The sequence below is a fragment of the Barbus barbus genome (assembly GCF_936440315.1).
Source record: "Barbus barbus genome assembly, chromosome: 43".
In the NCBI taxonomy this organism is placed as follows: Eukaryota; Metazoa; Chordata; class Actinopteri; order Cypriniformes; family Cyprinidae; genus Barbus; species Barbus barbus.
Window position 1 is genome coordinate 3,131,440 of NC_136721.1, and position 72,089 is coordinate 3,203,528.

Genomic DNA, 72,089 nt, shown 5'->3' on the forward strand with positions numbered 1-72,089 from the left:
GGTTGAGGATGCCCACATCACCACTGGGGCCCTCCTGTCCAGGAGATGCAACAGAGAAGCTCCTTTAAATGTGCCATCGAAACACCACTGCTCTGCATCACTGCTAGCACGGTTGCCTAGCAACTAGACAGCAGATGCCTGCATCCCTCATCTTCTGAGTAAAAATACATGGAAAAGAAATCACACATCTTATGTGTTTGTGCAGTACGCACGATCATTTTTTATCATTTCGTTTGATCGTTAATCTTGATCTGAAATTTCAAACTGCACGTTGGCGGCACTGATTTCGAATGGTTATTTCTCCATCGTTATTTGCATATATAAGCCATTTCAGAGTTTGTGTTCTGGAGGGTGTGTTGGGCTGAAGAATGTGGAAAAGTGGAAGAAATGCATGAAAATGCGCCGGGATACTCTCGCAGCATTTTAATAGGTTGCAGCTCGCGAGCCGACAAGTACAGACATCATTCCTCCGCTAGACACGCGCGTGGACAGACTGCCCTTCCTCTTTAGTTCGCTTTCGCTTTTATTTTTTCAACAAACACCTGCATTTTATTCAGCACATTCAGAAAAGGAAAATGTCCTTTTCCCTTCTTTTGAAGTCCAAACGTGCGCGTCGGAGATTTTTGTTCCAGTCTTGATTCTTTTCTCGGTTCCTGGAGGTGTTATTGCAACTCAAGTGTGTCATCATTTGCTCTGAACAAGAGCAGGAACATGCTCGGGGATTCAGTCGAGAGATAAAGGGGCTTTTCCAGTAGGCTAGACAAATCTTGGACGTTTGCAAGCGTTTTATTGTGATACACACATTTACCGCGCGTTTTTGTCCCGCTTCTGCTTCATATAAGGTTGTACTATGGACTACAAGCTCTGACGTCTGCATCAGATATTTGCTGCTGCATTTCTTTAAATGTGCATCTTTTCTCCCCTGTGACTTTGAGAGGAACATCTCGACCATCAGCAGTAGGGGATGCAGATTTCTTTCTTTCTTTCTTTCTTTTTCTTTCCCACCTCCAACCTTTATAGCTGAGGTGGGAAATAAATAAAAATATCGCACACTGTGGAGCACCCCCTCTTTGAAGGAGCATCACTGGAGCCATGGCTTGTCCACAGCGTTGGACCTGGAAACTGCGACGACAGGTGTAGAAGAAGACTGATACTCTTCCCTTCCATTTTTTTTTTTTTTCCCTTTTTCCATCATCATATTTTTATTTTTTCTCCATGGTTTGGTTGAAGAAGACTTTCCAGCACTTTTTCCAGAAGTCCTGTCGAAACTGAGAGATGTCTGATCTTCTGGTATTGATTGAGGGGGTCTCTGACCTGCACGGATTTCCATAGCAGAAGAATAACAGCTGGGACCTATTAAAGATTTTTTTCTTTTTCTTTTTTCCCCCCTTTTTTTCTTTTTCTTTTTTTCACCTTTTCTCTTTCCTGTTTCTTTCTTTCTTTTTTTGCAGGGCCATCACAAATGTGTGCATTAGTGCTTTGATCTCAGTCATTCATTTGGCCTTTTTTTCCCCCATCCCCTTCTGTTGGATTCTTTTTTCTACTTCTTCTTTTTTTTAACATCAGTTTGGGGCACGGGCGGTTGGATTACTGAAATTGAATTAACGGATTTGTGGAAATGTTGGGTCCTCAAGAAGACAAATTATGTGGAATTGTTTCTGCTCTGGCGGCCTTGTCCTTTGTCTGCTTTGCACAAAGGTAAGAAATAATATAAAAAATATTGAAAATATGACTGTTGGATTAAATAAATGAGCCCACATATCAGTCAAATTCAAACAGACACCCCGATGATTCACTGATAGGGAATCATGACTGCATAATGTTTAATATCATTTTGACTTTTTATTTATTTACCTGAATGAACAGTCAGTTAATTTGTGTGTGTGTGTGTGTGTGTCTGAGAGAGAGAGAGAAATCATATGTGTAAGAAACATCCTTGCATCAATTCTATAGTGCATATAGGCCTATTATTGAAAACTAAACATATATTTTTATTTATAATCCGCCACAATATTCTTTTGTTTGTGTGAGTTACACATTATCCCCCTTTAAAAATCCCTACTCAGTTAAACAGTTAATTAACAATTAATTAGCACAGCTACAGTATACCAATATATATTTTGAAAATCTTTCTAACCATATTTTACATCCACTTGGCCTTGCGATTTATCGGTGACAGCTCAGTATTCTGGCATCAATCAAAGTCAGGTCATAACAGAGCTGTTTTGAATCTCAGATAAGCAATAAGTTGAAGCAAGACTGACAAGATTTATTTTTTTATTTTTTTTAAAGAACGTTTTCCAACATCTGTAACCAATATGTTTTTGATGCAACGGTCCACTGAGTGAAATACAAATATACAAATGATCAATGTTTTCTTCTGATCCACCCCCACCCATGCCACCATGTCGCTGGCGTTAGAAGAGATCCATCATCACTCAGCCAATAAGAATAAAAATGACGACGCCTATCAGTCAATAATGGTTAATGACATGTGTTCACTGGTGATCATTGAGATGCGACGTGGCTTTGAAGCCTTTGAGGCTGAATGCACGTATCTTTTCTCATACTGTGTCTGTGGAGCACCTGTAAGACAAATGCCAATCCTGATTATACTTTAAACATTTCTGCATTTACTCATCACGCGTCGTTTATTTATGATTTGTCAGTAAAAGCAACAGTGGTGGCCTAAAACCCAGTGCCTTCCATTTGACGTTTAACTACATTCCTTTCAGTTCAGTGTGCATGTCTGAGATTTTTTTTTTTTTTATGCATTTTTAATCCAGAATGACTGTCATGTGCAAACTATCTGTTGTAAAAGAAAAAGGTGCCCCTAAAAAGAGACTTTTAAACCTTTAAAGACCAAGCAGGATCCCCCATGCTTTTATATGTTCAGCCAAGCACCCCCGATAGCCCTATTTTACCCTTCCCCCCCAAAATATGAACATGTATACATTATTAAACATGCAAAGATATAAATAATATATATATATATATTCTGTATTTACAGGTAACTTTATATATTTTTGTTCTTCTGCATTCTATACTGCACTGAAAACTGTTTTATTTATTATTATTCATACAGCTTTAATTACCTCATAGTAATTGAGACTATTAATAATTTGTCATAAGCCACAACACCACACAGCCATCTACAATAAACTAGTGAGGGCAAAATGGAAAAACGGTCTACGATTTCATCTAAACATTCATATACAATTTATCCTAAATTTTTGATGTTGGTGGAAAAAAATAAATAAATATGCATCAACTACCCATCTGTTCACAGACCCTCAGGGGTCCCGGGACCCCGAGTTGAAAACCCTGGCTGAAGACTGCATGTTTGAGCCAGATAAACCCAGTCATGCCAGTCGTCAAAGTTACATGTTGAACTGACCACCCACGGTTGACTGCTGACAATGTGATGTTTTCAGGTTTTTGTTATTCAGCAAAATGGTACAGTCATACGTTTTTGTCAGATTTTTTAGATGTTACTTTTTGAGATTCAATGGAGCTTTCAGTAGCATGCTCTGAAAAAAACAAAACAATGAATTATTCAATCCCATAGATTTATGTTAATGATTATGTGGTGGGTATATTGATAGAGATAAGCCTCTTCGGATTGGCAGCATTCAAGAAAAAACTAAATCTTGAATAAACACAAAATGCGATGCAATACAATTTGAAAAAAAGTATTTCATCAAATCACATGAATGAACAAATTATCTGTGTGATGTATATTTTGCTTTAGCAGAATTTCAACAAAAAGTGCTCTCAATTCTCTCTCCTGCAGCACCTCCACCGGAAGCACCGGAATATCTGTGGCCAAGACGACAGTGGACAAATTGCTGAAGGGGTATGACATCCGCCTTCGGCCAGACTTTGGAGGTAAATATGATTCTTTGTTAGAAATCTTAAATCCTCCTCCAGTCACTGATGAAGCATTCACTTATCTGGAGCATACAATATCATAGACTAATGCAGTACGTACATAGACATGCAATATTTTCCTCATCTCCTTGTGTAGGAAGGCTTTCAAAACTTTGTGCTTTAAAAACATGTATATACTAAGACTGTTTTGTTACTCGTGGTCTCATGTCAAGACCTAATGTTAAAGTGACAGTACGAAGGCAGACATTTTCAAGAAACTGCTGAAAGATCTCATGGTTTAATAGCATCAATCTCAAGGTTAGGCAGTACTGAAAGAAAACAAGGGACTGTTTGAGATGGAAAGGCACTTTGGTGCTCTTGCATCCGGTATGCCCACAAATCCCCATCGCCCCCTGTAAAAAAAAGTTGTGTTGGTACAGTTTTCACAAAAGCTGAGCACACAGTTTTAGGTTGCTGTTCATGGTCCATATTTCTGCACACGTTTACATTGTTGAAGGACAATGAGATGCTTTCCGAACCACAAAGTCAGGGAAAATTTTGTTTCACCACACCCAGAACAGAAGTCAGCCCGCCTGGCTATTCATCACAAGTCTTGTGTTTGTCCGCTGATATTGCAAAGGGACTATAGATTTGCTACAGAATGTACTTTTCAATTCAGTCCTTCGGCAAATTGCTTTGTATTTCAACAAATAAGCAAATCTATCTATCTATCTATCTATCTATCTATCTATCTATCTATCTATCTATCTATCTATCCATCCATCCATCCATCCATCCATCCATCCATCCATCCATCCATCCATCCATCCATCCATCCATCCATCCATCCATCCATCCATCCATCCATCCATCCATCCATCCATCCACCCACCCACCCACCCATCCATCCATCCATCCATCCACCCACCCATCCATCCATCCATCCATCCACCCACCCACCCATCCATCCATCCATCCATATATGTATATTCTCTCAAAATGCATTCATAAACCATAGAGCCTTAAATGATGAGTTTGATATATAATTCCGTGCTACATTGTTGTCTTATTTGCAGTATTTTAGGACACATTGACCAATTTGAGATCATAAACATGTTCTATGTTCTCTTCAACAAAGCTGGGTAGATTACTTATAAATTGTAATCCGCTACTCATTCCAAATCACATGCCAAAAAAATGTAGTTAGTAACGTAATCCATTACATTACACATTTTAGGTAATGTAATTGGACTACTATTAGATTACTTTTAGATTACTTTTGACCTAACGTGCTCATCCCATTGATTTAAATAGGATAATCTTGTACTATGTTGATATAAAAATACAAAGAGAAAATATGTGACCCCGGACCACAAAACCAGTCGCACGGGTATATGTGTAGCAATAGACAACAATACATTGTATGGGTCAAAATTATCGATTTTTGTTTTGTTCCATGAAAATATTTTGTAAATTTCCTACCATAAATATATTAAAACTTAATTTTGATTAGTAATACGCATGCTAAGAACTTCATTTGGACAACTTTAAAGGCTTTTTCTCACTATTTAGATTTTTTTGCAAACCCAGATTCCAGATTTTAAAATAGTTGTATCTCGGCCAAATATTGTCATATCCTAGCAAACCATACTTCAGTGGAAAGCTTGTTTATTCGGATGTTAAATCTCGATTTCCAACCAATTGACCCTTATGACTGGTTTTGTGGTCCAGGGTCACATATATTGCATTTGTTGTTATTTACAACATGAAGTGCATTAAACGTTGCATTACGTCAAGGTTTCCCAAACTGGGGTTTGTCAAGGAACTGCAAGGGATTCGTGAGTTTAATGCAAAACCAATAAATAATTAAATATAATCAATCAAATTAAAACACTTTATTAAAAGATGAAATGTTTGATTTGTTTTTTGATAGTTTATTGCTATTTTGTCAATAATATGTAATCATGTAATCTATATAAAAGTAACTCTGATTCCAAGTATTTTAAAATGTAATCTAGTTACAAGATTACATGTAATCAGTTACTACCCATCTCTGCTCTTCAACGCCATTTTTACAACACACAAAGAATTTTCAATCATTTGGCCAGCAGTGATGGCCCCTCCACAGAGCGCTGATGTGAGGTCAGTTATCCTGCAGCGCTGCATGCTTATATTGGGAGCAGCATCCGCTCTGATGGAGGCTAGGGAACTGTAGTCTATCACATCCTGATAATTCCATCATCAGTCAGAGCCCAAGTCTCCTGACACAACTGCTGACCAACTTCAGCTTTGGAGCGCCGTGCATTTTAATTGGACCCAGACCGCAGCTACGCTAGCCAGCGAGAGAGAGAGAGAGGGAGAGAGGGAGGGTGAAGAGGGCAGAGAGGATAGAGATGGAGAGAAAGAGAGAGGCCAGTTAGGTGGTTGAGAAACCAAGCCGTCCTAAAAGAGCTTCATCTCTTTGGCCGGCTAGAGGGATAGCCGCGGGGTTTGATCGTGGTGTATTTGTGTATTTATGTGTGTGTGCACCCCAGAAGTCGCACCACACCACACATAAATGCAAAGCCTGCTCACGCATGCGAGCATACATGGATTCACACACACATACAAAGAGTTGTTCAACTTTAGTGCGCTGTCTTGCAACACAAAAAATGTTTATGCTATTAACGAAACATCTGCAATTCAGTTGAACAAACACCATTGCACCATGCATTGTTTTTTAATTAAGGCATTGTCATTCTTTTTAGTGCAAATGTCTTTTTAGAACTTGTACTGTACTAATTTGCTGAAACACACGGTTCATCACAATTTTTAAAATTTCAGACCGATTAAGCACACTTGATTTGAAGATTTTGTGTTAGAAAAATCTCTCCAAATATTATAAATGCACTGATTATTATTATTATTATTAGATACAGTTTGGATATTTAGTTAATTTACTTCTATGTGCCTCAAACACATAAAGTGTCCACATTATGCTCATTTACATGTTCATATTTTTATTCTTGCAGTCAACTAGAATGCATTTACATGATATATAGTTATAAAACACACTATTTTTATTTGACTGTACATTGCTTCAGCACCTCTTTTACTCTCTGATTGAAACACTCAGTTTTAATGTCTCTTTAAAATCCACCTTTCTGAAAAGCCTATTCTATGATTGGTCAGCTGGCCTATAGTCTGTTGTAGAAACCACTAGCCATCCTGAAGCTTCATAAGCAGTATTATATTTATGGTAACTATTGTGTCGGTATTGGATGTCACGGCATTAAAAAATGAAAAATGAAAAAGAAAAGAAAAGTAAATGTGCAACGTGACATAGCTAAGTCACAGAAATAACGATGGGACAAAAAACAAGGTGTTTAATTCCCAACTGGCTTTGACTTAACATGCACAAACAGCTATGTCACACATTAAAGCATAAAAGGTATTATAAGCATTTCTACAAAATACCATGCATTTTAAACATGTTTTTCAATATTAGGTGTGCTGTCTGCGGCTGAGGCTAACACGAATATGGCAGTTCCGGTCTTCCCATTGTAGCCATTCTCACCCTGTTCATGTTCATTGTTTCAGCAGCAGCAGATGATGAGTCATTTTATTCAGCCTTGCTTTACACTCGACGTCGTTGCCTTTCGTGTTTGCGTTGTAGTTATTGGCTTTGGCTCCTGCTCTCAACAAATAGCCCATGGATGTGGTGTACAGTCTGAGCAGAACTCAAATTGCATTTTGTGTTTGAGCGGGATACGACTTTCAAAGCATTTGATGCTGATGTTTATGGTGAAATATGCAGTTGTCTTATCTACTTGTCATCATCATAATCAGTGCTCATGAGGTATTTGGACAACATTCTCCCATTTAATATTTCAGAGAGATTTCAAGAATTCGATATGATGAATGGTATGATTATCACTGGATTTGAGCTTTGTTCCAAAATCAGAAATCACTTAAACACTGGCATATTGCTAATGTAATGTTTGCTAAACAAATGAGTTAAAAAAAATAATAAAATAAATAAATAAATAATCAAACGGGGTTGTACTTTTTGTTATTGAATTAAAAACGTTGAATATTTTATTTGATAAATTTATTAAATATTTTGGATTTTTGTCTTTCTCCACAAAGGATAGTACTGCTTTATTATATTATATTAAAATTATTAAAATCATACAATAGATATATTATAGCCAATAGCCATATTGAATCTGCTGATCAGTAAAGGTGTCCTCGAAGGTCTTCGCTGTCAATGTGTAGGGCAATTAAATACCTGTTAGGAACTTCAATAATCATATTTCCTTCATTTACTTTTAAATAAATTAATATCTTAGCAGATATGCAATACTCTCTACTGTACCTGATCATTTTTTTTTCTTTTTTTTTCTTCTATATTAAATAGCCTCTGCCAACAAGATGTTTTTTTGCACATTTGTTCGTAATCTGTACACAAACAGCTGGCTATTATCATGAAATAAACTTCTTTAGGGTGAATCAAAACCTGCTGCAGATCCTGCTCACCTTGTCTGGGTTTATTTTGCCATCATGGCCTGCTGCACATGATCACTTATGTATAATCTACTAAAAGGTGGGGATATTCCACAGGGGGAAAAAAAATAAAAAAAATAAAAATGACAATGGAAAATGATAATTTTGCTTCATTCAAATGAAACAGAATTCCCCATTGTATAGAAGAAGAAGACATTGGATTAATTACAGCCCGTGCTGGCCTTATTTACAACCTCAATAATCAGGGCAGCCTCTGAAGCTCTCTGAAGACTTTATGAGATTGCGGTTTCTCATTTCAAGTCATCCTCTCTAACAAAAAGATACCTTCATGTTCTCAGGTCTAGTTCAGTCCGGCTATGTCGCCAGGGCCTGTTTATGTGCTGCTCATAAAAAAACATGCTGAAAGTTTAATCAACAGAATGGAACATGAATACAGTTGCCTAGATACGCAATATGTCACACCCGAGGCCATAAATCAAATACATGTTTTTTTCTCTCTCTCTTGCAACAGAAACTGTTCTTTATTTTTAATAATGATAATTGTTATTTTTAATATTCACACTAGGGAAATAAAATTACTCCAAACTGATCTTCCTCAATTATCTAAAAGGAAGGAAGGAAAGGACATGACGTGACATGTGGCCAAGTATGGGGACCAATACTTGGAATTTGTGCTCTGCATTTAACCCATCCAATGCACACACACCATGAACACACATGCGCATTCATATGCTGCGGCACCCGGGGAGCAGTTGGGGGTTTGGTGCCTTGCTCAAGGGTCTCACCTCAGTCGTGGTATTGAAGGTGGAGCGAGCGCTGGACATTCACTCCCCCACCTACAATCCCTGCCGGACCTGAGACTCATACCCGCAACCTTTGGGTTACAAGTCCGACTCTCTATCCATTAGGCCATGCTTTAAGATAACTGAACTTGGCTGTGTTTTCAATACAATGTGACACAAAAACAGTACATTGGGTCCCACTTTATATTAGGTGGCTTTAACTACTATGTACTTACATTTAAATTAATAATTTAGTACAATGCAATGATTGTGTATGTACATGTTTTTACATTGTACATATATTTAAAAAATACCTATATGTAATTACGTCTGTAATTAATTTCTGTAATTCCATTTATAAATACACTATTGACCCAAGCCTTAAACCTACCCATACCACCAAACCTGTCCCTAACCTTACCCGTATCCCACCTCAATAGCAGCAAAAGTGTTTTGCAATACAATATGAACACAATAAGTACATTGTACTTATTTTTGATGTAAGTACATAGTAGTTAAGGCCACCTAATATAAAGTGTGACCATATCTTGTTTTTAGAGCTGCAGTGCTATTGGTAAAATAATATAGTAATTAGTAGGTGATTAGTAATTACTGCAAGTGATAAGTTAGGTCACTACCTTTATTTAGTTACTTCCAGACACTAAAAATCCATCTATACATATCCATACCAGGACTATAGGAGCCTACAGTAAATAAAATAAATAATAATAATATTTAGCCTTTGCTGACTGAGTGATAAGGTATGTAATGTGTTTATGGTATTTACAGTATGTAAATCTGTAATGTATAAAAGCAGTCATACATAGATGAATTTATTTGTTAAAAATAAAACACAACTATATTCACTTTCACATTCCATGGTCCTAGTTCACGCTCATCCTTACATATGTGTGAAGATCAACACAGCATTTACCTGTGTGTGTTTACATTACGTAAGCAGTTCATGCTTCCCGACACCCCTCCAGACATGCATCCACCCACACACAGGGCATTCTGACAGAACAGGCTACTGTCTATTTGTCTGTATCAGAGCATGGCTTGACTGAGATTTCTATTACAATCTGCCTGCACAGAATGGTTCAGATCGAAAGTGCGTATCTCAATTAACCACATTTCTCTTTCTCTGTTCTAACATGGTCACTATTAATGCCAACAGCAGTGCTACCGATGCAACACAAATACTGCAAGAATCCCTTATGGATAAAAGTAACATTTTGTATACGTTTGAAAAGAGTACTTATTGCACAAAATATTACAGAAATAATAAGCTTTAATATATATATATATATATATATATATATATATATATATATAATTACAAAATTAATGTAATGTTTTGGGGGCACTTGCAGTAATTGCATGTTGATTGCAAATATTATTTATTATTTATATATTTAATATAAATGTATTTACATTAAATGCAAATAGTGTGCGTTTTTATCCAATTAAGGACCTAAGTACATCTGGTCCCACTTTATATTAGGTGGCCTTAACTACTATGTACTTACATTTAAATTAATCAGTTGATACAATGCACTTATTGTGTATGTATATGTTTTTAAATTGTACTTATATTTATTACATATTATTACATATCTAATTAATTTCTGTAATTACATTTATAATTACACTGTTGACCCATCCCTTACACCTTAACCAACCATGAAACTGTCAGACTTGTGTCCCCATGTCCTGTGTTTCCCTCCCTCTTATATCCATATTTGGTCTTCCTGTTCCTGTCCTCGTTTGGTGTCATCATTAGTTAATTAGTCTCCATCTGTGTTTGATTACTCCTCACCTGTTTCAGGTCTTCCTCGCTTGATTTCCCAGTGTTCTTAAGCCCTGGTTTTCCCTGTGTCTGATGTCCGGTATTGTTCGTCTTACTTGTGCTACGTGTGTGTCTCCTGGATTCCCTGTGTGTTCCTTTGGATTTTTGTGGAACTCCTACATCTCTGCATTTCCTCGCTCCAGCACAGTAGGCACACGTGACAGAAACCTATCCATACCACCAAACTTGTCCCTAACCTTACCCGTATCCCACCTCTATAGCAGCAAAAGTGTTTTGCGACACAGTATGAACACAATAAGTACATTGTACTCATTTTTTATGCAAGTACATTGTAGTTAAGGCCACCTAATATAAAGTGGGACCATATCTTTATATGTAATTTCAGAATTACTTCTGTCTTTGAGATGGTTAAATTGTACTGTCGAACGTAGTGACATGCATTTATAATAAACTAAAATATACTTTAAAGTCATTTCTATTTAAATTTGTATGCCATGTATTTAAATATATTTATAATTACTCATTTGTAATGATGAAGTTGCAATTTAGTACATTTAAAATATATTACTCGTTAATATAATGTAAAATAACATGCTACAATTAAAATGAACATCACTTGATTTAGATGTGCTTCAGCATTTTGGTCAAGAAATCAAAATAAGTGTACTTTAAAATGTTATTAAAACATGATTTAAAACGCAACAGTAAAACTTTTAATTTGACATTATTGCAAAAAATATGTCTTTAAAAGTGTACTTAGGTGTCTTAATTTCATTAAAACTTCGATTTGAGATTTTCAAACCTCAAAAGGCTGCCAAAGCAGTCCAGATGATTTATGGACTATGCTCCAAGTCTTCAAAAGTCATATAATATCTATAGACCAAAATTGAAGTTATGTCATGACAATCCATTCACTGTAGCTCTTAAACAGCATTTGCTTTTGTGTTTATTCAAAGATTGTGTGATAATTTCAATATGTGGATATATAATATAAACCCCACATCAGATTACTATTACACACACTATGCTAGATTACCTCTCTCAGTCTCCCTGGTGCTTCAGTTTCATATAAAAATGAGGGGTGCCCTGTTCCCTGAAGAGTAAGGCCTGTAGTCCAAGAGAGAGACCATTGAAGTGAAACTATGAACTGAAGGCCGCTAATTACATTATCTTTGAGGAGCTCACCATTTTGCGCAAGATGTAAGTGGCCCCCATGGACTGCAGGAAATCTAATAAAAAGCAGTGGCTTGTAAATTGAAGCAATAAGTGTTTTTCCTGTGCTGGGTTATCGGCGTCTCCTTCAACTTTAGTAGTATAGGCAATGTTTTAAAAGCTTTGTTACATCAACACTTTGTAAAGTAGCTCAGAATTTGAGGAAATGCCTTGAAAATACACCAGATGTGCTATGACTATGTAATAAACATGTAATAGAACATTTATAAAGCATTTATAGCTGCTCAGTATCATAATGCATAGAAAATACCCATTTCATTTAACTTAAAAGCCATTTTCTCCTAAACAAAATTGAATCATAAGCATTTCAAACAGAAAGGATGAAAACCCTGAAAATAGATTAGATTAATGGTGCATCTTCTGTTAAAGTGGTCATCTTCTATAGATGCGAACATATAGGATTTCTAACTCAAGTGCTATATGGCACCACATCTCACACGCACATTTACATCACATGGCCGATATATAAGCCAAATGGTTGCCAAGCCCTAGACAAATAGCAGTGCAGAGTAGCCAGAGGGCAGACCATCTCGTTAGCAATGTGATTTACTATCCCCGGCCTTAGACAACAGTGTATGTGTGTGTGTGTGTTTGATGATATGTAGTCACTCTGATGGAACGAACAAGCTGACACTTCTCCTTCAAGCTTAATGCATTGCTGTGCATTACATGCAACTGTCACAGGCAAGGTTCTGTGGATAAATCTTAACTTGGGAGGATGTATATGTCCGTAACACAGGCCAGAATGTTACTGTGATCTACCATTTTCTGAGGCTCTGTCAGAAAACAATGTAAAGATGGGCTGCAGAATGATGTCAGCTGTGATTTTACCAAGTTAGTCTTACTAAGCAATACAATAATTTCTCTACTTTTTCTAGTGAATATCACTCCACAGCCTAACAAACACATCTGACAAAATGGAGGATGTAGTGCTAGTCAAATAGAGTTTATTCTGGGGGTAAGGCTTTGGAAATATGTCACAGCATATTCACTGGGCTCCTATAATGTGTCTGCTGTGTTTGATTTGGACAGGAAGGCCCAATTATCCAATTGAACATTCGATGATTCAGTGGCCAGCAGCAGAACTCCCCCAATGTCAGGAAAAGGGGAACTGTTGTACTGTTGTTTTGCACACGGGGTTCAAAAGAGAGAACTTGGCTACCAACCGTCTCCTACCCTTCCAGTTTGATCCCCTCACTCTGGAGACAGCACTTTACAGTAAATCTAGCTGTCATCGCCTCTAAAATGGGTTTTATGGTCTCAGATCCCACCGTTAACAAAGCTTGAAATGGTGGCGACACATCCATAAAGCTGTGAACATGGACCCTTTTCCCTCAAGAATGAGCCTACTCTAGGCCTTTGGTTTTGTTATGTATCTTGATATTAAACCAGGTTGGAGTTGCCGCATAGACGTATTGCTATTCTCTGCATATGAACTACATTTTTAGTGATGTTTGCTTAGGCAATAATAATATGCATCACTACTGCTATTGCTAATTCTTCGGATCTGAACAAACCTCAAAACTTAAAGTGTTTTTTTTTTGTTGTTGTTGTTGTTATGCTGGCAAAGTTTTTAATGACTCAATGCTGTATTTGCCATCAGAAATAGTTAATTTATCACACAAATCAAAATACAATGTGAAGCAAGCAGCATTCGGCACGTGCTCTTTCTAAAAAATTCTGCCATCATTTACTCACCATCATATAATTTCTTCAACATAGGCAATTGGAAAAAAAAAACAAGCCCCTACCTACATTTTTGTACACCCCTACTCTACCTACACTACAATTCACTGCAGTTTCTAGCTGAAAAGAACACTTTTGGCAGTAAAACACTGACAACTTTCATTCCTTTTCACACATATTTTGATTACAGTGGCAGATTATTGATTAATAAAGACTTTGTACAGTTCACCTCGTACAAATTATGCAAAATTGCCACCTCATAAAATGATGTTTTCCTGGCTTGAAAATATTGTAGTTGGGTTTAGTTTTCAGTAGGGTTTAGTGTAGGTGGACACTTCATTTCGGAACTGCTGCAATGCATTTGTAGATTTGTGTTTGTCTTTTTTGGATGAAATTAATCATGCTTTTAGTGCTACTCGCTGGATATTTGTCGCAAAGAAATGTCATTTTGCAGAAATGTTGCCACAGGCATGTTTTTCCGATGAATGTTGCATTTCTTTTGTGCGTGAAACACAAAATTAAATATTTGGAGACATTCTTCAATCATCTCCTTTTGTCTTCCACAGAAAAAATAAGGAATTGAAATGATGTGAAAATTCTTTTATCATTTACTCACCTTCATTTTGGGATGAACTATCCCTTTAACATATCTGTCCACCTGCTCTACATAGAAAAAAAAAACATCTCATGTGAGTGTATATTTTTAAAATATTCTTCAAAAATATTATTTTTAGTAACTTTTTTGACTGAGTGCACGTGAATGATACCTCAAACCAAGCGACTTGTTGGATATCAGACTTATTTTTGCCTCCCGGACAATAAAACTTGCAAAACTGTTCCACAGACATAAACTGAAGGAGACAACCAACCAACATTTAAGTACCAGAATCATGGGTGTGTTTTATTTTTTGATTCAATAAGCAATCACCTACTGTAGCAGCAGCTTGACAACGACATAGAAAAGAGAAACAAGTTGAAATACTTTATGTTGTACATTACATCATGTTGCTGCAGTGAGTTTGCTCCCACCTAAGGATTAGGTTGTCATGGACACCAGCGCATTCTCTAAATAGTTTGCACTAACTGCTAACGCGCCTCCATCTTGCAGACACTGGCCTCCATGAGGTCAGACTAAATGGCTAGAGAGAGGCTGCAGTTTTAGACTGAAAGTACTCTAAAGACAGGAATGCTGGGTTGAAGTCTTAACAGCATGAGTGATAGTGGTCAGCGACTGGCCATTAATGTCTGGCAGTAATTATTTTACACTTCTGTGGTAAATCTGTCATGCTTTATAGTTCTGAACAATTGCTTCTTATAGGATCAGCACATCGCAGTGGTCTCTCGCCTGATAAATACAGTCACAAGTTAAATAACTTTTTTGAAAACATTGACTGGCATGTGCTATAGATGTGTTCGACCATAGTATTGTTCATATAGTAGACACAGGTTGGAATGTGAACTGTGCCATGTCCTGTAAAATTAAGTAAATGTTATTGATACAATTTATAGGGTGAATGCCAGACATTTTCACTTGACACCCTCATCAATACTTATGAAGGAAAATAAAATAACTTATGAATAAAAATAATGCTATTTTATTTGTATACATGTAATTTTGATTTGATTTCATTTCATTTGAATTTATTTGGGGGTGAAATATTAGCAGGACACGTTTTTGGGTGATTCACCCAGGTGTGCTGCACACATCCTGAAAAGTGAAGCCAAAACATTTTGATCGCCATCTGATGGCTGGCTGAAGTACATGTCATAAACTCCGCCCTCTCATGTAAACGAATGGGGCATAACCCAAACAAAAAAATCTAATTGCGCTTCAAATACATTTTCCGAAAGATGATTTCCATCAATTTATGTAGTTCTAATCACACTGATGTATGTTCAAGTGTTTGTTTTTCTGATATGTTTGCTTTTAATTAGTTATTTAATGCTATAAAACTAGCGTGTGGTGTCATGATTCTGATTGGCTCTGCGGCAGTTTGGGCAGGACTTTGAAGCTGTAGCTCCAGCTCACGATCACTACTGTGAAGACTCAGGCTCCAAATGAATCACCACCATGCAGACTCAGGCTCCAAATGAATCACTACTGTGCAGACTCAGGCTCTGAGTCATTAATGAATTTGAAAGTTAATTAATGAAAATTAATTAATATTAATGAATCACTACTGCACAGACTCAAGCTCCAATTGAATCACTACTGCTCAGACTCAGGCTCCAGATGAATCACTACTGTGCAGACTCAAGCTTCAATTGAATCACGACTGTTCAGACTCGGGCTCCAAATAAATCAGTACTGCTCAGACTCCAGCTCCAAATAAATCAGTACTGCGCAGACTCCAGCTCCAAATGAATCACTACTTCTCAGACTCCAGCTCCAAATAAATCAGTACTGCGCAGACTCCAGCTCCAAATGAATCACTACTGCTCAGACTCCAGCTCCAAATAAATCAGTACTGCGCAAACTCCAGCTCCAAATGAATCACTACTGCTCAGACTCCAGCTCCAAATAAATCAGTACTGCGCAAACTCCAGCTCCAAATTAATCACTACTGCTCAGACTCCAGCTCCAAATAAATCAGTACTGCGCAGACTCCAGCTCCAAATGAATCAGTACTACTCAGACTCCAGCTCCAAATAAATCAGTACTGCGCAGACTCCAGCGCCGAATAAATCAGTACTGCGCAGACTCCAGAGCCGAATAAATCAGTACTGCTCAGACTCCAGCTCCAAATAAATCAGTACTGCGCAGACTCCAGCTCCAAATGAATCAGTACTACTCAGACTCCAGCTCCAAATAAATCAGTACTGCGCAGACTCCAGCGCCGAATAAATCAGTACTGCGCAGACTCCAGCTCCAAATAAATCAGTACTACTCAGACTCCAGCTCCAAATAAATCAGTACTGCGCAGACTCCAGCGCCGAATAAATCAGTACTGCGCAGACTCCAGCGCCGAATAAATCAGTACTACTCAGACTCGAGCTCCAAATAAATCAGTACTGCTCAGATTCCGGCTCCAAATAAATCAGTACTGCGCAGACTCCAGCTCCAAATAAATCAGTACTGCGCAGACTCGAGCTCCAAATAAATCAGTACTACTCAGACTCCAGCTCCAAATAAATCAGTACTGCGCAGACTCCAGCTCCAAATAAATCAGTACTGCTCAGACTCCAGCGCCGAATGAATCAGTACTACTCAGACTCGAGCTCCAAATAAATCAGTACTGCTCAGATTCCGGCTCCAAATAAATCAGTACTGCGCAGACTCCAGCTCCAAATAAATCAGTACTGCGCAGACTCCAGCGCCGAATAAATCAGTACTACTCAGACTCGAGCTCCAAATAAATCAGTACTGCTCAGATTCCGGCTCCAAATAAATCAGTACTGCGCAGACTCCAGCTCCAAATAAATCAGTACTGCACAGACTCCAGCGCCGAATAAATCAGTACTACTCAGACTCGAGCTCCAAATAAATCAGTACTGCTCAGATTCCGGCTCCAAATAAATCACTACTGCTCAGACTCCAGCTGGCTATACTGGGATGTGTTGGCTACACTTTTCTAAGGAAGTGGAAACGTGTCTTCAATCTTTTTTTACAATCTATGGCTTCACCTTATTACTTATTTAAAAAAGTGAAAAGTGAAGTGAAGTGACATTCAGCCAAGTATGGTGACCCATACTCGGAATTCGTGCTCTGCATTTAACCCATCCAACGTGCACACACACAGCAGTGAACACACACACACACCGTGAACATACACCCGGAGCATTTACCCCATTATCCACATGATGCTCACGTAGTCCAGTAACATTCCAGTAGAAAATGAGCTCATCCTGAGAAAAGAGATACTGGTAATAAAATGCAAAGACCCCCCAAACAGTTAAGTTATGTGTCTGATAAACCCGCATGACTCAAAGAGTTCTGCGACCACGCTGTGCCTCACAGGGGACACACTCCCATATCCAAGGACAACTGCACACCGCAAAATCTCCCCTAATTGCTGACATCTCTCCCAGCTGGCATAAAGTCTCTTAATTAATAATGAATACACCTACAATGCTCCAGCTAGTTTCCCTATTAATTAACTTGACTCCTGCAAGCAGCCACACGGCTTCTCTCCCATGTGTCGACGCTTAAAAGAAAAGGAGCCTTTTTGGCGTGTGTGGGCTGAACGTGCATCAACTCTGGATGCAAAAGTAGCGCGCATTCAGCACAAAAGTGCGGCATTGTCAGAGCAGGGCGATAAATGGACAAGCACTGCACAAATGATCTCCATCCCGATGAGCAGAGAATGCCTTCTGATTTATGGGGAGAGAGCCGGTGGAACAGAAAATGCTTGAGGAGGCTGTTCCTTTCACAACCTCTCACGCTGCAGTCCTCTTTTACTAGAGGAACGTTCTTTGTATGTGCGTGTTATGCTTGGAAGGAGAATGAAGAGGCCTATTAGCAGGCACGTAACCATAGAAAGCACACTTCATTGTTCACCAACAAACTGCATGTTTTAGCAGCTATGACGAGACAGGCTGCAGGTTTAGGTGCAACACAATAACGCACATCCCCACGGGACCCTCTTCGCACCCCCGGTGATGGATGGGGAAGACTAGTCCTTGGGAGTCAGGAGGGATCTGTCAAGGACAGGATACGGCCCTGTGATCGTCTCAGATAAATACACAGTGAAAGATATGTCATTTATTGCAGGGCCTGAGATGGATGCGACTGGCTCAATGGTCAGGAATCATGTTTGAAAACCCATTTCATTATTATACCTCAAAAGAGCCGTTGGGAACCATTGACCTTCCGGATTCCATTAGAACAACCGACTCGATGTCGGACACTCCGAATGCTGAATGCTCATTTGCCCTTCTTTTAAGATTATCACTATATTATATTTATATCCAATGGTGTATAATTATTAAATAATATGCTATGTGTAAGTTAATACAGTGATGCATTTTAGACAAGTTTCAAGATCTTTAAAGTCGATGGTACGATGAAATTCTTATTTTGTTATCTCCTGAAGAGACAAAGTGGACTGAAGGCGAACAGACAATAATTCCTAAAGACAAAAAAATGTTAAAGAATATGCAATAAAGTACAAGACAAGAAAATGCATTGTGTACATCTAAATGCCACTTCAGATGCAGCTTTGCAGTGCAAAGGTGGATTTTGTTGATACTGATTTAATTTGATTTGTAACATACCAAATCAATGGTATTCTATTATTGTAACTGCATTTATATCCTATTATACTATGTCCTAGTGCCCTATTATTCTAAATGCATTTATTGAAGAAATTTTAGAATTTACATGAAAGGGCACTCATAAAAGCTTTGAAAAGTTGCCCTTAGGGGGCAAATATTGCCCCTTAATGCTTATAGGTTTTGGATTGTGTTTCAATTTTTACCCTGACTTCACCGAATTCTGCTAAGTGCCCTCATTTTTGTGGCCACCCTACTTAACATGGACTCTTTTTAAAATGTACTTTTTTGTTGTTGTTTTAAAATTCTTTCTTCTTAATATGCAGACACAAATGTAAAGGTCAATTTACCTGCAAAGTGTAACACTGTGACTCTGGGCTCTGTATATTTAAGCATCTAGAAGTCATGAAATTATAAATGTAAGCAGTCAGCCTTAACTGCACTGTGTTTCCGTTGATGAAGGCTACTTTTTGGTCACCATTAGCTTAGTTCTTAAACCATAATCTCAAAACCATCCTACCAATGAACAGTTACCACGCTACTATAACGACTGCATTATTCACACAGCTTATATCTTTGTATATACAGTGTGTTGTTTGAAATATATCGTAAAAAGCAAAGTATAGTCCTGAAAGTCTACTGCAGGTTGACGCAGTTCGGCTAGGTGTTTCTTCTTGCTGATGTGTATTTCTGCAAATGTGCCGAGCCATATGGTTGCTTGCTGAGTTTCGTAAAACTTGCAGAACTGTACACATTTATCTCTTTGTTCTGGCCTCTGAGTTTGCAGAGTGCTTTAATTCATCAAAGACTCACAGTGTCACAAAGTTGTTTTGTTTGCAACACATACACAAATTACCTCTCCAAATGTCCATTAATGCTGATGCAAAGAAGATAATTAAAACTATTTTGACTGTACGGTTTAACAAAAAGTGTCATGGCAATGTCTAAACAACAGTCAAAATGTATAAAGGACCACCATTTAAGGTGACACTTTCCACGAATAGGGTACAAAACAGGGACTGAAAAAAATAGGGTTAAGCTAACATGATTTAAGCTGTTTTATTTCCTACTCGGGGTTTGCAGTTTTTGCTTGTTCTTACAGATATACTAAAAACTCATGATTTGTGTGATTTTGTACTGCTAATAGACATTCAATTAAATGGCTATTATCATACTGTATAGTTAGAGTTCTTTGTAGTGTAGGTGATTCCTATGACTACTTAAGCATACTAAATACGTTGTTAGTTGTGACTCACCACATCCAGAGACTTTTAAATGTCAATAATGCTTTAATAGCTATAAATGTCAGGTAGAGGGACATATAAGTATTCTCCTTTCATCCTGGCACATGCGAACGCTTCATGTTTTAAACATGCACCTGGAACATCTATTAATATATGTGTCCAATCCTCTGTGTCCCATCTCTAATGATTTAACAGAGTCGTCATATATGCTCCTCATCTGACAAAAGGACACGATGCCAACGTTTGGCCATTCATGAGAGGGAAAAATGAAGCAGATTGAATATAATGTATGAAAAGCACCATGTCTCTCATTGCAATGTAAGAGTGACAATGCTGCCTTGTTGCTATGGAACCCTTCTGTTGCTAAGCAATGAGTTGATGATTAGAATTTTGAATCGGGTGGAAGAGTGGTATTTTCTTCGCCACTCTATTTCTCCATGTATGGTGCTGTGCGTGACTGCGTTGATGAAAGGCATGTGGGCCTGTCCTTACTCTAATTCACATGCAATTGCAAACATTTACTCATAAAATGCTTAGAAATGTATTAATATTGTGTTTGTAGGAAAATCTATTTGTCTGTCTGTTTATCTATATGTATATACACACACACACACACATTCTTGTCCTATATATATATACACAGATATCTTGTCTCCGGAATGAAACAGAATGCTTTACAGCAAACGTAGAAAGATGCAATAGCCCTGTAAGACCCGTTAGCATCAGTAGAGGGCGCTGTGGGGCACCTCACATGATCCTACCTACGGTAAGGGACTGCTGACCCATAGGTATGTATTTGTTTAGCACAAACTGAGACATATTTATATTATCCTCCGTTATGCCGCGAGAGCTCATCAACTTCTGAACTAATTAGGGCGATACATTCTTGGCAATCCGCTGTTATGCCGAAGACTTGCGGCGATACATCACCCAGATCGACTGCTATGAGTTTCCTTCACCCCCCACCAGTAAGCACTTTCAGCTCTCTCCTAAGGAAAGAGGTTCAACACAAACGCTAGGCATTACCGTCATCATTACCTGCAGGAGAGATACATTGCTGTGTCAGTGAAAACCTGCTTAGGGAAAAAGCGGCGACCCATGAGAATTCAGCCCGGGACGCAGTCTCCTTGGCACTTGTGTTCCGTCAGAACTGCTATTGTTGCTGTTTCTACCTGGTTTTCTCTTTTTTTGCTGTGTCGGGGCCTGGCTCCATGTGATCTGGCCTCGGTTTAGCGAAACAAAGGCATTGGGGGAGAAAAGTGGCCATCTGAATGGAGATAGCTTCTCTAGAGAAGCCACCTGCCTTACATTTGTCATTTAAATATGTATACAGATGATGGTGCCATCTGCCAGTGCAGTTGGAGAGGGAAAAATTGGTGGAAACGCACTGAATTCCTGAGGTGGTGCTGGTGGTGGGGTTCAGAAAGAGGGGTGTACAGGTGCCACGGAGCATTAACCAAATAAATTCAAAATGTCACGGTATTCAAAATGAGTAATGGCACAAATAGTCCTATTGAACATTTGACAGCTTCAAGTTGAAATGATCGGCCATTTTATGTTTCTTTAGACAAAGCTTTGCATCATGTGATTTCATTTAAAGATGTTTTAAATGTCATTATATGCAGTCGAAATACATTCCTGATGAATGGCCTTGTTTCTGTTTTATTATCAAATCAGAGATAATATTCCCGGATCAGTACAAGTTAAGATCAGTCGACATAATGTGTGGCATAATGTTGATTATGACTAACTGCCACCTGATATAAACTGTATGCATATTAACATGATTTTAGTGTAAAAAAAAAAAAACATACTAATATTTTCTGTCAAAACAATTGTTGCAGTTTCATTGTCTTGCGAACGCAAAGCCCTGAAGACCTTTATAGCTCAAATAATACACACGTTTTGACATTATCATTATTATTATTATAAATAAATAAAATTATAAGCGTCACATTTCTGCTTTATTAAGCATCACATACTCCGAAATTTGGCCCCAGTGACTTCCAATGTAAGTGTCTTCTCAAACATTATGCTACCAATGCTGAGCTTATCTTTTATTGCACCCAAAATCTTTATTTTTTTTTTATTATTATTATTTTTTTATGACAAACAGATTTCAGACTTTTCAGACATTGTTTGAGCCAATACTGTACATTTCTGGAGAATCAGCCAACTGATTGCGTATTTATGCCTCTGCATAAACCTGAATGGAAAAAAAAAGTATGGTAACATTTTATTTTAGAGTCTCTGAACTAGTTGCTAATTTTTAAGATTTGTGAATATATAGTGCTCTGGGATTTACTAATGATGTAAACATTCAATTAAAATGATACAATACATTTACAAAGTTTTTCTATAACATTTGTACAGGTATGTTGAGTTAGCCTGTATCAAAGACTTTCCTCCTTTTGTTTTGGGTTAGATTAAAGCCTCAGGCAGGGAACTGGCAGACAATCTCAAGATCTTTCACCCCTAAAAAACTCCTGGGACTACATAATTCACACAAACAGAATTGTATCTGCCTAAAAAGTAGCCCAGACATTTTTAGGCAATTGAGCTTTAAACCCTCAACAGACTAAATGTGGTTTTGCAAATAAATAACAGCATCTTGAACCCAGAATATTCTTTTAAGCTGCGGCAGCACAAGTGTTTATAAGGAAGATTGCTAACATTCGCAGCACTTCCTAACGACCGGAGTAGTAGGAGAGTAGGCCAAAACATTCTTACTCTCTAAGAGCCTCAGATTCCGGTAAGTGGTTTTATTTCGAGCTGCGGCATGGAAGCCGAGGGAGAGCGTATCCGGTGCAAGTGTTCTCCAATGTTCCTTGGTTTCATGGAAGCCCGGGTCAAAAATATGTAGCGGCAGGAGCGTGCGGAAGATTTCAGGCTTTGCTGTTTACAACTAGCCAATGAATATACTTTGACATCTCCTGGGAAAATTCTTGCTGGTTGCCTTCACAAAGCGCACAGGAAAATAGCTCCAGTTTTGCCTTTGCTCCGCAAGTGCCGTTTCTCTCTCTTTCTCTCCCTCTTCTGATTTTATGAGGTGGGGTGAGAGATTAACAGAACTGCGGGCATTTAAGAGTGAGGCGGGACGCCGTGCAAACATGTCAGCAGTGAAAAGATGGGGGTGAAAAGTACCACTGCACAAAGAAGATGGAGAGGATACACAGAGATATGGAAGGCTGCACTCTCAGTCAAGTGCTCAGTTAGTAAATATTTCAAAACTGCAGTCAAAAGAACGATGTTTTTTTTTTTCTTCAGTGGGTCTGGATGACATCTTAGAGATATTTTTAAGAGAGCACAGAAGATGGATGACAAGCATAGGAAATCTCAGAAAATATACTGTAAAAAAAAGAAAAAAGAAAAATTTTAAGGAAAAGTAAAATGTACAAAAATGTATATATTAGCAGAATTTAAATAATACTGAATAGGGGAACAAACAGACTTTTTTTATTTATTTATTTTTTGTACACTAAATCAACTGATTCACTGAAAGAACCTTAAAAGACTGATTCCCTTATGAATCTATCAAGACCTTATGAATATGTCAAGGGGAACATTTGGATGTTCTAAGCCTTACTGTGCATGATTCATTGGTGGATGTTAGTCCAAATATATGATTGATCGATCGATCGATTGATTGATTGATTGATTGATTGATTGATTGATTGATCGATTGATTGATATTGATTGACTTTTTACTTTGTAATCTTATAAATGTAATAAATGTATCTGTCTCGGACATGATTTTTATTTTCTTCCTGATGTTGCTTTGGCCATCTGGACTGCAGGACAATGTTAACCAGTAGCCAATTCTCTTATCTTGGTTATCATGGCACTCATGGGCAAACAAACAAACAAATACATACAGACATACACACACACACACACACATGGATTCTTCAAAAGAAACTCCACCATGTTAAACACACCTCTGAATTGTTTATGTTTGTCTCTGAAAAATCTCTGCTATCACAATTCAAATGTGGAAACACACCTGCTCTCCTATGAAAGATATATTTTAAAATGCGGCATTATTACATTTATGTAAATATGCTTATAATAATAATAATGTTAAATAAGATTTAGAATTGATTGTATTAATATGCATAATCACATAATTTGATATAATTGAGGAATCTTATTTTTTATGAGTTTTCCATCTGCTTATAGCTTCAAAACCTCAGATTGGTGTGCATATGTTTTGTAAACAATTCCCGGTAGCACTTTATTTTACAGTCCTGTTACTCAAGTGCATACTATGTACTTATTACAATAATTAGGTATACTAACCCTGAACCTACCCCATGTAGTTACCTTATATTACCAGTACTATTTTCTGTAGGTACACTGTAAGTACATGTAAGTGCAGTACTGTAAAATAGTGCAACCCAATTCCCAATGTATATAAACCAATTAAAGGAAGGCATATTATTTGAAGTAAATGCTTTGGCTAAATAATGAATGCCATGAGTAATTCTGTCCCATTGTCCTGTATTTTTTTTCTTTGTAGCAATGTGTTCTATGCTTTATTCATTTTTTTGGAACCTTTTATAACACAGCCATTCTCACTTGTATACAGAAAAGGCAAACTCTGCCAATGTTTACAAGGTTGTTTGTCTGATAATAGTCTCAGTCTCAGACCGCACACCCACAGTCTGTTCACTGACCATCTGATGCATATTGCACACAAATCTGGAAAGCTTTTTTTTTTTTTGGCAAGCTATATTCTGATTGGTAAGCTTTACAGAACATCCAGGAGTAAGAGCTCACTCAGAATGAATTCCGCCTGGAAACAAAGTTGTGTTTACAAGGTTACAGGTTGATACAATGAGAACAGACTGTTTACCACTTTAGTGTCTTTTGGAAGCACTTAGTACCAAGTGAAAAGTTGAAGTGTATTTGGCTTTTTCTTCACTTTTATGTTTAGATTCTTGTTTTGCTCCTCATTGTAGATACACTTCTTACTGATTGATGTTGCTGTAAAGCAATTATGTTATAATTGCCTAAACTTTTCTCTCTCTTTGTTTTTTTTTGTCTTCTTTTCTTTAGGTCCTCCAGTCATTGTGGGAATGAGTATAAATATTGCCAGTATTGACTCCATTTCAGAAGTCAACATGGTTAGTAACATTAATTTGGCATTATTCACTATTGTTGTGATTGCTGTTGTTGCTGATTGTTGTTAGGCTATCATAAAGATGAACCTGATATGTCAATATTCATTATTGTGTCTGATGCACTATAAGCATTACAAAAAGGTTTACAAGTCAATATATTATTTGGTTTAATGTGTTTAATTATTGTTCTACACTGTAAGAAAACAGCTAATGCCCTTGCAGAAAGTTACAGACATCAGGGAATCTACAGATATTTTTTTTTTTTTTCAAACTTAAAATTGCACAATGCAATGTGCAATTCAAAATATATGCAAACACCTGTATTGGAAAGAAAAAAAATCAGTATGGAAAATTCCTTTATATAAACACAGCACACTGGGATGTAGTTTTACAGACTTTCTTTGAATACAAGTTTGGAATTTACTGAATAATTTAGCTGTTTATTTAGAAAAAATGCTGTACGTTTAAAGGCTGTTCTATTGAGTCTTCAAGGTGTTATGTAAGAAAATGATCAGTATGCGTGATTATGTATAACTGCGGTCATGACCAATTATGTAGCATCAGTAGACCTTTTGGCTCTGGACCATCACCTCAAGTTAAACACCACCCTGGAGCCCTTAAAAAGCAGTTTACTTAAAGAGCAGTCGTCTAAATTTCTGCTGACAACTCCCTATACATACTTACCGTGGAGACCCCATGCAGACTTACTGCATTCATCATTTCTTCATGCAGAGTCAGGGACTTTGGTTTTATTAGCGCCTGGGCTTCAATGACTGTGGCCTGAATCCATAAAGCACCCCAGAGAGGAAGTGCTGCACCTGGATCGGTTTTCCTCAGGTTACTGTCGGATAATAATGGTTTCACAGCAGGATATATGATCCTAGATTAGATTTCTTATTGGGAAATTTTCAGAGAACACCAGAAGAATAAAGCTGCTTCTACATTAGTTTGATTGCTTGCTCCTAACTAGAGCCCTTTTCCCTGCAGATCACTTTTTACACTGTATTTTGGGTCTGAACCATGATACGATTTAATGCATTTTTTTTTTTTTTGGACTAATCAAAAAAAAAAAAAAAAGCAAAGAGCACTCCCCATTTTAAAAAAATTTAATAAAATAATAATTATTATATACAAATGTAAGACTTGCACCAAATTATTTCTATAGTTTGAGAAAAGACTGATGCAAAGAACATGGCTTGCTAAAGACAGTAGCAATGAGGAAATTCACTATATACTGTATGTAAAGTGTGACTGAAAACATGGAAAGATATAAATGATTTGGAGGGAAACCAGAGGTCAGGTCAACCTCTCAAGTGGGCTTGGGTGCGATTCACTACCTTAAGACCCTCTGTGTCAATTAGATGGCTGAACTTATGGCACTTGCGGGGACTTCAGTTCCCAGAGGCCCCTAAAGCATGCCGTGTCCTCGTCACCAGAGAGGGCCCTTCAACAGTCATCGCAGGCAGCAGTCTTCACCTGACTAAAATAAACCCAGCCAAGCAGATGTGTGAACAGAAGAAACTGTGCTCAGAATACATTAGCTCCTCATTTTTAGGAAACAATTTCACTTTTTTTTTTTCTTCACAGAAAAATTCATAACTAAACGCTTCTTTCAAAGAGGTACTTTGAAGATTATGTATGGGGCAAGTTCATTTTACAGCTCTGACATTTCTCACTGTCCAGTTTTGCCTCTGAGAAAAAGGTTGATGAGGCAATCAAAATGGAGTAGAAAATTGGCTACTGGTTAAATATGTGCTTCGTTTAAGTGTTCCAAGGAACTTCCTAGAAGTCGTAATTACACCGTGATGTGTGTTAGAGTGATTTTGGGCAGAATTAAACAGACATTTTAGACTATATATATATATTTCACTTCAGAGAGGTAGCTTTTTTAGCTAAATTTTTAAAAGTTGTTGAGAGATTGCTGATTGGCCCAAACTATTCACTCGCGACGGGCCAGAACTGTGACATTAAAGGTTAACAGCAAAGAAATATACACCCATAGTCCATTGTAAACTTGGAATTCTTCCAAAAACAAAACAATACTTAAAATGCATTCAAACTAAATTGTATTGACCCTAATCTGGACATTTGCAGCTCAGCGAATTGAATGTAGCAGGAACATCTAGTGTAGCATTTCCTAGTTTAAAACCCAAATGTATTTACTATAAAATAGTTTTTGTTCTTAATCTGACTAATTCCTGTGAGTATCACTGCTGTAGAACGAATTGTTGTAAACCCGTCATCAGGTTTAGACAGCGTTTATGCTGCAAGCCATCTCCTTCATGTGATGCTTGCATTAAACTGCAGGTGTGTTCATTAGCTCTGGTCGCAGCATTATCAAGCTCCAAGTGAAATTCAATTAAAATCCGATGACAGTGAGATTTTTCTAGATCTTTACATGAAATTGACATTGAAGGGACAGCACACTAGCTCACACTCACCTTATAGTGAAAGTTACCTTCTAGTCACACGTGAATCAAACAAACAGTTATATAAACTGTTACCCATGATGTTTTCTACAGTATGTCCTCATCTGTGGTGATAACATTGTGGAATGTAGCTCGGCTTCTTTGTTGTTGTCGCTTCTATGGATCATCACAACAACTGTTCACTTGGCAGAGGGCAGATTTACCTTGCAGTTTTGTAAAACTCGCAAAGCTTGTTAGAAATTAATATAATATTCATAATATTTAGTTTGGCCTTCTGATGTTGACTATCAACATTTTTGATCATTTATTATACTAGTTTGAGAAACTATTTTGTAAGGTCTAGCAAAGTCATTAAAACGTGTCATAAGAAGACAGATATCAGAGACACAGAGATGATGCCATGTTTTCTTCCAATTACGGTCCCTCCATTTATGGCCAAATTTCCATACAGTTTCAGTCAAAAGATTTTATTTTAATTTGTTCGAAGTATTCACTCAAGTATGAAGTTGTTTTCCTTCACTTTCCCCCCCTTCTCTTCAAGAACAAGTGTGTCTCTTTGATTTATCCATCATGAAGGTGCTGCTGGAATTTCTTTGTACTGTGGTGTTTTGAAGATACTGTACCCCACGAGTTCTTCTGTCGGATGTTTTGTTTGACTTCCCTTTCCCTGGACATTAAAAAATGTAGAGAAAGGTGCTTTGCTACATAAGAGAGGCAAAGGGCTGGAAGAAAAAAAAGACAACTGATGAAAGCATAGTGACAGATCTTTTCTTTCATTTTGTGCCATACATCCGAGTGTAATGGATCATAGACAAAGAAAATAAAAAAAACATGCATTTAGAAAATAGATTGGGTGAACTTCAATTTCATGCTAACTTTAAATGCATCTGTAATTTCATTATTGCCTGTATTGTCTTTGAAATTTGGGTATATTGTCGAATGTACTTACAAGCAATTACTCAAATTTAAAGCTTGCATTTGGTTATGATGTTTATCGGTCATCAAATGTACAGAAAATATTGGCTGAAATCTACAGTTTGCAAACAAGAGCCTTGCTGAGTGAATCAAGCACTTTACGTCTTTGCTGACCAATTCCTTAAATCATGCAGCACAATTAAATGTAGGCTTATTACATTAGACTAGTATCTATATAGAATGCTTTATCATTAAAATGCAGTTCACAGTTAGCGTTGAAGCAATATCAGTGGATTTTAAGAGTGTCCTTAGCCAATCCCTTTTGGCCTACATCCAAAGTTCACAGCTCAGATGGACCTAATCCCATCAAAACAGTATATTTTGCTGCTTATTTAATCAATATCAATGTTGGTACACATCTTAACACATTTCATAATGTTTTCATTACCTTCTGTATAATGAGTTTGCCTTTCTGCATTTTCCAATTCTGTCAAACCAGAGCAAACTTGATTTTTTTTATAATTTCATTTGAAAAATAATACTCGATTAAGATTAAAATCTTTTTGCATATAAAGTATGATATGTCATTGGAAACAACTGTAAAAAATAAAGACTTTTATCACACCTCAATCTGATTTTGGTGCAGGACTACACCATCACCATGTATTTCCAACAAAGCTGGAGGGACAAACGGTTGGCCTATTCTGAGATGGCTTTGAACCTCACTTTGGACAACCGTGTGGCTGATCAGTTATGGCTCCCAGATACCTACTTCCTGAATGACAAGAAGTCTTTCCTGCACGGTGTGACGGTGAAGAACCGAATGATTCGGCTCCATCCAGATGGCACTGTTCTTTACGGACTGAGGTAAATGCCATTGCTGTTGTAACCTCATTGTCTGCATGAAATCAAAACTGCCCCTATTTACTTTGTTAGTGCACATTATTAGTCGTGTGGTGAACAATTAATCCACAGAAAAAAATATATTTTTCTTCATAATCTTTGGTCAAAAATTGATCTGAAAATTAGCTTTCCCTCGGAAACGATGTTCCTTCCTTCAAATTGATGTCCTCAAGTGTTAGTCTGCAGTGAGCTAAAGATGTCGAGAGTGTGCGCTGAAATCTAGCCCCTCCCTCTATTTTTCCTAATTCAACATTCTAATGGGTCACAATTTGGTCGCAACGTCCGGTTGACACAGACTTTAAGGTGATTGTAATAAACTGAAAAAAAAATATGAATAGGTTTCACTCACTCGGTCCAAACTTCCTGTTTGTATCTAGCCTGCAACCATTTTATGCAACATCATTCGTGAATTAATTGTTCATATCAGTATCAAAGTTCTTAGTTTAACTTTAATTATAGGTAAAATGGCACACTTGCTAGCACAGTTAGAGGGCAGGCTATCTATGGGAGAGCTTCTATTTGAGGTGTGTGAAAGATATCTGTTAATGGCTCACAGCACTGTGTTGAAAATGAAGGTGCTAATGATATTGGGTGGAAAGTGTGATCACATGAAGATGATTTGCCTTTTCTGAGTTCGACTCTGCTTCGAACTTCCTTGTTTGAACTGTTCATCTCCTTTTGGACAAACTTCTACATCAAGGTGGTGCTTACTCTCAAAAAAGCATTGTATTGCATATAGAAAATGATTTTCCTTTAGCCAGTTGAGTTGCCTGATCTGCTAAAGATACTCGCATCGGGAGTTGAACCCAGAGGTTGCATAAATCTACAGTAGCCAATCAGGGAAATACCATGCAACAATGTAACTCACTGCTTAACTACCGTAGTATGATGCATCGTTGGAGAAATTAATTAGTCAGGACTCTTTCCCAAGACTGCAGTAATATGATCGCACCTTCATCATCTGAACTACTCTTTAATTCTTCAAAATACAAATAAAAATGATACCTATATGCACAAATTGCTACAATTTCCAGTTGAGATGAACACTAGAGACAGTAAAACTCCACCAAATTGTATTCCTTTTTACACAAAGTAGGATTTACAGAGCCAGAGTTTTGATTAAGAAAGCCTCATTTTTGCTCAATTCCTTGCACAATATCATGACTTCAAAACAAATTTATCATGCTCCGAGATTTGAAAACTGGTACTTTAACTGGTACGTAGAATAAGTACCAGAGCACTTATTCTGTGAAACTATGATTTGACAAAACAGCTTAAACCATGTGTAGAAGGAAGTTAAAATAGTATCAGTGAATGCATTTTTATATCACTTTTGCTTTCGTTAACACTACTGTGTATGTTAAGGGTTGGGTTTGGTGTAGGGAGTTTGTTATTTACACATTAACACAATAGAGCATTAACTATTTAGCAACACTTGCCGGACATTTAAATTCTGATCCACCACAATCCGTTCCTGAAACAACACAATAAAAATGTGGCCACAGTCACAAAATTGAATGCGCATTTTAGCAACACTCACTGGACATTGGACAACTTTGACGCTGCTGTGAAATGTGCAGAAAGGAACGTAATATCAGTGTTGAAGAAATTTTGTTAACGTAACGTCCTAATAAACGTTAGGACTGTCATTATATAGGATAACAATATAGGCCACACTGTGCCACATCCAGTACAATGATTATGATGGGTTATGTTTGATTTTGATTCATCGTATCATGCTGCTCATATTCAGTTTAGACAAGGTTTAATAATGTACAATTTGGTGAAATTCTTATACAAATTATAAAGTGGAACTAACAGTCAACCATTAGAACCCACCTCTAAGTGGCTGCACATAAGATGGAACATCTAAGAACTGTTGTCTCAAATGACATCCTTCTTTGGACAAACAGAGGCGCAAGAATAAAAACAAAGCACTCTCCCTTCTCACTCTGCTATGCATTAACCCAGAACCACACCGGCAAGACAGAGAGTTCGCTCTGGGTGCCCCACTCAATCAAACTATCAATAATGAAAGATGACAAACTGTTTCCTCTTCTAAGAGGCTCTGGCACAGGAGGAATCGCAGCGAGGCCACAGGTCGGTTGTTTTTTTCCCCCCGGGGGTCTCTCAAACCTGCACCACTGTAGAGAATTTAAATGCAAGGGGAACTAGAGCTTGGATGTTTGCAGTATCGATACGTCCACTCTTAATAATGTCTTAAGATGGGTCTTTGCTGGCTGTGAATTATTCATGAGTCAGGACTGTTGTTAATGTTTAATTATCATATCATGCCCTGCTCTGTCTAAAAAGGGATTTCAAATTAATGTGCCTTAGTCAGCTTTAGTACAGCTACAGTACGTATGCAAAGCATCCTCCATATGACCCACAAATGCACAGATTTATAAATATGCAGTGGTTTGTGCTTTATGGGGATTTGGAGGAGAAAGCTAATGCTCATATTGAAGGGTTTTAAGCAAGCAAAGTATTTTATAGATTGTTTACATTGAGCAGCTAAGGTAACTGACTGTTTACTCCACATTTCCAAGAAAGCATGCTAATAAAGAAATATGAATGACATGAAAGGAAAACAGAGGAAAAACACAAACTAGCAGCTGTCATTTCATAAAGCATGTTATATATAAATAAAGGGCTTTTGCGGATATTGTTTGCTCCTTAGCCACATACAGGGGTTGCGATTCGAAACGTTTTGAAGCTAAAAACAAACACAACCCTCCGTGTTAATTATAGGACGCTCACAGTGAAATGCACAGAAGGCAGTGTAATACCTACATTACTATGTTACACCCATGCTCCGTTACCTAATTTAACTCCACCATCATGTGTATGCCATTTGCTGTTGCCATGTTCACTGCTATTGTCTGTTGAGGTTATATACAACACTACAAGAAATTAGAGTTTTATTTTATAAATATGTTCCAGTATCAATTACTAATCACTTGCTTTACGGTAATATAATGAAAATATTACAGATTTTAAAGTAATGCACTATGACTACTTCTGGATTACATCCAATAATAATAATAATCATCATCATCATCATTTTAAATGGTGCACATTTTATGCAGTTAAAGCAAGAACATATATTTGTGGGGTTTTAAATTATTTTTTAAACTACATTTACAGTTTTCATTTTATTTGAATTTCTTTTCATAATGGCAGGGTTCAAAATGTACTTTTTGTCAATTGAATTTAGAAAACCAATCATATTCTATATACTGCAGTTTCTATTCTAAACTATATACAGTGCAGTATTTTTACTTCATTATCACAATGGGATTATTTGTCTGTTTGTCTTGCATATAAGTGAAAGACAGATCAGGTCATTTGTCAATCGCAACATCATAGACGAGATGAGTCAGTCTCCATCTTTCAGTGAAATGGCAGCTGTCACAAAAATGCATAGAGGTATCATGATTTTGCTCATATTTATTGTGAAACACAAGGTAATTTTCACATATGTGTTGCCACATTGAGTTCTGGGGAAGGACTATGTACTAACTTGCAATAAAATGGATAAGTACAACCTGATTTCCAGAAATGTTGGGACGTTATTTAAATTTGAATAAAATGAAAACTAAAAGAATTTCAAATCACATGAGCAAATATTTTATTCACAATAGAACATAGATAACATAACAAATGTTTAAACTGAGAAATTTTAAAATTGTGTGCACAAAATGAGCTCATTTCAAATCTGATGCCTGCTACAGGTCTCAAAATAGTTGGGACGGGGGCATGTTTACCATGGTGTAGCATCTCTTCTTTTCAAAACAGTTTGAAGATGTCTGGGCATTGAGGATATGAGTTTCTGGAGTTTTGGTGTTGGAATTTGGTCCCATTCTTGCCTGATATAGGTTTCCAGCTGCTGAAGAGTTTGTGGTCATCCTTGGCATATTTTTCATTTAATGATGAGCCAAATGTTCTCTATAGGTCAAAGATCTGGACTGCAGGCAGGCCAATTCAGCACCTGGACTCTTCTAGTACCAAGCCATGCTGTTGTAATAGCTGCAGTATATGGTTTTGCATAAACAAGGCCTTACCTGAAATAGACATCGTCTGGGGGGGAGCATGTTGCTCTAAAACCTTTATATACCTTTCAGCATTCATAGTGCCTTCCAAAACATCCAAGCTGCCCATACCGTATGCAGTTATGCACACCATACAATCAGAGATGCTGGCTTTTGAATGCTGATAACCTTGGTCCACAGGACACGATGGTGCTTCTGGACCATGTTCACATATGGTTTCCTTTTTGCATGATAGAGCTTTAGTTGGCATCTGCAGATGACATGGCCGATGCGTTTACAGACAGTGGTTTCTGGAAGTATTCCTGGGCCCATTTAGTAATGTCAATGACAGAATCATGACAATGAGTGATGCAGTGTCGTCTGAGTGCCCGAAGACCACAGACATCCAACAAAGGTCTTCGGCCTTGTCCCTTACGCACAGAGATTTATCCAGTTTCTCTTAATCTTTTGATGATGTTATGGACTGTAGATGATGAGATTTGTAAACCCTTTGCAAATTGATGTTGTTTTTAAAATATTCCACAATCTTTTTATGCACTCTAAAAAAAAGTGTAAATAAAATATTGGCTCATGTGATTTGAAAGTCTTTCAGTTTTCATCTTATTCAAATAAAAAAATAAAAACATCCCAACATTTACGGAATTCAGGTTGTAGAATATGTTCATGCAGAATATGTGCTTTATAAGTACTTATAAACAGCAAATATGTTAATAAAATGCATGCTAATAAGCAATTAGTTAATAGCGAGAATTGGTCCCTATACTAAAGTGTTACCAAAAGATTTTACAAAACCCAATCAGTACCTGAGCTTTCAGCTGCAAAGCCACATTCGAAACTAGAATCCCTTGTTACTCATTGTGTTTCTCTGTCATGGATGGTTAGAGCAAAAATGCTGATTAACATTGAAAATAACTTTTTATCACATGCTTTGGTGTGTCTGGTTAGAACATTGTGTTAATCTGAATCTGAATCCATGCAGCTTTGAAGAATCCCACATATTCACTTTATAGATTACAGTCTCAAATGATTGTTATTGTCCATCACAATACTCCATACATCAGAGCTGTTCACTAAAGTGCACACGTCTGTCAGCATCAGATTTGACCAGCTAGAAGGTCCCTGGAGAGACTGAGTCAGCACTGAGTATATGGATCCAATAATTCCCAAACCAGCACAAAGTCAGACAAGAGGAATGTGAACAGGGATAAGAGAATGAGGTCAGAGGAGAATAAGACTGTCATATCAATGAATAAATATGATATGGATATACTGCATATGAGGAAAGAATATAAATGCAACTATAAATTAGCCCAAAAATTATTTGTAACACTAAGAGAAATTAAGAATATTCACATATTTTAAAGGCGGAAATAATTCTCAAAAATAGCTAGTAAATTTCACAGACAATTACAAAGAAGTGGCAAGTAACGCACTTAAAGCATGAAATTTTGAAGTAGAAAAATGGTTTTCTTGTAAATCCAAACTAATTTATTATTATTATTATTATTATTATTTATTTATTTAACACTCATGGTTGTTATGTGGGAAGGAACTGCAAAAACATTATTCTTTTGTGATCAACAGAAGAAATAACATCATACATTTTGGGAGGATATGACAAAATAAGGACAGATGTTTCATTTTTTGTGTGAACGATTACTTGAAATGCTGTGGGTGCTGAGAGATGCATTTCTGATCAGCGACTGCTAACTAGCTTGCGTTTTGTCTCAAGTTACCCAGAAGCATCTGTGCAAAGTGTTGAAAAATGAGTTTTAATTTGAAGCATTGTCAAAATGTTCTGCATAGCTGTTAAAATTTGGCCAGTTTGCATTTTGTTGATGATGTGCTCTGAATTTAGCGTACTCAGTGTTTTGTGTGTACACAGATTAAGCAGGATAATATAATATAATATAATAAAGAATTTCCAGTTGCAACATTATAACAGGTGAAGATATGAGAAAATGAAGAATAATCCACCTAAAATAGTACATTTTCATAATTTACTTACCATACTCTTATGTCATGCCAGGTTAGATGTAAATGTCCTTGTCATGTGTCATGATTGATTGGATTGTGTCAAAGTTAAACATGCACATGAAAATTTGTGAATTGAAAGATATGGCAATGGGGAGGAATATTACTCAAATTAAGCATTCATTTGCATGTACCTATAAGAATAAACATATTTTTATTCAGACCAGTTTAATGAACCATTTTGTGAATTGGTTTGGCCAATTAATTGAAAAGAAACTAACATACAGTTAGTTTTACTAATAATCCTTATCTGTTTTAATGAATAAGTAAGCAATGTTTCTTATGCTAACCATGCAATGGTCTAGCCGACCATCTAGGGTGTTTCCCTGCTTGCAGCTCAAGACTCTGAGCATCCCAGGAGCCCAGCATTGGACAGGTGGTTTTGAAAATTAATTCTTGGACGCATCTCATTCTTGTCAATAACTGATTAAGGCATCCTCCAATCAGGGATCTTCTGATAAATCTGTTTCATAATGCTCCTTATGACCTCATTGAGTGGAGCTCAAGTGAGCTCTGTTGGGTTCAGTGTAGGTAATACATTATTTATACACATGATAGAGCTTTAACATTTTAGCACCACTCACCGGACATTTCATTCACAAACTGTGCAGTACAAGCAATGTCATAAAACATTACCAGATTCAAGTTCATCTTTTGCACAAAAAAAAAAAAAAAAACTGGATGCATTTTTAGCGCCATTTTCTGGACATGAAAGCTTGAAAGTGTTGCGAAATGTGCAAGAAGCAATCATTTTGCAGAAATAATGGCACATGCAAATATTTCCAGTGAGTCTGAGTTCCTTAGAAAGATGTCACACAGTACATTATTCTTAAACTATTCCTCAAAATGTGTACTGTATATTGCATAAAGGAGAGATGAACTCTTATTACTTATCACAAAAATTTCACATTGACATTTAAAATAAGCAAATTTATGATTTGGCATCCATCTGCTAAATGGACTATATCCCTATAAATGCCATGCAAACTAAGGGTATAATTAGCCTCTCTTATAAACACACTAACTGTAGCTATTACTACTTTTGTGAATTTTAACAAAGCTTATATTTACCACAATTATAGTAATTAATAATTTCTTATGAACCAAGAGGTTCGCATTTTACCATTACCATTTTTTTTTTACTTAGACTAAGAGAATAGATTCCAAACATTACTCATGACTCAGATATTCACATGGTGCAGTCAAGGCTAAGCTATGATTGCCTAAAGGTTACCAAGGTAACGGAGTCTCTCGTTCTCTCTCTCTCTCTCTCTCTCTCTCTTTCTTCTTGTCCTTTTCCCCAGAATAACCACTACAGCAGCCTGCATGATGGACCTGAGACGGTACCCCCCTCGATGAACAGAACTGCACCCTGGAGATTGAGAGCTGTACGTGAAAGGAAATGTGAATGCACATACACATACTGGCTATGTTTGAGATGTAATACAAGCACACTATATCCATAGAGAACATAATTTGATGTTGTTGTTTTTTTACATATGCGAGCGCTTGTTTCTGTTTCTTCTTTGCCGTGTTTTGGTCCAGACTCCTTCAGAAGATGTGTAATAGCACCTCATACCCAGTGTTGTTGGGTAGCAACTGATTACATCTAATCTGGATTATGTAATCAGATTCCAAAAATTAAGTACTTGTAATTAGAATATATTTTATTTTAAAATGCTCATAATGAGATTACAGTTACTGTTTATGGATTAGCTGGTTACATATTATTCACACAATGATTAAAATATTATTTAAAAAAAAAACTATTAGACAATTAATTAAACAAATAATTATGCAAGTTACTACAAACTGGAGATGTCTAGCTGTGAAACACTTTGTCGTCATCATATCCAGTGAGATTCATTAGCTGTTGAGAATGTTTTAGACCAGGAAACTAGGAAATCAGAAGCCACGCAATGATGTCAATGAACAGATTTTTCATTTGAACCGGATCATTCAAAAGAACAAATTTGAAGAAATGAATCATAATCCACATCACTGGCCTGATAGTCTAATCTTCATCAATCATCTTCACAACCTACACTGCACAAACGCCTACTCTGACTCAGGTTCTAACCACATCACCTTGAACAAACCGTGACCGTGGACAACAGCAATTTCACTTTTACTTCTTATCTCTGTCACGCTCCACAGATACCTAATGTAAGCAAACGTAATCATTAAGCCCATTTAGTGAAATCACCCATATCTGCAGTCCTGCCCACTCTGTCTTTGGGTGTCAGGAGTGATAAAGGTTCTTATAGGGGTTTGACACTGAGGGCTCATGGCACAATTGACAGACGTAGGTAAGATTGAACGTGTTTGCCGGTTTATCAATGAGGTGCCCTGCTCTATCGATCAGTCAGTCGTACCAGGATGGCGTGCCCTGTCTATCATGGTTACATCAGAGCAGCCCAGTCAAATAGCTAGATTTGTGTTTCGAATGATTACACCATACACTTTGTTTCATGCTTACTGCAAATCAATGGGTCAGGTGCTACTGTCTGCTGAGGCATGAGATGTTTCAGATTTGCTAGTATCAACGTGTCCTTACCTTTGGAACACTACTGTTTGCTATTCCAATAACTTGATGCTTTAGGTGTCACTAGCTGCACAGTGGGCCGCATTCATGAACCATGAAAAAAAGTGTATTTGTAAAGCATTCATACATCACAGTCAAAGCAGAAAGTGTTCATTAATGCATAAATTGTTTGTAAAAACATTTGGTAAAACATTAGACAGTAAGGTGTCATGTGTTAACATTATTAATTGTGGAACACTTATTCACTATTAACTATGGCTTTTCCCTCAGTAAATTCCTAATTTTCTGCTTATTAATACTAAGGTAGTTGTTAAATGTAGGTATTAGGGATGTAGAATAAGGCATTAATGTGTGCTTAATTACTACTTATAAATGACTAATATTATAGTAATATGCATGCTAATAAGCAACAAGTTAAGATACCCTAAAATAAAGTGTTACCGTTATTGTATTAACTAACATGAACGAACAATGAGCAACATATTTATTACACTATTTATTAAGCTCTGTTAATGTTACTTAATAAAACACAGTTGTTCATAGTTTGTTCATGTTAGTTCATAGTGCATTGACTAATGTTAACAAACTACCCTATATACTATACCTTTCATAAAGCTATTCGCATGTGAATTGTTTCATTCAGTTGCCTAAATTTTGCACTTATCAGATTTTACCAATTTGCGTAAAAATGTTTTACAAACAATTTTCTCCATTTTTATGCTTTTAATTAAGTCACACCAAGCTGCAACATTATAGTATATATTAGTTGCTGGAAAAGCAGAGACAGAGAATTATTATTAATATTTCTTTGATTTTGTTTTTAATTCAAAGTGTTGACAAACGCATACCTCTTGCCATTTTTCCTCCTCATTGTGACACAGCTTGTCATACAGAAAGCACATTAAACACTCTAAAATGTGTGATGAAACTAGATGGCACACAGCAGAACCATTTATTTGTGCAATTAACAGTGCTGATAACGACACATAAGACCAATTTACACCTCACTAAAACACAAATCACATTTTTGTCACCATTGATGAAGGAAATAAACTAATTGGTTCTGTGCCTTCCGGTAGTTTGTGCCATGTAGTTCAATTTTCATTTTAGAAATCATCACTGAAATCTGTTTGCTAGATGTGAAACTGTCATCGTCCAGTGATATGGTTATATAAGACACATACATTATTAAACATTTATTGTACTGTCTACAATCTCTGCAGATGGGTACACCACAGATGATATCGTGTTCTTCTGGCAAGGAGGGGACAATGCCGTGACAGGTGTGGACAAACTGGAATTGCCTCAGTTCTCTATTGTGGAGCTACGTCTTGTGTCCAGAGAAGTGAGGTTTACTACAGGTATAGACGATTCACTTGGTCCAAATACTTTGACACTTTCCAAAAACCTTTCACTTCAGCCCAAGCTCAGCGAGATTGGAACCGCAGGGAATAAACAAGAATATTCCTTTAACGTTAATAAATAGCCATAGCAATTTGAATAATCAGTACATTGAATGACTCAATTATTCATACCGCACCTAACATTTAGCGGCATCGTCTTAAGCAAGCATGTGGAGGCCAGTCTTGGAAAGGCTTATTGAAACATGCAGTTTACAGTTGTCTTAAACTGTACACCAGATTTTACACATTAACGGGACATGCTCTTCAGTTACATAATTGTATTTGTTCTCTCTCTCTCGAATTCCCTGTATTAAAGAGCTAAATTGAAAAAAAAAGACACTGCAGGCTTTCGTGACAATTCTCAGAGGGACATAGACGCTGTCTGCTGAGAAGGGGGTTTCAGAAAAATCTGCCATGTTTGCGACTTTCTGCCATGTTTAATTGGAATGGAACTAGTCCCTGGGAAGGAATCCATTGCTTTGGGGAAATTAAATGCTCCATCTGAGCAAATGGGAAAATGACTGTCCGTGGTCAAAGTGCAGACTTTGACAATTGCAAATTGTAGATCTGTTTTTCCTGCACTTGCTCTTTTGTGTTTCCACTTGCATGTTGACATCTCTCTTTTTTTGGCTTCTGCTGTGTAATTGTGTCTCCTCAGGTTCATACCCTCGGCTTTCGTTGAGTTTCCGCATCAAGAGAAACATAGGCTACTTTATCCTGCAGACTTACATGCCCTCCATCCTGATCACAATCTTGTCCTGGGTCTCCTTCTGGATTAACTACGATGCTTCTGCTGCTCGTGTGGCCCTGGGTAACCTTTAACGTTTTGTTCAACAGGAAGTGATCAATCATTTTGAATATCCAAATAATCTTATATTCTATACTTTTTGTCAACCTTGATTAAAGTACTTAAAGCCCTTTCACATGAACTGCATGAGTGTTCCCCAATGCAATAAACTTGAGCAAAGCTTACGTGATGCTCAAAAGTTTGCGCGGTTTCAACTTTGACTCCGTTTGCCACTGATTTCACTGGAAGATTTGCATTAAGTATAATTATGCGGGCGATGCAGGTACAAAATTAAAATAAGACTAATCCAATGTTTATGTAGATCAAGTATGTCTAAAATAGCTTCAGAAAACTGTCCTTAGCATTCCTATTCATCCAACCCGGTCTCATCCCAAGTCGTCACATATTGACGCTTGGTTTTTGCGTCGCTTTTTGACGCTCAAGGTACCCCTTTAGCGTCAGTTTTCGACGTGAAGGGAAGCGTAACTTTTCGGCGTCGATATGCTAACGCGCTATTGGGAATTTTATCGTCATAATAAGGTTTCCATTATTGCATATATGTAGAGGTGTGATTTTTGAATGTAAACAGTCAAAATAGTGACTTACCCAACCCCTGCCCCTAAACCTACCATCTGTGAAGAAAACGCAAGATATAGGAGGCAGATGCAAGTACTGGCATAATTTATTTAAAAATGATTAATATACGCTAAGTGTTTCCTATTTAAAAAAATTACCTTCCCTTCACGTCGAAAAGTGACGCTAAAGGGGTACCTTGCGCGTCAAAAAGCGACGCAAAAACCAAGCGTCAATATGTGACGAGTTGGGATGAGACTGTGTTAATTCATCTCAGTGGCAATTGCTTAGCTGACAAAGAATCTTTTTTTCACAAGTACAGGGCTATGCAAACCAGCCCAAAGCATTCTAGGACATAAAGCTTTGTGAAACTATGTCTGGTTTTTTTTCTGCAGTATATCGCCAGAATGTTGCTCTTTTTTAGCATTGAAATTGTTAAATCTTTAGTTTATTTATAAAACAAAAAAGGGTCCCACTTTCTATTAGGTGGCCTTAACTACTATGGACTTAATCAATTGATACAATGCACTTTTTTTGTACCTACATGTTTTTACACTGTACTTATATTTAAAAAATACCTGCATGTTATTACATTTGTAATTAATTTCTGCAATTACATTTATATTTACACTGTTGACTCATCCCTTACACCTTCACCAAGCCTTAAACCTACCCATACCACCAAACTTGCCCCTTACCCCATCCCACCTAAATAGCAGAAAAAGTGTTTTGCAATTCAATATGAACACAATGATGTAAGTGCATAGTAGTTAAGGCCACCTAATATAAAGTGGAACCCAAAAAAAGAGTTCTGTTATGTCAGGCTTAAAACTTGGTCACTAAAAGAAGCATTACTATAAGACTACCAAATAGTGACATTACTGCACCTTGGGCATAAAGTAGGCACATGACGTCCCTTTTAAGTGGTCTATGAAAGCCCTGACACATGTCGCATGAATGTGACACGGTTCATTCAAATGGATTTCTTGCAGGTGTAACTACGGTGCTCACTATGACAACCATCAACACCCACCTGAGGGAGACCCTCCCAAAGATCCCCTATGTGAAAGCCATCGATGTCTACCTCATGGGCTGCTTCGTCTTTGTTTTCCTGGCCCTGCTCGAATATGCCTTCGTAAACTATGTGTTCTTTGGAAGGGGACCCCAGCAGCAGAAAAAGATCAACGAAAGGCTAAACAAAGCCAACAACGAGCGTCCCCGATATGAGGAGAAGCGTCTGAGGGAACAGGTACGCAAGGTTTCTTGTAAACCATTTATAACGGTTGCAGAGTTAATTTTTGTGCTAATTAAAAGCTCATTTAAATTAATTTAATAAGCGTTGACAATGTTCATGCATGTCTAAATAAATCTGTATGCACTTAGTTTGTAAGCAGAACAACGTCACTCATCAAAATAACTATCGCCTGAATGAATTGCTTCACATCACCGCTAAAAACGAACATTCAATAGCCCATTAACCATCACTTTACTTAATCAGTAACGTATTTCATTTGATTGAAGCCGGAAAGTTACAAATTACATTGTCATTACATTATCAGATTCTAGTCTGCTTTATTGCTGCAGGCTTCTTTTTCAATCCAAGTACCGTTGAGTTCATTTTTCCCTTCTCAAAATACGTCAGCCATTTTCATACTTACAACAACTGTGAGGACTAAGCTCAGTGACTAAACCAGAGTAATGAGAGTTTGACTGAATTAAAGCATTTGTGTCTTTGTCTTTTATGCAAGCTCTTACTTATTCACCCTCATATTTATGCACTTTTGTATTCTTCGAAATTGTTGCTTGATTGTCAGTTTATATGGGCGTTTTAATGGTCTCTTAATTTTTTCTTTCACATCGTAAGGACTCCATTTCAGCGCCGTTTCAAAGCAACACCCTCAGGTCATATGCACAACGAAGAAATCTGTATCTCGAGGAACAAAGAAAAGTCGGGGTACATGCATTTACAAATCCTATCAGTTGAAACAGTAGACTCAGAAGTTGATGAAATATTGTCATTAATTACTGTGTGTGTGTGTGTGTCAGCCATCGCATTTTGGATGATTCTTGTAAATTTTTCTCTTCCCAAGTAAAGTTTGTTGTAAGTGTAATATCACATCATCATTGCATCCGTATGAAAGGTTGAACGCTGTTTGAGACGGTTTAGGACCGTCCCTTTCCTGTGGCCGCTCATGACCACCCTTCTCTGTCTTTTGTTGTTTCAAGGTGGACGCTTACGGAAACATTCTTCTCACCACTTTGGAGATGAACAATGAGGTGATGCCGTCCGACGTTGGCAGCAGCGTCAGTGACTCAAGGAACTCCGTCATGTCCTTTGACAGCTCCGGAGTGCAGTTCCGCAAGCCCATGGCTTCACGGGATGGGTTCAGCCATCATTCGTTGGACCGCAGCGCCATGCGCAGTCGTGCCAACTGCCGGCTAAGAAGGCGCTCGTCCAAGCTGAAGCTCAAAATCCCCAACTTGGCGGATGTTAGCACCATTGACAAGTGGTCCCGGGTCATTTTTCCTATCATTTTTGGATTCTTCAACCTTATCTATTGGTTGTATTACGTGAATTGATATGTGTTCCCCTAGGAAACATGGGCCATATTTTGAGAGCACATTGAATTGGCTTTGATACAATTGGAAAATATGTGTACACATATATGAAAAGTTGATACATATGTATATGCATATTTCTATATATTATATTTCTATATACACATGCGCGTGTAAAATCTAAAGGACTTTTCTGGTGTAAAAAAAAAACAAACAAAAAAAGAGAAACGTATTATACAGAATGACTTGAATGTTTAAGAATAATACAAAAGAAACATTTCAAGTATTTGAATTCTTTTTCTTCTGAAACAAACATACATTAGTCCCCTGTTCGAGGGTACGGAACTAAAGACTGCATGATATTTTTGCTAAAACAAAAGATCGCAAGAGAAAAAGAACGTCTCATCGGCTTTTTATCGATACTGTAATCAACCTCTCCCAACTGCAGCTCATGAAATCAGAAGTGGCTTGTGCATTTCGGGGTATCGGCCGAGTGGGCCCCCAGACCCGATCCACTGCTTTCCCCATCCCCATGGAAAAGACTGACGGAAATGTCCGTTTCTACACTGTACAGCAGCCTCTTTTGGAATTATGTGTCATTCCTTGATTTTGCAAGAGACAAGCGTTCTCTTTATCGGACCTCTCAGCTCTGGTCAATGGTTTACACTGGACGGCCATCTTGAGTTTTAACCAATGCATCCTGCCCAGAGTCAGTATGTTTCATTTTCTCTCTTCTCTTTTTTGCAGATTCTCCTTTCTTTCAGTTTTGGGCTAAGGGTTTAATCCTAATCTTTGGAAGGCATCACCTAAACATGTTCTAGAGGTAGTTCATTAATAGATATTAAGCCACTGGTATGCTTCATTCATAGGGAAATTAAGAAAATGAAGAAGAAACAAAAAAGAGTACATTCATTCAGTAGCCTTATTGACATGGTCAGGTAGTATTGTTGTTCTTTCTTTGCTCTTGTTCCTAGTGCATTCCATCTGTTCTATTGATACAGTATTCATGAACATCTTGTAGAGCTTTGTGTTGTTTGGAATGGAGGGAAACCCTTAGTGAGCTGTAATGTTTCTTTAGAACTTGGATTTAAAGTTAGTCCAACTATGTGAAAATGTACAAAATAAGGAAAGAAAAGATTATTGTGTATTCAACAGGGGATGTGACCATGTTTTTATCTGTTTCATGTTTAAGTCAACCACTCGAATCATAGTGTGACCTCATATTGTATATATTCAGTCATTGTAGTGATCGATCCTGAGAATGATATACACTAGTGTTTTTAGTTTCTCTAAAATGTGCCTGTTTGAAACCTGAAGGATGTGTCCTCAGTTCATCAATCAGTGAAAGAGGGCCGAATGACCCTTGATCTTTGACCTTCCACTTTAAGCACTGCAGACCCACCCACAGCTCTGACGTTTTGCATCTTGGGATTGAATCTCAAAGGTGAATGACATCAGCATAATCAGGAGAATAAAAAAAAAAAGCTTTTCGGGGCAAAATGACATGTACGATAAAAGCCATGAACTGAAGTGACAACCAAAAAGGCCTATAATCCATTTCTCTTTTTACCATTTACCTCTGACTCACCCACCACCATTTCTTTTGGGCTTCGCCTCATTATGATTTACCTCAGCTTCATTGACATTGAGGTCAGCAGATCTTTCTCTATCTCCAGGTGACCGCTCAAGTTCATATATCAGTTCATCTACTATCCACGTTCATTTAAAGCTCATTTCTGGTAGTGTCTAGATGTCTCACTGATCAGAGTAGTTCGGTTGAGGAGAAGCATCCCAACAAATGCTTTTCACAGCAATGTTGGATCAGTTCTTGAAGATGTGGATGAGAACTGAATTGCTGAATAACTGAGCAAGGGGCATGTAAACGTGAAGAGGGTCCGGTGGTGGTCTGGATTTGCTTGGGTTCCCTGAGGAGGATCTCCTGAGCAGGCCTCAGACCTCAGAGCTCAGCAGAGTCCCTTGGCTCTCGACCCCCACTCCAGACCTCTCAACACTCGGGAAAGTGTGGACCAGCCACCAGATCACCAACAGATCACTCATTCCATGGAGAAACAAAGGAATCAGGGAAATTCGAAGGTATAGGAGGCTGTACCTTAAGGTACTTGCAAAGTCCTATGTTACTTGTCAGCAGATGAACTTAGAAGCACGTTCGAAGAATTTTCACTTATTGTGTTATTATATTTGTTATTGTGAGCACGACCATAACACCTGTGCAAGGGAGCCAGTACTCTCAAGTGCAAAGCAAGACATGCACAGTTGCATGCACAGTGTAGCAATTAAGTTAAGCGCAAATCTGCACTAAAAGAGGATGGAGGTCAGAGTGCTTTTCTTGAGAAACCCTATCTATTATGAGTGTTATGGGGGTGCCTTGGCCAGTTACAACTCCCAGTAGGCGTTCAAGATGCTGCAATGCTTTGCCAATGAAGGTTCAAAGGCAGAGTAGTTAGGTATACACATTTAATCTTTAGCGTTTAGATGTGCATTTACAATGTAGATCAGACCTTTCAAGCTACAATGTCGGTCCACCTCTACTAGTGAAGTGTTGTAGACAAGTGTAGTGATAAGTTGAAAACGCCAAATGCACCATTAGCCAACTTTTCTCTTAATGTATTCAAGGGAACTGGACTAGTTTTTTTTTTCTTTTCTTTTTGAGACTGGAAAACAGAGTTTGCTTTGCCTTTGACAAATTGGAAAAGGTGGAAAAGTGTCATGACATCTAGGTGGCATATATATTTACGTTTATTATCATTTGAGCGCCAGCCACTACTAACTGATAAGACTGCACAATTTAAAGGGATGTTGATATATTTTTGTATCAGATATTACTGCTCTAAGTTATCAATCAGTGTTAATAAGTGCTCTAATTGTTTCCTTAGAGTGACTAATAATAGAGAAAAAAGTGCATACAGTATCATAACCTGTGTTTCAGTATATTATCCATGAGAATAATTAGAAATTCTTAGTAGTAGTTTGTACAAGAGGTTTCATAACTATATACATATATAAGTTAGCGCCCATTTACTACATAGCTTCATTACCTTCTAGTAGACTTGCTGGCACTATGCAGTCTTTCTCATTAATGCTCAGTTTAACCTTCCACAGGGTAATCTGAAACATTATTGGTCCATGCGTCCTGACCAATCACGAAAGGCAAAGGTTGAATTTTTCGATAGGGTGGGGATTAGTGAAATGCTAATACAGCCATACTGAGACATGTTGGATGTTGAATTCGTTCAAATGGATATTGTGTTGATCATCAACATGTTCTTGTAGCACCAGCACTCTGTTTATTCACAGTGAGCTTACACCTAGAACAGATTTTTGGTAAGATTGTGGTTTGTGGGCATTCGTCCCTGCAAGATTTGCCTTAACGAGATCACTAAGCATTTTTCATGAAATATTTCTGAGCAATACAATGCAAATACAACAAAGTTCACGAGAGAGTGATTCTCTTTCAATTCAATTCAAGCCTTAAACATGGTTATAGAGTGTTATAATTTGATCATTTGGGGTACAATTAATTTCTAAAACCTAGAAAATATAGTGATAAATTATTTCCATCAAATGTCTCACCCAGGTACTCTGGATATGTTTCCACTGCGTAACCTCAGAATCTCAAAATGTAGAACTAAATATTTACAGGTTTAGAATTCTGATGTCTCACTTATATAATTGCACCTCTATCTTACATTTATGACTTTATTTCTATTATCTATGTCTTTTTATCTCACGTTACTCACAATTTCTTGTAATTGTGACTCACAATTTCCACAATTGTGTTCCACAATTATATCTTGTAACTGGGAGAACTCCTAATTGCGATTTTACTTCTCGTAATTGCATCTTTATATTACACTGAAACGAAAGAGTTATTTTAGCATTTTATCCAGGTTATTTGGTTCTGAGTTTTGTAAGTGGAAACATGGATATTGTAGAGTCATTCACCAGAAAGTATGGTATGAATAATCTATAAGAAAAAAAATCCATAGGTTACGTGGATTACAGATTACGTGGAAAATAGTAGTACAAAATTATTCCCAGAACATGGAGAGTTTACACGTTTATTAATTTTTTTGACCTGTTTGCTAAGTCTGCAACCTGTTGCAGTACGAAGACATTGCTCTATGGAATATCTACAATGGCACAAGTTGCTGTTTTAGAAATAGCTATCAGGTTAATCATACAGTCTCACATATGTTTCACAATCTGAGGGAGTCGGTGTCGTTAAAACAAATTTGCCAGTTTACAAGGGTCATTTGGCCAAAATACTCAGATAAATGTAGCAGTACTGAGTTGCGAGGGTGGTGTTGACTCATGGCAGTCCATGTTAAATTAGCTTTTTTGTTATTAAAATCATTTAAGTTTTGAAATCTTAATTTCAAAAACACAAAGTCTACATTATTACTTATTCTGCATGATTGGCTATTTTGTATAAAAATAAAAACTGGTGTCTTTTGTTATGTATTTGATTTTTTTTTTTTTTTATGAAATTAATCCATTTTGAAGGTTGGTGGCTCTGTTATCAGTCTATCACAGAATGTGTCAGATGTGTGGGTTTTAAATTGTGATAGACATTGCTGCTAATTACCACTTTTAGCTAGTGATGCACAAGACAGGGTTCAGTTTTGACCACTATACATGTGTCATTTCTTGCATCTTTGCTACCTTAAAAACTGTGTTTGAAAAGAAATGGGCCCTTCGTGTCTATATTTGTAACAACTAATCTTGCACACTCTCTGAAGAATAGTGGTTCAGCCATAGATACACTGCTGCAAGTCGCAAAAATGGCAGACTCCATCTATTGAGATGGATATTATTTAGATAATAACAGGACGAGAATAGCATTTAGAATAGCATTGTGTCAAGGTAGCATACTCTTGAGCACCGATGGGATTGTTGGCCTTTTTTTGGAGAATGTGACTAATCATAATATTAAATTATGATTTCTTCTGTGTAATTTGCTATCTGGTTAGGGGATAGGGAACACATTTTCCTTTCGCCTTGCACTTTGCTTTAGTTCTAGAAGAATACATTGTTTGTTAATGTTTTTTGTCCTTTTTTATAACACCTTTGCACAACTTGCGGCGGGGGGGAGGGTTTGGCAGAACTCAATGAGGCTAATGTGTTCTGATGACAACGAAGGACATAATTATCTACACACTTCACACAAATCACCCCATATGCTCACTTCCACATTTTCATACCATTAACATAACTCGACAAATCATCGAATAGCTTTTACTCGAGTACATTTTTTTTGTCTTTTGCAACATCCATGAAGCAGGAGAAAAGGAAGTACAAAAACTGTTGAACTGATTTTAATGTGAATTTTCTTGCCTCTTGTGTATATGTGTAATTACATGTGAATTGTATTGTAAATATGATATCTTTCACTTATATTTCTTAATGCATGAACAAAACAGGGCAGTTGGTAATAACAGCTAGCCTCAATGCTACTGGCATGGACAGCTTTTACAGCACCGGCATAACTTCTGCAAACGAAACATATCTCTGAGAAAAAAAAAGAAAAACTCACAAAAAGATACCGGTTTTGTTTTGCATGTCTCTTTTCGGAAAGGTTTATTTTCATAATTTCTTTTCTATTCTAAAACTGGCCATTCACATCACCCTCACATACAAAGAAAGAAAGCTTTTTGCTTCTTCCCGTGCACAGAGATCGACCCAAACACTGTAAATCTTAAATTGAAAATAGAAAACAAAAAAGAAAAGTACTATATCAGACAAGGAACGTTATGGAGAAAATGATTCATGGAATCATCACTTTCAAAAAAAAAAATATGCGAAGATATGCACATTTTCATCCTCTCTTGCTTTTTGTATATCACATACAGTTGAGAGTAGATAGACGCACCTATTAAGCCATTAGTTCAAAGTAGACTAGACCTGCTTACATCTCGTTGAGCAAAACAGCAAGTTAAAGTTTCACGCCATGAGAATGCATGACTGGTAGAGCAAGTTCTCAGAGTTTGTTGAAATGTATGGGCCAGTGACTTTGCTGTGCTGATATTTTTTTGTTCCTCTTTGCGCCAGGATAGCGTTACTGATAGCGAATTATAACACATAAATACAGCATACACAAGCAAAGTACTAACCTGAAGAGAAAATCCTCAAAAAAACAAAAAAATGTTAATTGGCTAGTAATATCTAGGGCAACCACGTCATACCTAATTTGAGAATTCAATTGCTATTCAGTACTGTTTCATTTCATTTCTAGTTGCCTGTATTTGTTGTATTCTTTAAATGAATTGTTAACTCTTATTGTTGATGTTTTCTCATAAAAAGGAAATATATTTCTACTTTACATCCTGCCCTGAAAGTAAAATGCATTCTGTTCTTTGTGTTGTACTGGTTTTGTTCTCATTAAGCTCTTGGTTTGATTCTGTTGAACTATTGATGATTTTTGATGATCCATTTGGGGGTATGATTTGTCTTCATGAAATCAACATTTGTAAAGTATAAGGTTGTATTCTCTTTTCTTTTTTCTTTACTTTTTCTTTCTTTCTTTTATTTTTGTCAGTGCCAATTAATGTAATGGTGTCAGTCAGCTTTTCTAGGTGTTTGAGCAAAATGTGTTTTTTACTAATACAAGATGTTACAGTATGTGGTACAAAAAAGGGTTATAAGTAACCAACTGACTTTTTACAAATAAAGGCTTATACAGTAAAGAACGACAATGCAGAAGTCTTTTCATTTGCCATTTTTGGACTAATGTTTGCATTTATTTTCTTCTGGCTATTGGTTTTAACTAATTAGTCCTCAAATGGTAAATCATGTATGGTTTCAGAAGTTGATGTAAGGAGAGATGTTCAAAGTGCTGCAGGTCTTCACACTGTCATTTTATTTTCTTTAAGATTTTAAAGGGCTGCAGAAAAAATTATATATATATATAGGGCACACTGAAATTGTAAACAAACACAAGTGAAGACCATAACAATGCCTTGTATAATCAGTTTGAATTTGATTATAATAATTACACATTACTAAAGATACATCTCCCGCCCAACCCTTGGTCCTGAATAAAGTACATCAGAATCCCTGCTGGAAGAGTGTAAACTTTGCGACATAACAACATTAGTCTGGATGCTCATATTTGGCAAGATTCTGCAAGAGAATCAGAAGAAAAGACATGTATATTAGGACTCCCATATGCCGTACAAACAGTATCTAACTTGCTTTGATGAGAAACTGAAACATCACTTTATAGAAACTTTTTAGGAGACAAAACCGAATGAATAAGTCTAAACACAGGAAGTACCCAGCTGCAATGCAGTGAACAGTAAAGACAGTATCCTTTAATTTCACTTGTTCGTAGTCTGTTCAATTTAACATTGTTTTTTGGAGTTTTTTTGAGGGGGTGGGGGTGGGATGGGGTTCCTCTTTGCTATTTTGGTGCCATTTTGTGGATTCCTGGACATTTTCATGAATATGGTACTAATTTGTGTCTTGCTGTGTATTCAAAAGCATTAGACACCAATTCCATGTTTCCAATTCCATCAAGCACAATTTTGGATTCTGGCCTGTCCAACTTTAAAATTAAAAAAGTATTCATTTTCTTCATGACATACAACAATTAAATTCATTTTCAATCAAATTTCATAAATAGGACACAATCTGTTGAATTTAAAATTAATATATTTAGAGGAAATAAAAAATAAAAAAAAAGCAATACACAATAAAGCGCTATATAAATGCATCATTCATTCATTCATTCATTCAAAGTGAAAGTGAAGTGACGTGTGGCCAAGTATGGTTACACATTGTCAGAATTTGTGCTCCGCATTTAACCCATCCAACTGCACACACACAGGAGTGAACACACACCCAGAGTAGTGGGCAGCCAGTGCTGCATCACCCGGGGAGCAGTTGGGGGTTCGGTGCCTTGCTCAAGGGTCTCACCTCAGTTATGGTATTGAAGGTGGAGAAAGCGCTGGTTATTCACTCCCCCCACCGACAATCCCTGCCGGACCTGAGACTCGAACCCATGACCTTCGGGTTACAAGTCCAACTCTCTATCCATTACTGCCCCTAGGTGTCCTTGTTACACGTTACATATACTTACTATTAGTTAACCCTAAACCCTAATCCTGACCTTACCCATATACTCTATGTAGTGAGTACATGTAGTTCATTATTATTACTCAGTACTTAAATATATAATTACACTGTAACAAGGACACCCCAAAAATAAAGTGTAACTGATAATATTAATGACAAAAATCAATGATTAGCACATAGCAAAACTGTATTACTTCGTAATTCACTATTATTACAAAAATATAACTTGGTGGCCTTAACTGCTCTGTACTTATAATATATATATATATGTACAATCTACTTATTGTGTTCATATTGTATTGCAAAACACTTTTGCTGCTATTGAGGTGGGATACGGGTAAGGTTAGGACAGGTTTAGTGGTATGGGTGAGTTTAAGGGTGGGTTAAGGTGTAAGGGGTGGGTCAACAGTGCAGCTATAAATGTAAATGCAGATGTAATTACATGCAGGTTTTTTATTATTATTTATGTTTTTCTAAAATATAAATACAATGCAAAAACATATTGGTACACAATAAATGCATTCTATAAAATTATTAATTTGAATGTAAGTACATAGTAGATAAGGCCACCTAATATAAAGTAGGACTAAAATTGTTTCTTTGACTGCTTTCATCATGCACAACATTTGAACCCTATAAAACCTGTAATTTTGGTAACAGTGTTTTAAAATATTGCAGATCTCATACAAAATGAATAAGAAAAAAAAAAAACAACATGTAATATTTAGTTTCACATCTTGCCTTCTGGCCTTGTTTGTTGTGAGTTTTAGGCTCTATTTTGTATCCTGTTCAAGGAAAGTGACAGTTAACATTTCTAGTGAATCTCTGAAATGGTACACATGTTCCAGTACTATTTCACCTTAAAGACACTGACTACATGCAGAGGTTTGGAATCCCACAGGACATTTGCCATTCTGCCCCTGACCAGAACATGGTCGTTGCCATCTTGTGTACTCTTATGGCAGTTTTTGTACATGACCGACGTGCAAAGCAAAATGCTTTCCCAAAAGAACGCAGTAGGAAAGACAACAAAGGCCGAGTCAAGAAATGCAGATGTACATATAGAAGTACTCTTTCTCAAAACTTTGTTCCTTAAAGTAGCTTTCTTCTTTTTATGTAGTTAACCAGAAGCACGATGCAGGGTATGTAAGACAGAAAAAAGAAAGATCCAATATGGAATCTTGAGGGAAATACAGAAGTTGTTGCTTTTGTGCTCCATCTTGCCTCAGTAAACTTTGAAAATGTTCCCAGTGGAGGAGATGCACTTACGGGGCTAGGAGTACAGAGATCTGTTGGGAAGAAGGAAGCAGAGCACTGAACTAGATCAGCGAAATGTGCCGGCCATTTCCTTGTTCCATTGTCAGCACTCCATAAAAAAGAAACATCAAATATTGAGAGGGTGCATTAACATGGACCAGAAATTGATGGCTGCTCAGGTGAGGGGTAAAGAAAAAGAGATGAAAACAGTCGAAGAGGTGGAAGAAGCCATCTTGACTCGACTCTACTGGTTTCTGTGAGCTGTGCATTTTCTCCATCTTGAGAAGTGGAAGTCTGTCAGGTTTGGTACAATATGTGAAAACAAGACAACATATTGGTGAATTATTTGTGGTTAAGTGGTTATGTTAATATGGATGGATGACTGATAAATATATGTCAATCAAATTCTTTAATGCATTAATGCACCACGCACAACACCAAATGTTACTGCAAAAATTGCAGTAGTTTTCAAAGACACATTTCCCAAAACAGTCCTTGGTCTTCCGCTTGTCTGACAAACATAGAAGTCTTATGAATCAACATGCAGTTCTTTCTTATAGCCATTGCTAGCCATATGCTAAACCAAATGCTGTAATTAGACATATTTTGAATTATGCTTTGGATCGTGTTGTGTTTTAGGGTTCAAATAAATGTCCATACACCTAGCGGATGATGTCCTAGAAGAAAATGACTAAAACCTTATTTGTTTCTATGATTTGTTTTCTTACAGTGAGGAATTTTTACATTAGTTTTTGATATATGCCGAATATCCAGTCATACATACAGTTCCTTGGTGTCCTTTGAAGTTATGAATAGATTGGGAAAGTCGCTTGGGGGAATAAAACACCTCGCTTGAGGCCAGAAAGCGTCCAATACTTTTATTTATAGATGTGGAGCATGTGATGCAAATATTACAGTGAAAATACCAGCAGAGGAATGCCTGTTGATAACTGCACTCAATATTTATATGGGTAATCTCTTATGTAAGATGCAAATCAAATTAGTGACCCACACATGCTCTTGTGACCACACTGACAAATGACTTTGGAGGCATAAAATGATGGATTTGTATCTACGAGAATCAATGTTGTCTCTAATGTTTAGTGCTTACACAATTGGGCCTAAAGGTGACTATATACTGTATGTTTATATTATCGTATGATTTATAATTTAATATATTATAATATCTAATGTATTATAGTAGTATTTTGCAGATTACAGCTGGACGATGGTATAGTTTACATTTTGCGACAATGTAAGCAATCAAGCAGTTGAGAAAGTCTGTAAACTATACATACTACTACTATAATATATACTATATATGTATACTATACTATACATACAGTCTGTGTACCACTATGAGGGGCCGTTCAAGCCATAATTCATTCTGGTGCTCTCACCCACATACATTCTCCTTTCACATACATATATTTTTGATTTCACACACACATACATATATTTCTGCTTTCACACACACACATTCTCCATTCTCATACATACATTTCTACTTTCACACACATACATTCTCCATTCACATACATACATTTCTAACTCTTTTTTTTTTTTTGGCATCCATTACTTTAAGCAGGAAGTCACTTTCGGACCAGGAATTACATGTGCAGACTTGCTCAGCTCATCCTAACACAACTATGCTATTCAAAGTCATCAAAGCTATTCAAACTAACCTTAAGCAAACAAACAAAAATATCTGCAATATGAAGCAACTGCACAAAACTAAAACATCAGATGAGCTGAATAAATATTTTATTATTACTCTTTATTATTAATGTTTTATTATATGTATGTTTGCACTATGTCTGTACTTTCTGTACTGAAGCCCCTGACACCACGACGAATGTGTGTGTGTGTGTGTGTGTGTGTGTGTGTGTGTGTGTAAACCCACTTGACAATAAAGCTCTTTCTGATTCTGATGAAAAGACAAATTTACTTTATGACAGCAGGTGGCGCTCATAGAACAGCAATAGCAATATAGCGTTTCCACTACTGTACACAGCTCCGCGCTTATTAACACTCATTTAATACTGTATGTATTTTACAGAGGTAAGAGGAAAAGAAAATGCCATCAAAACTTTTCTGAAGACAGTTCTCCTCAGAAATACATTCATAATAACCCTCACCCCAATTCAATATTTATGGTTTTCTTCCAGTATTTCGAGCATCTCAAACAATGAATTTGTTCTCTGGTACAGTATTTTATCTGCTTGCGCGACTATTCTCTCATCTTTGTGTCAGTCTTCAGCAGCATCTTTGTAATATAATGATCACTACATTTGTGTTACCGAATGGTGTCCTGTCAGGAATAACCTTCCCGCGCTGTATATGGACCATTTTTTATTTCTGTCACACGGTGTCTACACCGGACGCGCCGCGCTGCAACAGTCTAGTAGTCTGCACTGGACGCCACAAAGCGACTATTGCAAATCATTTGAACTTTGTGTCAGTACGTCATGAATAGAATGATGCATCAGTTTTACTGTCAGGGATTTATCATGTTGTGACACATCCAGTGTAGACAGCATCATCATAATAGGTTCTATATTGTATCACGCCAGGCCGCTTGCGACCGGTTTAGTAGACACGTGTCAGTTTAAATGCCAGAGATGCAGTGTTGCCAGATATTGCTACGAAAAAACAACAAAACTATCTAAAAAGAATGAGTCCAAATCTTGAGTAATGGAAAAAATATAAAAATATCGCTGACCCTAACCTGATTCTGCCACCTCCCGCTTTATTCACTTCCTAAATTGTCAAATAGTGGAAAAAATCCAAAGACGCTTATAGGCAACAAGGCTGAGGCTGCGCCTAACCTTCCTTCCGTTTCCACTATACTCTCTCACACATACATATATTCTTCTCTAACATATACATATTTTCTTTAGACATACATGCATTTTATTCTTACACACGTTTATTTTTTATAATATTAAATGTATACGTTGAATACATTTGCATAAGAGCAAAATGTATAAAGGTGTGCGTAAAATATATGAATATGAGAGTTAAATATATGAATGTGAAAGGAGAATGTAAGTGTGTGAGAATAGAAATGTATGTATGTATGTGAGAATGTAAGCGTGTGAGAGCACCAGAATGAATTATGGCTTGTACGCCCCTCATATACCACTGTACATCCTATACGTGGGTATACTATATATATTAGGGCTGTTACAATAAATTTTTCACGATATAGTTGCCAAAGGAATTCATGATAATAAAACATTGCCATGGTCATCTGTTTCAGGGAAAATTCAAAGCACTCTCAGCTCCATTCACTTTAAGTGGACATTTACAAGAATCATTTTGCCAAAATGCTGCTACAGTCTCATTTTTCAGTGTCTTTTCTTAAAGTGTTACTCAAGTGTTTGTTTGTTTTTTTGGTTTTGAATTTTGAAGTTTGAATATTTTTGGTAAAGAAAAAAAATTGTACTGTCAAACGATTAATCGCATCCAAAATAAAAGTTTTTGTTAACATAATATATGAGTGTGAACTGTGTATATTTATTATGTATATATAAATACAAACACGCATGTATATATTTAAGAAAAACATGTTATGTTTATATATTAAATATATTTATATGTAATATAAAATATAATAATATAAATACATAAATGGATATACATGTAAATATTTTCAAAATATATACTGTATGTGTGTGTATTTATATATACATACTAAATAAACACAGTACACACATATATTATGTTAACAAAAACTTTTATTTTGAGTGCACTAAAGAAAATACTTGAGTAAGACATTAAGAAAATATATATTTTTTTAATTTTGAGATTAATGGACATTGCTGTCAGTTCAAAAGTAAACAGTAATGTCAATGTCTAATTTTCAGGGTTTTTTTTTTGCAAAATCTTGAGTAAATATAAATAAAAAATGGTGTTTAGCATTTTAGCTTTTTTTGTGCATCTCGTTTGGTTTTAAATTACGTTTCATTGTTGTATTCTGCATGTATATGCTACATCAGCCATTGGGCATCTGTTGTCTATATATCTGTATTGGTAGTTTTGAAGAATCCATATCCATTAAGCACTAGAAACGATAGACAATTCATGCACAAGCATAGGGTACTGTTAGTAATCAAAGGACTGATTTATCACTTGATGGTTACAGCTATTGCTGACATAACATAATGCAGTATATGTTAACATAATATTGTGGCTTTACCATTTTGAATTAATTTTAATGGTGCATGCACAAAATATAAAAGAGAGGATGGTATGACTGAAAATTACATGCCTTTAAGGTTGCCCCACATATCTCCAATGCACACATTACACGCATGCATAAATGCACATACACACTCCCATGTGCACATGCACAGTGTAGTTCTGTTCTGTCAGGAATGAATAGATGAGGAATGCGTCTAATAAAATATTAAGACTTGGTGCTCTTTTATCTATATCATATGACCATTGCTGCTGCAAAAGTGAATCTATTTCTCTCTACCTACCTCCCCTTCCTCCCCCACATGCGTATTTGCTAATATTATTTTCAGTTCACAAGTGACCCTCCAAAAATGTCTGCCAATCGCTTCACATGAAACATATTTACACTAAAGGAGACTAAAGATTGGCTCAAATGATTCCTAGTAATTCCATGGCAATTTCATTGTGTGATTCAAACAAACATGTGTTCCCTTGTGGATTGCGTGCAGCCAACCAGATGCCTTTGCTTTTATTTGACAAAGGAGCGGAAAAGGGTTTCATTAGATGTGCAGACACTGGCACAAATCCCCTTTAAAAACACTGCACTGTTTTTATTATTTTTGTTTTACACGTTACTCTGGCGTGACACTCGTGTTTGTGGTGTGCCACAACACAGCATGAAGAGAGTGAATATGGCTGGAATATAATCACAGCTAATGTCTAGGCTGGTTTCTCCAGAGGACAGGAGATGTGAGCCATTTTGTTGACTGAGGCACACACGTCTTTGTCATCACTTGGCTCCAACTCCCTGCAGCTCTGGCAAGCAGATGGTTGACTGTGTTTTCTTAGTCAACACCACCCTCTATTGGCAAGAATGGTCATACAGCAGCTCATTTTTAGATTTCTTACCAGGAGACGTTAATGTTTAATGTATATTAATTTATTTAACATAATATATTAACTTTCCAACACACTGATTTGGTGATTAGGAGCACCCCCAAAATACAGTCAGCATGTGTCACAGCAAATGCTTGTAGTTTGTAACTTTTAGTCACAGTGAGAGGGCACCTCTTTGGCAAAGCCTTGAGATTTTCTCTCTCTTTTTTGATGTATTTCCTTTTTAAACAGGAAGGTTGGGTTGGGCAGTTTAAAGGGCTTGGCTCTTGAACTATGATTTGTGACTTGCTATTGTTAGTCGCTTTTTATTCTTTCAAAAATTCATATGTATCCCTGAGTGCTGATAAGCCTATATTCTTATCTCAGTTTGCATGAAGATAAAGGCTTTAAATGAAATAATCTGTAAATGTCTATGTCTCTGCATATATATGGTCAAATCCTATGTTACATTTTACACTTGCATGGCTTTCAAGCTAATAGGCATAAATTAAAATTTTGATTGTATGGGGAATCATGCCATCATTACAGGCATGAAATGTGTAAGATATGATTTATTTTTTTTAGGGATTTATAAAATAAAGCATGGTGCAATGGGCCCAGTGCTCCGAGTGGTTTTGGAGGTATAGGCAAAGGGCATGTTGTGACACTTGTTAACCCAATTCATTCTTGTGCATGTTTCATAACTTGTGAGCATGTTCCTCTTCTTCCTGTAGTACTTACAGCAGTGATGGCAAAGGCTGGCATCGTCAGAAAGCAACACACTGTTAAAATGTTCAGACTCATCCAAATCATATGTCTGCTGCTATTCCTTTCTCCAAAACATAAGGAGAGGTCTCCTCATTGATTATATCATAAATACACTTCCAGGTTTAAATGCATAGAAATAAATATCAGTCCCTTCACTAGAGTATATTATAATATTTACAGTAAAACTGATCTCAGTAGGCAAACCTAGCAATGGTTTTATTGATTTTTTGCGGAAAAAACTATTCAACAAGCAGGCCACTATGTGGATCAGCATTGCCTCTTAGCTGAATTAAAAGAACGCAAACTTTAAATCTGCAGTAAATTAAGTAGATTTCATATTTTTTATATTTTGGATGTATTACACATGTTTTTCTAAAAGACCAGAGCGCATGATGTCATATTATGATAATTGCAGTGTTCGTCGAAATTTTGCGTGCTCATAGTCTAGTGTGACCTCATGAGCTTGGAGTCTTCTCGACTGTCCTCAAGCTCCCAAGGGGAATTTTTCATTTGCATTTGTAAATTGCTCTTACATTATAAACATGATTCTTGACTACATTAAGCACAAACTGGTGCTCAGAGGCTGGGGTGCAAATAAGTAAAGGTGCGGTCACTGCAGATTTTAAATTCTATTCATTCCCATTCATATCATGCTTCAGACTAACCAGTCTTGAAAATAACTGATTTGTCAGTAACCAGGCTTTGTGTACACCTGTGCAACCCACACTTCCAATCTCATCTGTTCAACTGACTCCAGTTAGCTTTTGGAAGCTAACACAGAGGTCCACTTACATTTTTCAACTTACATTATAAATTATTATTCTGTGTATTGAGTAAAACTGTGAAAAGTACTTTTTTTTTTACTACTTTTATTAATTTAGTTCAAATGACCTGCCCAACTCAAAAAGCAGTATTTTGCACAGATAACACCGTATTATCACATCCACAATTAGAGATTGGATAGTACTGTGTGCACCACTGAGATTATTGAGACACAGACAAACATAAGAGCTAATGAATATATTACTACTGTTTCTCTTCTGTTATTGAAAAAGCAGCCAGATTGGAATCTGAAGTTGGAGTTGTCGCATTTCCTTCGTGATTCAGAGTCAGAACTCTTGGGAAGGCATTCCAGTTAAAGTTCCTACTCGGAACACACTATTAAACCCCTGTGTTTACTGTGTTCATGGTAAGGTCTTGTCCATTGTTAGATGTTGGGTTGGCTTCCTTAGTTTTGTGACTATATTTATTTATTTTAATTTTTTTTGGTTCCTGCTCCTTGTCCTTGGATTATTGTTTGTTTAATAAACACTGCATTTGCATCCTACTCTCCTTCGTCTCTGAGTTCCTCCACATAACACTTACCCTCAAGTTATTCAAAACAGGTATGAGTTTCTATCTTCTGAAGTCAATTTTGCTACTCTTTGATTACCAAATTTACTCAAAATATCTTCTGTGTTCAACAGAACAAATAAGATAACTAATACTGGTTTAGAATGACATGAGGGTGAGTTCATGAGTGTGTACTATACCTTTAAATAATTTTACCAGCAAGACTTGACTGGTCAATTATCTTCCACAGAATTGCCATGCCTGTACCATAATTCTTTTGTTTTGTTTTTTTGTTATTGGTTGAAAAGCACCAGGTTAAGGCTAGGAGTAATATGTGTGGCGCTACTGGGTATGTGCACATCAATACAGCATAATTTTTGTCACACTGTACAACTATAATTACTGTGCCCTTTCGAGGGAACTTCGAACTGCATCCTCTAGGGGTCGCTATGGGGAACGCCTCGGCGTGACCGGTGTCTTGAAGCATATATCTAACAATAACATTGGTCGGCGACATACTATGACATTACTACCACAGTATAAAGGGGCGCCGGGAAAATACGTCATTCTCGTCTTCGTCTTCGTCTTCATCTTCACTGACCGTTTGTTTATGTTAGCAGAAGCTAAGCACGACTAGGAGTGCATGTTCTCTCGCACGGAGGCTTTGTTCTGATAGCCGCAGTTTCACATGGCTCGCAGGTTGTGTGTGTGTGTGGTGAAGAGCAAGCACGTTCAGCTCTCGAGGGAATTGAATGCGCTCGTGTGCTCATTGTGATGCATTCACGGGACTACTGAGAAAAAGGGAAGGTGAGTGCTTCACTTTTTACCCAAATTGTAATGCCCGTGAGTGTGTTTGCCTCTCGCTGGTATAGCGACGCATGTCACTATGAGCACGTCACTCGCAAAACTGAGCGTCTGAGTTCCCTCTCATACTGAGAGTTAGGTTCTCCGCTCCCCGGAGCTCTGTGATTCAGCGGCCTCAGGTTGTTAGGCCCCTCTTTGCCTCCCTGTTAGGTTGCTCTCCTTGTTGGTCTCCTCTGTTCTCGTTTGATTCGGAGGTAATCTAGCGCGTGGGCGGAGCATGTTTCGCTCCCGTGGGAACTGAATACATGCTGCGCGTTGCTAGTGCGGTGAGAATTATCTGACCATTGCCCGCGATTCACGGTTCATGGGCAGAACAGGGAAAGGACCTGATGGGAAATCTTCCCTATCAGTAATTTCCCTATCAGTAAGGAATTATGATGTGGGTATCTGTCTGCATTTATTGGACAGAGGATTTATAACATGTTCTAACCACATTATACTGCACTCCGGGAACCCTCTCGATCCTGTGGATATGGTCTCACCTGTCAGTACTAGATCCAGCCTGGATGATGGCCTACATCTTTGGCCTCATGCTTGCTGGATCATGCAGCCAAGTCGCTAGGCTTCTGCGGGAGCCTCCTTGGCCTTCAGGTCCCAGTATAGCGCTGCAACCCAAGACTTGCGGGTCCTCGATTCAGACTGAGCCTTTTTCTGAGATTATTGCTTCGTGATGTGCTCCCTGAGCTCCTGGCTGGGTGTTTGCTTCAAGAAGCTGCCCCAGCCAGGATGCGCTACTTGTGTCTTGCATCGAGAGGCTTCCTGAGATTTGAGTCACACTGTCCTTACGGTCGAACCAGTGAATCGCCCCTCCATGGAGTGGGCTTGAGTACACTGCTTTCCCGGAGGTACGAGTGAGAGGTGTTTCTGCGGAAACCCTTCCTGAGTGCTTTAGCTCTGAGGAGCGATAGCTCTTCAGACATGTATGGTTTTTGGCTAACCAGTTGGACTATGCTCTCTATCAAGATGGAGAGCGTAGGACTATGTTCACCTACTAACAGATGACAGTCTCCCTTTGGGTGCTGCTGGACTGTCCTTTTATACTGGCACTGCCTTCTGGTTGAGCTAGGGTGTGCTCCCCTCATTGCAAGAGCTAGCTATGCACCTCCTGTTCCCAGTTTGTGTCGTAAGGACTGCCTCAGCCCGAGGGCTGAGAGCGCCGCTCTGAACATGGCAGTGCTCCAAAACCTCACTGCGGGAGGTTCTTTATGAGCTCTGTGGTAGTGACACCAGGAAGTTGGTCGCTTGCTGCCTCCCTGTTGAGTTACCCTGTTGGTCAGGTCTGGCAATGCTCTCCTCACCTAGAGGTTACTTTTGAGCTTGCCACTCCCGGTCGAGGGTCTGAGGACTCCTCTCACTGGATCCTGTTCCCCCTGGAGCTCCGTTGAGCAGCAACGTCAGGTTGTTAGGCTCCTCTCTGCATCCCTGTTACGTTGCTGTCCTTGTTGGTTGAGCCCAGCAGTGCTCACCAGCAGGGTCGCCTATGAGCACGTCACTCCCAAAACTGAGCATCTGAGTCCCTGTCCTATTTTGAGAGTTAGGCCTCCTCTCTCTAGAGCTCTGGTTAGCAGTCATACTAGGCTGTTGGGCCACCTTCTGCCTCCCTGGTAGGCTGTTTTTTGGCCGAGCTAGCATTGCTCCCCTCACCATAGAGGGTTACATATGAGCATGCCGCTCCCTTCTGAGTGTCTGAGTTCCCTCTCATACTGAGAGCTGAGTTCTCCACTCACCAGAGCTCTGTGAGTCAGCAACTTCAGGTTGTTGGGCCACCTTCTGCCTCCCTGGTAGGCTGTTTTTTGGTCGAGCTAGCATTGCTCCCCTCACTATAGAGCAGAGGTCCTCGCTATTTTTTTTCATGGGAGCCGCACTGATAGGGCAAAATAAATCGGAGAGCCACTTTTACGGCAAAGTATCAAAAGTTACATCCAGTCATAAATAGCATGTTTTTTTTTATCAATCTGTCATCCCTGATATGCAATGCAACACAATACAAAAGGTGCTATCATTCTTTAACATTTACCAGTCAAATTTGTAACTAGGACAAGATGATTTAAAAAAAAAAAAAAAAGCAGGATTACCTTAATGCTGGGAAGACCTTATTTATTTATTTTTTCTATACTAGCCCATCATGTATCTATTATCTAACCATCCAAGTGCACATTCGCGTTAAGAGGTGGCAAAAAACTGGCAAATGCGCAGTGAGTCAGTGTCATGGACATAGGACAGAGCAAGTGTAAATATCTCTAGTCTATATTTCCATCTTGTAATGCCACTGTTTTAGGTATTTTAATAATGGTATTTAATTATTTGTAATAGAGCACTGTCTGGCCGTGTTTACACCAGACCAGACCGTTGTCGTGCCGCGCCCAGCTGCGCTAAAAGTCTGTCAACACTTGACGCGCAAAAGCAACCATTGCAAATCATTTGAACGTAGTGCCAGTACAGTTCGTCATAAATAGAATGAGGCATCAGTGTAGACAACATCAATGGGTTCCAGAGTATGTGAGCGAAGTGGAGCGCCAACAATTTCCTGATGAAAAGAACTATAACTTCCCACTCACGTCATCATAGCCTTCACATTCTTTTTTTATTTGAGTTATCCATCTCTATCAAGCTAGCTAAATATGTTTAACGTGAATTCTTGCTAAATATGCAGTTATATTACAGGTAGTTGGCATGAATTGTACTCGTGCTGGAGAGGTGGTGGAGAGCTCTTGGAACGAGTGAAAACGACGCTCCGACTTTTAAAAAATCCGTTCCTCTCTCCATTAAAAATTACACCGCTCCGCTCTCACTCCACTCCGCTTACGTACTCTGATGGGTTCTATTGTCTTTTGTCGGATCGCGCAACTCGCGTCCGGTTTAGACATGGTGTGAGTATTTTAATGGGTTATGTTATAGCCCTGCTTGTTTTTAATGTTTTTGTGAAATATCTGTATTGACTGCATGATCATATCATCATATTATTTACTGCCATGCGAGCCACAAAGTAAAGCTTGGCGAGCCGCATGAGGCTCACGAGCCGCGCAATGAGTAACACTGCTATAGAGGGCACACCTATAAGCATGCTGCTCCCTCCTGAGCTCTCCTTGTTGGTTGAGCTGGCATTGCTCCCCTTAACCTATGAGCATGCTGCTCCCTTCTGAGCGTCTGAGTTACTCTCCAGAGCTCTGCCTTGGTAGAGCTAGCATTGCTCCCCTCACTATAGAGGGTCACCTATGACCATGCTGTTCCCTCCAGAGCATTTGAAAAGACAGTGTTTACAAATCCATGTCATGGTAAGTGCGCACGCTAGTCTCTGTGTACTTTCTGAAAGCCACGTTGTGGTAAGATCACACACTAAGTGTTTTGCGGTCTTTCTAAAATCCTGTACGGTATGGGTTACGCTCTGCGGCTTCGTACCCATTCTTTGTGTCGGTCAGGCCCCGGCTTCACCTTGGGCCCCACTCTACCTATGTATGTGCTGAGAGTTAAGTTCTCCACTCTCCAGAGCTCTAAAGCCATGGTAGAGCATCTGAAAAGAATTCAGCTCTGTGAGTCAGCAACTTCAGGTTATTAGGCTTCTCTCTGCCTCCCTGTAAAGTTGCTCTCCTTGTTGGTAGAGCTAGCTTTGCTCCCCTCAGCATAGAGGGTCACCTATGAGCATGCTGCTCCCTCCCGAGAATATTTCAAATGCATGATATGGTAAGTGCGCACGCATGTCTCTGTGCACTTTCTGAAAGCCACGTTGTGGTAAGATCGCACACCAAGTGTTTTACGGTCTTTCTAAAATCCTGTACGGTATGGGTTACGCGCTGCAGCTTCGTGCCCATTCTTTGAGTCGGTCAGGCCCCGGTTTCACCTTGGGCCCCACTCTACCTATATATCCCCAGTGATACTACTTGAACAGGGTGTTGCTACCAAGGACCTGTTGAGACAGTTCCTTCAGCAAGCTCTTGCAGAGCAAGCAGTAGCCTCTGGATGACAGGCCAAAACTTAGTTACTGTCCTAAGCGCTTGGTCATATCTCCTTAAAGGAATCTCTTCTTCTGATTCCAAGCTTTTGAGCTCTACCCTGGGTCCAGGAGGCCCGGCCCCTAACAGGTAAGTTCTGGGGTATGCAGCTCAGGCCTTTGGCCGAAGGGGATAATGTCACTGACAACCGTCGTACCGTCCCAGGGGCAACTCCCTTAGCCGGGTAGAGTTGGTACTTAGTGCTTGGCTTTTGTGCTTGTCTTGCACTCCCCTCAGCATGGTGGCGTGGGGACTCCGTTCCCCATAGCGACCCCTAGAGGACGCAGTTCGAAGTTCCCTCGAAAGGGAACATCTCAGGTTACGTATGTAACCATGGTTCCCTGAGAGTAGGGAATGAGACACTGCGTCCTCTAGGTTCGGTGCCATGCTTCGGACGCAATCTTCAGACGAAGAAGTGAATGACGTATTTTCCCGGCACCCCTTTATACTGTGGCCGCGCAGGTAGTAACGTCATAGGCTGTCGCCGGCCAATGTTATTGTCGTGATTAGATATATGCTTCAAGACACCGGTCATGCCGAGGTGTCCTCCATAGCGACCCCTAGAGGACGCAGTGTCTCGTTCCCTACTCTCAGGGAACCATGGTTACATACGTAACCTGAAACATTTTTTAATTATTGTAAGGGGTAGGTGTAGACGTTAATAAAACACAATTTAATAGGCAGAAAATTAATTTCATTGTTCGTTTCTGGTCGGAGCAGTATCCCTTCTAGCCACAACCACAGCACAGATGGTAGACCGCCAGTGAAACCAGCACCAAACCAGGTAAGAAAGCTGGTCTTTTCAGCAAGCAAGTCAAGCGTGACAACACCTCTGGACCTCAGATAATAACCCTGACTCTATCATATGCGAAAGAAATGGGGAGAACCCAGAAGGAACAGAACAAATAATCATCCGTATCTCCTTAAGGTCAACTTAGTCTTGAAGGTTACTGTAACTTACAAAGCAGAACAGCAGGTTTTCAACTACAACTGGCTTCAAAGCTGTTTGATGTGGTTTGAGGGCTCTTGTCGGATAGATTCCGGAATGTAAGTCTGATATTTCATGGTAAAAGATACTACCATTGTATGTAAAGTAATCTGTCAGATTAGCCAGCAATCTTTTGAAAAACCAGCAGGTAGTCTAATGGCAAAGGATTTGTGTAATGGAAGTCAATAGACCCATGCATGGGCATACTATGGCCGGTGCTTATATAGAGACATCATATATTGGTGATCATCAAAGATGGTTGGAAGGAGTGTAGCCACTTTCAAATATGAACATTTGATAAGTGTGTAAGATCTAAAGTGTGCATTCGACTTTGAAACATTTTGTGGTTAGTTTCAGTGACTTGTGCCAAAGCTTTTCTAACTCTGCCAGAAGAATATTTAGAGTGACCCAGTGGCAGTTTTCCAAATCCAAATCACACTGAGGGTTTTATCAGCTTGCAGTGGTCAACAAAGTTCACGTTGTTTTTCATCTCTGACAAATGTAATTTAATGAGAAACATTCAAGTCAAAGATTTCACACCCTCACCCAGATCATTCCCAAGAATTCTGGCTGATGATGCCCTTGAATGACCATGTCAAAAGAAAATGTTTAAAAGAGGATACAACTGTCTGTAATTCAAATACAACCTTTGAATGTGTTTTACACTCATATGTTCTTTTATTTTTATGTTTTGCTTGTATGTTTGTATCTTTCTATGTACTTATTATATTATCTCTCTCTCTCTCTCTCTCTCTCTATATGTATATATATATATAGATATAGATATATACAGTATATATATATACATATATATGTGGGCAATAGAGTCAGACTTGTAACCCAAAGGTTGCGGGTTCCGGTAGGGATTGTAGGTGGGGTGAGTGTCTGGGTGTGTGTTAATGGTGTGTGTGTGTGTTTGTTCACTACTCACTGCTGTGTGTGTGCACTTGGATGGGTTAAATGTAGAGCACAAATTCAGAGTATAGGTCACTATACTTGGCCATATGTCAGATTATATATATATATATATATATTTATTTATTTATTTATTCAGTGACACTTGAAAACCCTTGATATGCAACTTAAGGAAGGTGTCTCATGTGTTTTCACTGAACTAAGGATAACCTTGGAAGGCTTCATTATTAACATAGCAACCAGGATGAAGAAATACTTGAGCAATAAACTGTGTGGTCCATATTTAATTTTGAACTACATAGGCCTTGCTGTAACAGGTAATCTTTATAATGTGGCCACAAGGGAAGGGTGTTGATTAATGAAAGGCTCTTGAAGAATGAAAATTAATCTTAAAATCACTTTCTTTTTATTATTATGTCAAGATATGACAGAGGTAAGCAACACCAAGGTCTCTGGTTTTACTCCCATGGAATGCATGAAATCTTTTAAAATATAATATGGTTTTTATAACAGTCCATCTCAGTCCAAAGTTGTCTCAAAAGAGACATAAAAGTTTCTTTATTTTAGGTGGACAGCAATATATTTATTCCCTTTTGTCACCACAGTTATACAACTCATTGTACTGTTGTTTCTTGAATGAGGCCCAATGTACAAATATGTAAATTTTTCATAATGGTAGGCCATTCAGATTTTATATTATTACATCCTGAAAACTTCCTGAAATTTTAGGGGTGAAGCAGCCTGTTAAGTTGTCCACATGTATGCTGTCTTTGTATTTAATGGAGAAACAAAATGTACAGAAGTGCCACTAACTAACTAACTAAATAAATAAATAAACAAAAAAATAAATAATTCAAGTTTAGTTCATGCACTCTACTCCAGAATCTGATCCAATGCTTGCATTTTTTCAAGATTACTAGCTGGTGTTGGGAATAGAACAAACAAAACTCCATTCAATAGCCACTCTAGATACTTAGGAAACAAACTGTTATAGCAGCAAAATAAGAAATTAGTGCATTAATAAAACAAAGAAAACTGTATTCTCTCTCTGTCAGGAACTAATGTACTTTCATAACTACAGTGGTGTGCCCCCTTCCTGATTTTAATTTTTTTTGCCTGTTTGTCACACTTTAATGTTTCAGATCATCAAACAAATTTAAATATTAATCAAAGATAACACAAGTAAACACAACATGCAGTTTTTAAATGAAGGGTTTTTTTTTTATGAAGGGAAAACAAAATCCAAACCCACATGGCCCTGTGTGAAAAAGTGTTTGCCACACCCCCGCCACACCTGTTCGCAATCAAGAAATCACTTAAATAGGACCTGCCTGACAGAGTGAAGTAGACCAAAAGATCCTCAAAAGCTACACAAAATGTTGAGATCCAAAGAAATTCAGGAACACATGAAAAAGAAATTAATTGAGATCTATCAGTCTGGAAAAGGTTATAAAGCCATTTCTAAAACTTTGGGACTCCAGCAAACCACAGTGAGAGCCATTATCCACAAATGGCGAAAACATGGAACAGTGGTGAACCTTCCCAGGAGTGGCCGGCCGACCAAAATTACCCCAAGAGCGCAGCGACAACTCATCCAAGAGGTCACAAAAGACCCCACAACAACGTCTAAAGAACTGCAGGCCTCACTTGCCTCAGTTAAGGTCAGTGTTCATGACTCCACAATAAGAAAGAGACTGGGCAAAAATGGCCTGCATGGCAGAGTTCCAAGATGAAAACCGCTGCTGAGAAAAAAGAACATAAAGGCTCGGCTCAGTTTTGCCAGAAAGCATCTTGATGATCCCCAAGACTTTTGTGAAAATACTCTGTGGACGAGACGAGACAAAAGTTGAACTTTTTGGAAGGTGTGTGTCCCATTACATCTGGCGTAAAAGTAACACAACATTTCAGAAAAAGAACATCATACCAACAGTAAAATATGGTGGTGGTAGTGTGATGGTCTGGGGCTGTTTTGCTGCTTCAGGACCTGGAAGACTTGCTGTGATAAATGGAACCATGAATTCAGCTGTCTACCAAAATATCCTGAAGGACAATGTCCGGCCATCTGTTCGTGACCTCAAGCTGAAGCGGACTTGGGTTCTGCAGCAGGACAATGATCCAAAACACACCAGCAAATCCGCCTCTGAATGGCTGAAGAAAAACAAAATGAAGACTTTGGAGTTGCCTAGTCAAAGTCCTGACCTGAATCCTATTGAGATGCTGTGGCATGACCTTAAAAAGGCGGTTCATGCTCGAAAACCCTCCAATGTGGCTGAATTACAACAATTCTGCCAAGATGAGTGGGCCAAAATTCCTCCACAGCGCTGAAACAGACTCATTGCAAGTTATCACAAACGCTTGATTGCAGTTGTTGCTGCTAAAGGTGGCCCAACCAGTTACTAGGTTTAGGGGGCAAGCACTTTTTCACACAGGGCTATGTGGTTTTGGATTTTGTTTTCCCTTCATAATAAAAAAACTTCATTCAAAAACTGCATGTTGTGTTTACTTGTGTTATCTTTGATTAATATTTACATTTGTTTGATGATCTGAAACATTAAAGTGTGGCAAACATGCCAAAAAATCAGGAAGGGGGCCAACACTTTTTGACACCACTGTATATCTTAGTGTCTCAAATGCAAAGAAACAGGCATTGTGATTTCCAGGCTTCCTCAGACGTATTTTGTCTTTTTCTATAGTTCATACCCCAGAAAGTCCTGCTGTGCTTGCAAATCGATTTCTGATTCCAAGACATTGTTAATTATGATATTGCTCCCCGTTATGAATATAAAACTGTAATTAATGTGTAATGGAGATTCAGTGAGCCACTTTTAGATGTCATTTTGATTCATTGTGATTCATAGAATCCAATGCAAATGTTTCAAGTGCCAAAGATATACCCACAGGCTCATTAGAGCTTTCTGATTTTTTTTTTCTCCACGTTCACACAGTGAAAAAATAGTGAAGACGGTTATTTTTGCAGCTGACCTTACTGCATACACTTGTAGGAGTTTCCTTTTCAGATGCAAAATTTATGAGAGGAGAATATGAGTCATGCAAGGTGATTTGAAGAAGAAAATCATGGTTTCCGTTAATGCTAATTTCCATACTGATTATTGATATTGAGTTCACTCATTTTTGAATGAGTTCAAAATCAATCATGGTGATTACATTAATCATTATGGAAATGTGCAGGGCGGTTCTGTGTTCTTAATTTGTGCATTGTCAATAGATAGTCCGCAGAACTTTCCACTTGGGATTGGGGGGCAATTTACCCCAGTAGGGGTCATCTTGCCCCACTTGTAATATTTAACATTTTGTGCTATGACACACTATACAATAAAATACAACCAAAAATAGTATTCTCTGCTAACCAGCTACATCAGAGAACTGAAATAAACTTTTTTTTGTTGTTTTTTTTTTGTAAATAAGAAATATTATTGATTGCAAAGGTGTACCTGTTGTATTGCATTAGTTATTTAAATTAAAAAATGCATAAAATTAGTTAAGATAATTTTGGAGAAATTAACAAAAATAAAAACACTGTACATATGACACTGTACATTTACATATATATACAGAGCTGGGTAGTAACTGATTACATGCAATCAGATTCCAAAAATTAAGTACTTCTAATTAGAGTAAATTACATTTTAAAATACTCGTAATCAGACTACAGTTACTTTTTTATGAATTACATATTATTCACACAATAGAAATAAATTATTCATAATTTATTGATTCTTTCTAATTCCTCTTTTTTTATCTTTTAAATGTTCCTTTCTCAAATAGTCGACCTCTGTAGAGGAGGTAGGACACTAGGACTAAGTTTTCCTAAAAATAAAATAGCATGAATAGACATCAAAAAGGCAAAAACAATGGGATTTTTTTTTTTTAAATCACCAACAAAATGATTTGATATACCATTTTGTTTTATGCAATATGTCTGTACAAATTTCCATAAACTGGTTTTCCCATTAAACATAGTGTATCTGTACTCTAATTTGCATAGTAATGTGTTGCTGTTGGGACAGCATGTTGAAAAAAGAATTGTCATAATGGGAGTAATAATTGGCCAGATGTTCATAACAATATATAATATTTCATAAGAAAATGTATATATATATAATTTATTTTCCTATTCAATTGTTATATATATATATATATATATATATATATATATAGGCCTATATAGCAAGATGTTGTGCTAATAGCAAGAATCAAGTCAAGTCAAGTCAAGTCAGCTTTATTGTCAATTCTTCCACATGTACAGTACATACATACAGAGAATTGAAATTGCATTACTCTCAGACCCTTGGTGCATACAGTTAACATTAAACACGTTCAGATACAGATAAATACAGTTTAAACATATGTACATACAACTATACAATTATACAAATGAGGATATTGTAGAAAAAAAATAAGAATTAGATCGATAAAGTGGCATAAGGCGCATGGCAGATAGAGTGCAAAACCAGTTAAATAAACAACACTGTGTAGATATATTTGTAGTGCAAAAGAGCTTATCAGTCTGAGGACATTGTAGAAAATAAAAACAAGAGAGATAGATAAAGTGCATAAGGCACATGGCAGAATAGATGGAGTGCAAACCAGTTGAATGTACAAAAACAAAACTGTGCAGATGTTTTGTTTTGTTATGAGTGTAGTGCAAGAAGAGCTTATCAGTCTGTTAAAGTGACAAGTCGAAGAGACTGTTCGGATAGTTTTTGTCAGACTATCCGAAGAGGTAATTTGCAGTCAATGTTGGATGGGTAGTGATCAGCCAATGCTGCACAAGTGACAGGTGCCGGTTACAGTTTGTTGGTCGGTGGGGGGGGGGGGGTGTCACAGAGTCAGAGTTCCTAGTGTGTTGCTGTGTTAAATGGGGGTGAAAGAGGGGAGGGGGGGGCAAGGACGGGAGGGAGTTCAGCTTCCTGACAGCCTGATGTATGAAGCTGTCCTTCAGTCTGCTGGTCCTCGCCTGGAGACTCCGCAGTCTCCTCCCTGATGGCAGCAGACTGAAGAAGCTGTGTGTCGGGTGGGTGGGATCGCCTGCAATGCAGAGGGCTTTGCGGGTGAGACGGGTGCTGTAGATGTCCTGGAGGGAGGGGAGAGAGACACCAACGATCTTCTCAGCTGCTCTCACTATGCGCTGAAGTGAC

At 37.8% G+C, this 72,089-nt stretch overlaps 1 pseudogene across 1 annotated transcript; it reads left to right on the forward strand.

Moving 5' to 3' along the window:
• The first annotated feature begins 2,405 nt into the window (after positions 1 to 2,405).
• Positions 2,406 to 43,686, forward strand: LOC306862253 (gamma-aminobutyric acid receptor subunit beta-4-like; annotated as a pseudogene). Its single transcript has 10 exons — positions 2,406 to 2,554; positions 3,794 to 3,888; positions 25,401 to 25,468; positions 29,456 to 29,676; positions 37,103 to 37,186; positions 39,567 to 39,704; positions 40,405 to 40,557; positions 42,099 to 42,355; positions 42,971 to 43,060; positions 43,333 to 43,686. The product of its transcript is annotated as a gamma-aminobutyric acid receptor subunit beta-4-like (transcript).
• Positions 43,687 to 72,089: the final 28,403 nt, after the last annotated feature.